The sequence below is a fragment of the Lactuca virosa genome, chromosome 7, assembly GCF_052849685.1.
Source record: "Lactuca virosa cultivar CGN04683 chromosome 7, Lactuca_virosa_CGN04683_v6, whole genome shotgun sequence".
Taxonomy (NCBI): Eukaryota; Viridiplantae; Streptophyta; class Magnoliopsida; order Asterales; family Asteraceae; genus Lactuca; species Lactuca virosa.
In genome coordinates, this window is record NC_136432.1 from 13,575,101 (window position 1) to 13,640,000 (window position 64,900).

A 64,900-nucleotide genomic window follows, 5' to 3' on the forward strand; every position below is an offset into this window, starting at 1 on the left:
CAGTCTATTCAAGTTCCAGCAGCCTTAACATCGTTACATGTGATGCATATAAGTTGAGTGGGTCAGGTTTGGAAACCTAGTGAGATACATAGGGTTTTCAATCCCACGATGTTATTATGATAACAATCCATAATCAATGAACCTGCAAAACCAACTGTTACCAAACACTGTAGATATATAATCCAACAAAGATATTTATAAGACAATGTACCTAAACACACCCCCCGCCCAGTCGATTCTCACGAATCCTAATCAACGATCATTTGGAAGAATCGTCTTACCTGACGAATCGTTTAAAGTAGCTATTTGACTACACATCTAGGGGATTCCTTGGTTGGTGTAAATCATAAAATGCAACCATAAGGAGGATGGAGTGCTCAAATGAACACACAATCCTTTCTCTTGGATAACATGATTCATTAACACCTACATGTAATAATCTTGCTAGTGTTCCACAAGACTTTCTAGAATGGTAAGTGGTCGTCATCTTACTCCGGCAGATGACTTGTATAGAACCCACACCCGGGCTCGAGATAGTGGCACAGAAAGAAAACTCTCCTCTCCGTTCCAATCTCTCACACACATTTTAGAATTGAGACCACCCAATATTCAACTTATCAAATAACTCTATTATGTAACCCGTACCCTGGCATGTGATAATGCCATAGAACAAAGCCCTACTCTCCGTTCCAGTCTCACATACATCCCTTATTTACTACCCATTAGTCAGCTTACTTTGGAATTAGGCATCATTTATAAGTCTTACTTTATCACTAGACAAGAGTATGATGCATGTATTTAACTTCCAAAATCTATTTCATGTTTTATGAGATACTTTCCATCCTATAGTATTTATATCCATCATAGAATTCAACCGATAAGTATTCATTATACCTTAAATCTTTTTAAGTAATAATACTTGTTATAAGATTGGCAAGTGGTATAACCAAAAATACTTTTAGCAATTATATAATCATATCTGTCTCGTACAAAGTATTATATAGTATTATCAAACATGCAGTTAACACATAATTCATATAACATGCATTTAATTGACATATAAAGTATACCATCAACATAGAATACAAATAACAAACTTTCAACATATATTTAATCATTTATGTGTTCGATACTTATGTCAACTCATGCTAATGAAAGTAACTATGCACTCACATGATTGAGGTGGAAGAATCACTGTAACATCCCAAATTTCGGGGCCAAAAATTTCATTTTTAATTAAGTAACTTGTAACACAGTTTACCAAAACATTTCCAATTGTCATATCAATTTATAAAAACATAACAACGTGTCTCAAAACCATATCATCAAAAGTAATAAAATCAGAGTACAATCCCAGAAACTCCATGCGGAAACCATGAGTGTGTGTGTGTGTGTGATGCGCCGCTACACCGTCGGCTCCTTCCCCTTAGACGAAGAGGTACCAGAAACCAAAACTGAACTGTAAGCACGAAGCTTAGTGAGTTCCCCCATCATACCACATACCAAAACAACATACATATTGCCAGGCAATTCTGGGGTGCCCGACCTACCCATGTCAAGCCATTCTGGGGTGCTGACCTACCCATGTCAAGCCTTTCTGGGGTGCTGACCTACCCATGTCAGGCTATTCTGGGGTGCCGACCTACCCTCCGGTCTATCTCAACCAAACATGGGGACTATTTCACCCCTACCGCTAGCATATAATATCATATCATAATCATGATGTCAGACATATATGGGGTGTCCGACCTACCCATTGGTCCTAGCAACCGAATCGGAGACTAGTCCCCTCCTACTGATAATATCTCACATAACATAGCGTACTAGCATACACACATGTCAAGCAATAACAAACCAGACAATTATCACAAAGACAATTATCTCAACTAGAAAACTCCTAGTGGGCCGGCCTTGGTGCCTTAGACCCACTTCTACTGGAAGGTAACTCACCTCGATGTCGTGTAGTGTCTGAACTGTCCTCGGTGTGAAATTCGACTCTCCTCGACTCCTCAATCCCTACACGACAACCCTTCTAAGTTATCAATTTGAATATGCAACCCTAACCGGTGGTCAACTCAATTCAATCAAAGTCAACTTTGGTCAAAGTCAACATCCAGTTGACCTGACTCGCCGAGTTGGTCTACCAACTCGTCGAGTCCATACTCCTCTAGCCCAAACCAACCTCCGACTCTACTCGTCGAGTCTAGCAAGAACTCGACGGGTTCTCCTTCAATCATACCATCGGGACCATCTTCATCTGACTCGCCGAGTTCATCTCCCTCATAAGAATGTATCCAGTCTATGACTCGCCGAGTTGTATGAACAACTCGTCGAGTCCATCTTCAAAAATTGGGAGATTACCTTGGACTCGCCGAGTTTGCTTATGCACTCGTCGAGCCCTATGATTTCCAGGTCTACAATCTCGTCCATCTTTGTTGAGTCCTTCTCTAGACTCAACCAGACCCCCAAAACAGCAATGGTTGGAGAACCACTACTCGACTCGTCGAGTCCCAAGAACAACTCGCCGAGTCCACTAAAGTCCATGTCCATAAACTCGATTTCTGCTAAGTTCATCTCATCAAAAGGGTAGATCTGACCTCCTAGGGTTGATATAGCACGTAAAGCCACGAACTTTACGTCCATGCATGGGTCTTTTAGCTCTAAAGGACCACAAATGATGTCTAAAAGATGCATGGGGCTCTCATGGCCATAAAGTTGACACCTTTATGCCATGAGACCCCTCCAAAGTCTAAGATCTGAAGTCATAACTCCATATTACACTTCACAACCCGAAAATGGCTTAGAAAGCCCTAAATATACCAAGATCCAAGCCCTAAAGGTGATTAAATACATGGGAGATCAAGATAGGAGCTTTTTACCATAAATGATCTGGAAATGGAACACAATCTCTGGATCTCCAATCTCCAACTTGAACTCCCAAGCTCCTTTCCTCTTCCCAAGCTTCACAATCCACCAAAATGCACAAAATGGCCTTAGAACACTCAAACAAGGATAGGGTTTCAAGATAATGTCTTATGGAACTATAAGGGACGATGGAGGCTGAGATGGGGAGATATAAGTTGTTTAAATAGGGTGCAAACCCTCAATTTTAAGGTTTTACTCAAACAACACTGACTCGCCGAGTCGGTCTCCCGACTCGTCGAGTAGGTCATTTAAACTTCCTGCGGGTCACGACTCTACTCGACGATTTAGGCCACCAACTCGTCGAGTCCCAGACAAAATATAAAGATTCCTAGAATTAAATGCGTACCATGAATCAGGTGTTACAAATCTCCCTGACTTATTTTAGACTTCGTCCTCGAAGTCTGCTGCTGGGTCCTGAAAAAGCTCGGGGTAATGCTCCCTCATCTCGTCCTCTGGCTCCCAGGTCCATTCCGAGCCCTTGCGGTGCTGCCACTGCACCTTTACCAGCTCCACTCTCTTGTTTCTCAGATTCTTCATCTTCCTGTCAAGGATCGCCACTGGACGCTCGATGTAACTCAGGCTGTCATCAACCTGAATATCCTCCAATGGCACCACTGCCGAGTCGTCCACCAGACACTTCCGCAACTGGGAAACGTGAAAAGTGCTATGAATCTGACTGAGTTCGGCTGGCAGATCCAACCTATATGCCACCTTGCCCACCCGGGCTACAACCCTGAAGGGTCCAATATACATGGGACCCAGCTTTTCCCACTTCCTGAATCGAATGACGCCCTTCCAAGGCGACACTTTCAGGAGCACCATATCCCCGACCTGGAACTCCAGGTCCGATCGACGCTTGTCGGCATAACTCTTCTACCGACTCTGAGCAGTCTGAAGCCTGCTCCGAACCTGCTGGATCCTCTCCGTAGTCTTGAGTACCACTTCGGTACTCCCTATGACCCTCCGACCAACCTCACCCCAGCATATTAGGGTCTTGAACTTCCTCCCATACAACATCTCGAAAGGAGGACGGTCGATACTCGCATGATAGCTGTTATTATAGGAGAACTTCGCCAGAGGAAGGTAAGTATCCCAACTACCTCCAAAGTCTAGAACATACGCCCGCAACATATCCTCCAGAGTCTGGATGGTCCGCTCGCTCTGACCATCCGTCTGCGGGTGAAAGGCGGTGCTAAAGTGCAAACGAGCACCCAGCTCATCATGGAACTTCTTCCAGAACCTGGAAGTGAACCGCACATCTCTGTCAGAAATCATTGAAACTGGCACCCCGTGCCGCGCCACTACCTCCCTGATATAGATGTCGGCCAACTTTTCGGCCGAAATGCTCTCCTGAATCGGAATAAAATGGGCGCTCTTGGTCAATCGATCAACGATGACCCAAATCGAATCCACTCCACGCGCGGTCCTGGGAAGCTTTGTGATAAAATCCATAGTAATATCCTCCCACTTCCACAGCGGGATATCCAACGGTTGGACCTTTTTGTGAGGTCTCTGGTGCTTAGCCTTGACCTTCCTGCAAGTCAGGCATATCTCCACAATCCACGCTACATCCCTCTTCATACACGGCCACCAATAATAAAGACGAAGATCCCTGTCCATCTTCGTCGCCCCAGGATGGATAGAGAACCTAGATTTGTGCGCCTCCGCCATCAATACCTGGCACACACCTCCATGATATGGGACCCACACCCTACGGTGAATAGTCAACAATCTCCGGCTATCATAGTCGAAGGAGGAAACCTGACCCACAATTCGTTCGCTCTTCCGATGTTCCTCCTTTATGGCCTCCTGTCGGGCCTCCCGAATCTGCTCCAACAGCAGAGTCATAATTGTCATCCTCAGACAGATGCCCCTAATTGGCGTTGCCTTGCGGCTAAGCGCGTCGGCCACAACATTGGCCTTTCCCGGGTGGTAGAGGATCTCACAATCATAATCCTTTACCACATCAAGCCACCGACGCTGCCTCATGTTCAAATTTGGTTAGTCCATGAGATACCTCAGGCTCTTATGGTCCGTGTAAATGGTACAACGAACCCCATAGAGGTAATGGCGCCAAATCTTAAGAGCGAAAACAACAGCCCCCAGCTCCAAGTCATGCGGCGGATAGTTCGCCTCGTGAGGCTTCAGCTGCCTCGAAACGTAAGCGATAACATGCCCTCTCTACATCAATACCGCGCCCAAACTTGAGATGGACGCATCGCAATATACTACAAAATCCTCCATGCCCTCCGACAGGGCTAATATTGGCGCCTCGCACAATCTCTGTCTTAACGTCTCAAACGCGGCCTGCTGCTCAGGCCCCCAGCGAAAGACCACAGCTTTCCTCGTCAGTCGGGTCAGGGGCACGACTATCTTGGAGAAGTCCTGAAGGAATCTCCGATAGTAGCCTGCCAGTCCCAGAAAGCTTTGAATCTCAGATGGAGACCTCGGAACCTCCCACCTCATCACGGCCTCCACCTTGGTCGGGTCAACTGAAATCCCATTCTGGTTGACAAGGTGCCCAAGAAACTGCACCTCGCGCAACCAGAACTCACACTTGGAGAACTTAGCATACAAGCTCTCCCTCCTCAGAGTATCCAGAACCTCCCGCAAGTGCTCCTCATGCTGCTCTCGCGTCTTGGAATAAACCAAGACGTCATCGATGAAAACTATCACAGACCGATCCAACATCGGTCTGCATACGCGGTTCATGAGATCTATGAACGCGACAGGAGCATTGGTGATCCCGAAGGGAATCACCACATACTCATAGTGACCATAACGCGTCCAAAAGGCAGTCTTCTGCATATCCTCCTCTCTGATCCTCATCGGATGATAACCTGAACACAAATCGATCTTGGAGAACCAAGATGCTCCCTGTAGCTAGTCAAAGAGGTCATCAATCCTCGGAAGTGGGTAACGGTTCTTCACCGTTACCTTATTCAGCTCCCGATAATCTATACACATCCGATGCGACCCGTCCTTCTTCTTCACAAATAAAATCGGGGCTCCCCAGGGTGAACTGCTCGGTCTAATGAATCCCTTGTCTAACAGCTCCTGCAGTTGTATGGACAGCTCCTACATCTCAGGAGGAGCCAACCGATATGGTGCCTTGGCTATCGGAGCCGCACCAGGGACTAGGTCGATCCTGAACTCTACCTGTCTCTCCGGAGGTATCCCAGGCAACTCCTCGGGGAATACATCTGCGAACTCTCATACTACTGGCACATCGCCCACTGTCGCCTTACCCGCTTCCCGGGTATCCATAACATAGGTGACATATCCTACACAACCCTGTTGAAGGTAGCGCCTAGCCCTCGCTGCTGAACATAAAGTTGGTCCTTGTTGTGGCCTCTCGCCCTGAATCACCAGCTCTCCCCCACTTGGGGTCCTGACCCGCACCAACTGTTGCGCGCAGTCAATCACCGCCCAATTGGGGCTTAGCCAATCCATACCTATAATAACCTTGTTCCCCCGCAAAGGTATGGGAACCAAGTCTACCAGGTAACGCTCCTCGAACAATCTCAAAACACAATCCCTGAAAACCTCTGATGCTCGTACTGACCGGTCGTCCGCAATCTCGACCTCTAGAGGGCAGTCCAACATGCCCCAGGACTCAGGAAACTTCTTGCTAAGCGCAAGAGAGACAAACGATCGGGTAGCACCCGAATCAAACAACACCTGAACTGGGATGTCATTCACATGGAACGGTCCTAAACAGAGAATACATATATCATATCAATATCACAGCGACATAACATAAAAGAGCAAAGAGAAGAAATCATACACGTCACCACATCGGGTGCGGCGCGTGCCTCCTCGGCTGTCAGCTGAAATGCTCGGCTCTGCACCACTGGAGCCTCTGTCTGGACCTTCCGGCCATCCGTCACTCATGCTGTCGCTGGAGTCGGCGTCGCCACTGGCGCTGCTGCTGATGCCGCTGACAATCTAGGGCAGTTGGCCTTCTTATGGCCCATCTGATTGCAATGGAAGCAAATCAGGTCTGGCGTCTGAACCGTGGGGGCGGGGGCAGTACAATCTGTGCCAAAGTGCCCCGTCTTTCCGCACTTGTAGCAGCCCGAAGATCCTGCTCTACAAGCTCCCTCATGCGGTCTGCCGCATTTCCTGCAGCGGCTCTGGCCCGGCTGGCCCTTCGACCTAACATCGGATCCCTTGGGTTTCTTCCCTGAAACCCCCGTAACCTGTTCAGTCTCTGCCTTCTTCTTCATGAGGTGCTCCAAATCAATCTCCCTCTCCCGCGCCCTGGCAATCATGGACTCCAAGGTCGGGCAAGCTGAATAACTGACATGCTCCCGGATATCAGCCCTCAACATATCATGGTAGCGGGTCTTCCGCATCTCCTCGTCCCCCGCATACTGAGGTACCAACAAGGCCCTCTCCCTAAACTTGGCGGTGATCTCCGCCACTGTCTCAGTCATCTGTCTCATATCAAGAAACTCTCTGGCCAGCTGCTGAAGCTCCACAGCTGGCGCAAACTCCACCCTGAACCGGGTCACAAAAATCTGACCAAGTCATAGCCTCGATGGCTGGGGCTCCCAGCGAGTCACCAACTAACTCCCACCAATCTCTAGCTCTATCCGTCAAACATCCCACAGCAAAGCAGACCTTCGACCCCTCCGGGCAGAAGCTCGTCAACTGCGCAGACTCAATGTCTGCGATCCATCTCCTGGCAGCAATGGGGTCCTTCACCCCTTGAAAGTCTGGCGCACCACTCCCCCTGAAGTCCTTGAAGGACAGTGTGCGTGTACCTGTCTGGCTAGACGCCAAATCACTCCTGAATGTCCAGAGGCGATCCTCCATCAGCTCAATAATCCCCTCCTTGATCGACCCGAAAATGACCGGGGTCGCCTCACCCGGTCATTGGTGCCTTAGACCCACTTCTACTGGATGGTAACTCACCTCGATGTTGTGTGGTGTCTGAACTGTCCTCGGTGTGAAATTCGACTCTCCTCGACTCCTCAATCCCTACACGACAACCCTTCTAAGTTATCAATTTGAATATGCAACCCTAACCGATGGTCAAATCAATTCAATCAAAGTCAACATCCAGTTGACCTGACTCGCCGATTTGGTCTACCAACTCGTCGAGTCCATACTCCTCTAGCCCAAACCAACCTCCGACTCTAATCGTCGAGTCTAGCAAGAACTCGATGGGTTCTCCTTCAATCATACCATCGGGACCATCTTCATCCGACTCGTCGAGTTCATCCTTGAACTCGTCGAGTTCATCTCCCTCATAAGAATGTGTCCAGTCTATGACTCGCCGAGTTGTATGAACAACTCGTCGAGTCCATCTTCAAAAATTGGGAGATTACCTTGGACTCGCCGAGTTTGCTTATGCACTCGTCGAGCCCTATGATTTCCAGGTCTACAATCTCGTCCATCTTTGTTGAGTCCTTCTCTAGACTCAACCAGACCCCCAAAACAGCAATGGTTGGAGAACCACTACTCGACTCGTCGAGTCCCAAGAACAACTCGCCGAGCCCACTAAAGTCCATGTCCATAAACTCGATTTCTGCTAAGCTCATCTCATCAAAAGGGTAGATCTGACCTCCTAGGGTTGATATAGCACGTAAAGCCACGAACTTTACGTCCATGCATGGGTCTTTTAGCTCTAAAGGACCACAAATGATGTCTAAAAGATGCATGGGGCTCTCATGGCCATAAAGTTGACACCTTTATGCCATAAGACCCCTCCAAAGTCTAAGATCTGAAGTCATAACTCCATATTACACTTCACAACCCGAAAATGGCTTAGAAAGCCCTAAATATACCAAGATCCAAGCCCTAAAGGTGATTAAATACATGGGAGATCAAGATAGGAGCTTTTTACCATAAATGATCTGGAAATGGAACACAATATCTGGATCTCCAATCTCCAACTTGAACTCCCAAGCTCCTTTCCTCTTCCCAAGCTTCACAATCCACCAAAATGCACAAAATGGCCTTAGAACACTCAAACAAGGATAAGGTTTCAAGATAATGTCTTATGGAACTATAAGGGACGATGGAGGCTGAGATGGGGAGATATAAGTTGTTTAAATAGGGTGCAAACCCTCAATTTTAGGGTTTTACTCAAACAACACTTACTCGCCGAGTCGGTCTCCCGACTCGTCGAGTAGGTCACTTAAACTTCCCGCAGGTCACGACTCTACTCGACGAGTTAGGCCACCAACTCGTCGAGTCCCAGAGAAAATATAAAGATTCCTAGAATTAAATGCGTACCACGAATCAGGTGTTACAATCACAGGAGAGTTAGCTCCTCGACTAACACTTCAGCCTTTCTCTTTTAAACGACCTAAATATGAATATTACTACGCTTCAATATCTATAATGTAACGACCCAAAAATCAGGGGTAAAAATTTCATTTTTAATATAACCCAAACATAGATATCATTTATTCCAATCATTCCAAAACATTGTTAATTAAAGACGTTTATCATAGTTCATCCCAAAATCATTCTTTGCGGAAAACATGGGTGTGTGCGTTGCGATCAAGCTGAGCCATTCCTTTCCAAAACAAAGATACATGAAACCATAAACAAAACTGTAAGCACGAAGCTTAGTGAGTTCCCCAGAGCATACCCCACATAATCCACATAATCACATAATCCATATCAGTTGTAACAACTATATAAACCTTATCAATCACACAAGCCATGCATACAAACATATAAGGATGCCCTGGAAACCCTCCAGGGTCTTACACCGGGTGCCATGGGAACCCCCACATGGTCTTATCCCACTGTCATACCAACCATACATATAAGTGTTGGATCAATGTCTAAGTCCATAACTATAATTGGTATATACTTGACCCGACCCGACATGGTCCATTTGGGTTGCATGACATCGGAACATTTGGGTAGACCTTTTGTGAGAAGAGGATATTTGTGACATATTAATATATTATAAGTTCTAATATATTAATATGAAATCATATTATTTAATTAGTATTGATCAAGAATTAATTTGGAATTAATTTAGTGATCAAAAGAGACTAATTAAATATATGGGGATTGATTGTGTAAATAATTCATTCTTATATATGTGGGCTTATGATCCATGATTCCTTATGTTGGTTTTAACCCATGTGATTGTTGGATTAATGTCTAAGTCCATAACTATAATTGGTAAGACTTGACCCGACCCGGCATGGTCCATTTGGGTTGCATGGCATCGGGACAATTGGATAGACAAGATGAGGAAAAAGGATACTAGTGATTTATATTAATATATTATAAGTTCTAATATATTAATATATAATCATATTATTTAATTAGTATTGATCAAGAATTAATTTATAATTAATTAAGTGATCAAAATGAACTAATTAAATATGGACTCTAAGATATATGTGTGTGATGGGCCAAGTTCATTTAGGTTGGGCTAAGCTTTCATGGATAGTCCATGGAGTGTTTAACCCATGGATCATATGAAATGAAAGGTCATGGGTATTAGGGTTTAACCCTAATCTCCACACTATATAAAGATGTACTTGGTTGGTGAAATAGGCACTAGTGTGTGTACACAAAAGGGCAAGGCCGATTTCACTAGAGAGAACCAAAGTATCCTTATTCTCAAGGTTATTCCAAGTGTTCATGGTGTTGTGTGAACCATTTGAGGTGTCACATTTGGGGCACTAGGCACTCAAGTTTCATGAAGACAAGTTACATAAAAAAAAAAGGTATGTATTCTATCTATTTTATTACCCAAGTATATGATATTTGTATGCTAGTATAGGGTAATATCTTGGAAACTTCATATTTGCATGTATAATAGAGAAAACATAGATCCAAGGTATTTAGGGTTGTATGTGCACCATAGGATGTTGTAGTATACTAAAACCCAACAGTGGTATTAGAGCCATGGGTTGTTTTCTGTTATATTCATGCAAATGTTTGATTTTCAAAGTTGAAAAAAAAAGAAAAAAAAAAACATGAAGTTTGTCAAATTTTAAGATAATTACTTGTTTTGTGAAAAACTAATTATTTGTAAAATTTGAATTATTTGTTATATGAGTTGAATTAGGTCAAATTTAGTAAAAAATAAAATTATATGATTATTTTATTAGTTTTAAAAGTTTGATCTAAATGTTTTAAGGAGTTACAAATTTTGTCATAAAATTTTGGAGCTCAAAAAGTTTTTTTTAAAGTTGTGATCTTATGTGTTTTGAAACCTCCATAAGTTATGGATATGAAAAGGTTTTAAAAAAAATTTGATTCAAAGTTTTATGGAGTTACAAATTTGGTGTTAATGTTTTAAAGAATTCCATAACTTATTCTTAAGTTATGGAACATGAAAAGTTTCATCATAAAACAAGCATTTAACTCCATAAGTTATGGATTACCAAAAGTTCTATGTTTCCTTGATTTATGAGTTAGTTTAGATTAATGGAAAAAAAATTGTGTTTTAGTTGTTTTCAATCCTAATTAATCTAAAAGTTGTTCATAAAATGTGTTTTTTTGTAACTTGTCCTCAAGTTATATGAAAAGTCATATTTATGAATCTTAAAAACTCATAAATATGCCTTAGGTTACAAAAAAATGAAGAGTCTTTTCTTATAAATAGTTTTTATGGCTCCATAACTTGTCCTCAAGTTATGGATGTCCAAGAGTCTCTTCATTAAAAGTTTTAAAGCTTTACTTAAAACTCATAAGTTATGAAAATCCAAGAGTTTTGAATAGTTTCAAAACTTGCCCTCAAGTTTTGGAATTTGAAAAGTTTTCTCTAATGAATACTTTAATTCCAAGTTAAGCCCTTAGAATTTTAAAAGTTAAAATTCAACCCTTATACTTTATAATATTATAAGTTAATAATATATATATATGTGTATAAGAGCAAGTCAGTCTTACCATTAGTAGGCCTCATTCATGAAGCCGGTCTATAAGGGGGTATAAGGTTGTTGCCTATAAAATGGCAGCTTAATGAGTGTCCACTCTCACCCACCGCTTCCTTGACTGGTGGAGGGTCGTTAGCCGAACATGTAGGACAAGGACTATAATTCTCCCTTCGTTAAAAGTATTAATGATAAATACTAAGTAACTAAACCTTTTATTAATTCTCAATCTTAGTTACTTAGGAAAATGTGAATAAGGTGCTAATCCATGAAATTACACTTTGCACTTTGTTTAAACCGTTAGTGGAGCGTGTGTGGTTAACCGGCACACTAACCTGGATTTAACAAAGTAGGCAAAGGGTAACTTAATATTTATCATAGTATCGGTGGAGCTCGTGTGGTTAACCGGCACATCGATTGAGGGGTAAATATTAAGGGTACCAAGTATATTTGCATGGTTACTTCACACCTTGTTTTGTGATCCTCGGCATCCCAGTCACAAAACCTGAAGGGTACACTCGAGATTGAAACATGCCATTGAAAAGTTCAATGAATCTCAAAAGATCTAGGAGTTTCAAATCCAAGTAAAAACCTAATTAAATTATTTCGTTTTTCATGTTGGAAATTGGTAAATCGTCATTTACCTACCTTCAACTATTTTAACTCAGATTACGGCATCCCTCTTCTAGTTATAAATAGGTTGTTGGATCCTAGCCTTAATATTTCATATTAGGTGTTATATTAAGGACTTTAAATCAACTACCTTGAATATCTCCCAAAAGATGTCTAGCTCAGACATCTATGATCTTCCCAAATCTCTTGGAACTTTACTTCCTCCACCTCCTCCAATTATTCTCCCTAACCCACAAGTTTAAGGTCACTCAAGCCCTAATGGCAAGCAAGGTCTATGTGTGATCACATCTTGGAGATGAAGTCACATATTGACAAGCCGAGAGAGTTGGGTGTCAAAGTCTTGAGGAAGTTGGTGGTTCAATCACTTTCTAAGTCACATAGTGAGTTCCTTTGGGACTCTTATGAAACAGACTATGACAAGACCCTTAATGATCTTATCTATTTGCTTGGTACTGCTGAATCAGCAATGATTTGGAAGGCTAGTAAAGCAAATTTGATTAGAAGATCGACTTCCCAAAACTTTATGGACATTGACAATGATAACACTGGAAATCCAGAAAAAGCATTCTCTTCCCAATGGAAAGGGATCGACCATAGTCAACTCGGTTGACCAAATGGTAAAGAGAAAAGCTAAGTCTGTGATAGTCCCATGTACCATTACCAAAGGGTCCATTTGTTAAAATTGCTAAAGGAAGGGGCACTGTTTGCGAAGCTGCCAAAAAATACCTAAGGATGTTAAAGTCAATAAGTTTGACTCTACTTCAGGTAAAGTCCATTGTCTAACTCTTTTAAGCTCCTATTTGGAGATTCTTATTACATAATGTGACTGAGTCACATGGTGATGTTATAAGAATCAAAGAAAAGAGAGAAAGCTTAAAGGAAGTATACACTGCTTCTGATCGCGAAGATGGATTTCGATCGCATCAGAATTTTGAAGCTGTTACTTAGGAGTTGTGACACCTTGCTTAGGAATATATAACAACAAGGTTTTCATATGGATTGTAAGGATAAGTTTTTCCGCAAAATTTTTAAAATAAAAGAAAATATTTGATTTTATTTATTTTAAGTGTCCTTACAATGGCATTTGTGAAAAAAATTGTTGTTTATATGATTCCATTGCTAGTAATATAGGAAATTGGTTTTGATTCTTTCATTTGTGGTAGTGTCTAAATTTACCAAATAAGGAAAGTTTCTCATCACCCAAGTTTCAATTGGACCGAAACTTGGAATCATGCAAGTTGTATAGTATGATGAATGAGAACTTTCAGCTTGGGAAAATTAAGACTAATTCCTTGTTCACATGTATATTTGAGTCAAGTAAAGGACTAAAGGGATCGAGTACACATTCTTGTGCACTGGTCAAGTCCACCACAAAGATCGATAAGACTATTCGTCATGATTTACTAAAGTTTAGTAAATATGGTTATACTTATAAGTTTAAGTATAATTCTGAAACATTGGAAAAGTCTCAATGTATGGCAGAACGAATGAGAAGAATCAAATTAGGTAGAAAGATAAAAGTTTCTCAAATCTGAAAAGATGGGAGAGTACTTTAGTATCATGTTTTGTGATCATCTTAATGATTTAAGAACCACATCACAATTGGTCTTCTAAGGACATCTTAGTGCATTCTTATGACTAAGAAGAGGAGTCATGAATTGTTGAAATGATTAAATCAAGAAGATGAGTCATACTTCGTTTCAAAACAAGTCTTAGAGTCATACTCCAAGACTATAAGTTGAGTGACATATCTTAAATAAAGGTTTATAACACTTGTCAAATGTAAGAGTAAAAGTGTCCTACTCTTGTACATTTGAAGTTGGTAAGTTGTGATGTTTTGGATTAAACAAAGACCAACTAAGGCCAATTGTGTGAAGTGTTTGTCTTGATAAAGAATCCGCACTATCCCTTGAATATTTGACAAGAGAGTCTTATATGTCAAGAGGACAGTGGGAGTCTTAAAGGTCTTGAAAGTCTCAAGAACTAATCAAGAGTAAAACCTGAGGTTCTTCACTAGCACACGACTTGAGGTTTATAACCTATCGTGTTGACATACTTCTATTTCTGTGCCCATTCCAGTTAAAGTTCGCTTTGCATATGAGTTCTTAGAGTTCTCAGTTGGTTGCATAACAACCTGGAAGCAATGGCAGGCCCTTGAGCTGCCAGGTGGTAAGAAATTAAGATTGAGTTCAGTCCATATGTGTTTGGATTTGTCATTATCCTTGTCTGGTGACTATGGTGCTGACGATTCACATGGATAAAAACACATACACCATAAAATCTAAGGGTCATAAGGTTTCTCTCCGATTCATGAAAATGATGGTGAGGAAACACTTCCACCAAGTAGATTTGAAGCAGATGGCAAAAGGTCTAAACAATTGAGACTATGATTACGGCATCCCTTTTCATAGTTCTAAAATTGGTTAGACACACATGCATGTTATCTAAGGAAAGGTGTATGATTTTGATAAAGTCTTATCAAGGCAATCTCGTCTCAGAAATCTGAACTTTGGTAAGAAAGTCAGTAAAGTATTGACTTCTAGAAGTCCAGCTGATTTCTGAGTACATGTCAAAGCTAGTGGGAGCATAAGTGTTATGCTAATAATCATCATGTTAGTGGGAGCATGATAATTATTGTTAGTGTTGCAAGTTAGCAATGTTAATTATAGAAAACAAAAGTTTCAATTCGTGAGGCTGCATGGTCAAATTTTATATATTGCGTTCTCAAAATTCGATTATGATTACGTCAAGAATATATATATGAATTTCATGTTGGATTGGTTCAACTTGAGGAAATTCTATATATTGCGTTCTCAAAATTCGATTATGATTACGTCATCCCTCTTCATAGTCAAATTTTGAAAACATGGCATCTCTTATTCAGAAGTGATAGTCAAAATGAGAATATGGAGTTGTCTCCATAGGTGGAAAGTATCTGTGTAAGATTAGAAAACCTAATGCAAGAAGCATGTTCAAAGCAATGTACTTTGAATATGAGACTTAGTTTCCATGGAGTTGAACTCCATTGGAATACCTTATAATGATTGTTGACAAGTCTTTGTGACTTTGTACATATTCATTACAGGAGGGTCAGTGCATATAAGTTTAAAATCTAAACAGATTTCGATAAATGATAGGAATTTGAAATTCTCACATTTTTCAATAAGGATTTGGAAGTGTGAAATTAGAATCATTGAAATTATGTTCAATTGGTTTATTTCACAAAGTAAGGATCATAGAAAAACATAGAGTGCATACTCGGTGTATGGCAAAGCTATTGTTTTGAAAAACATAGTGTACTTGCTTGGAGCATGGGACAACTAGTGTTTTTAATTCAAGTATAAAGTTGATGAAACCGAAACAATGAATAATGAGTAATCAGTATGGTGATAAATAAAAGTGTCTTATTTATATTCATAGGTTTTGATACCATATTAGATTCAATTATTTTTGTGTTTCACTTTGCATGTTTTGACTTCCAGAATAAACCAGGTCATTCTTCCTGAATGACTAAGTTATTCAAACTATCTAAGTCGGTCATATATTGGAAGTAGATATGAATCAAGACTGTCATGGGTTGGCTTGTAGAGGTCTAAGATGTTGGACAAAGTGGTGCTACAACACTCATGAGTGCTCATAAGTTTTGAGTATTTGATTCAACCCACACTCATTTGAATCACTTCATGGATTTTATCACGAGTGATCATGAGACGATAATATCTTATATTCTTCAAACCTAGAGATATGAGTTGTTACTATGAGTTGGTTATACATTGATTGCATGAAAACGCATTGGTAACTCGATGTTATAAAACGTGCCTTTGTGTATGATTCAACAAGTAGTAGAACAAGCCATATGAGTCGAAGTTTATCCATTCCTTTTACCTTCGGGATAAAAGCGATATCTGTGGGCCCCTCGATGATTTAGCGATGACACATGTGAGTGCTTGGCCAAGCCAGGACTGATTTGATTTGTTCAATCAGTCAGTCATCATAAATCAGAAATCGGGAAACAACAAATGGACAGAGAGAATGATTGATAATCCATGTCTCAGTCCATATGATATCTAGAATGGAAGAATATATGATCCCTTATCTAATGGACAAATCATTGACAAAGGTCAGAGTTCATCGGCAAGGTCAGAGTTCGACAGAAGCTTTTGAGAGCTACGATTGCTAGTCAGGGTTTGAAGTCATACTCAATAATAGTTTTAGACTTATCCAAGTGGGAGACTGTTGGATTAATGTCTAAGTCCATAACTATAATTGGTAAGACTTGACCCGACCCGGCATGGTCCATTTGGGTTGCATGGCATCGGGACAATTGGATAAGCAAGATGAGGAAAAAGGATACTAGTGATTTATATTAATATATTATAAGTTCTAATATATTAATATATAATCATATTATTTAATTAGTATTGATCAAGAATTAATTTATAATTAATTAAGTGATCAAAAGGAACTAATTAAATATGGACTCTAAGATATATGTGTGTGATGGGCCAAGTTCATTTAGGTTGGGCTAAGCTTTCATGGATAGTCCATGGAGTGTTTAACCCATGGATCATATGAAATGAAAGGTCATGGGTATTAGGGTTTAACCCTAATCTCCACACTATATAAAGATGTACTTGGTTGGTGAAATGGGCACTAGTGTGTGTACACAAAAGGGCAAGGCCGATTTCACTAGAGAGAACCAAAGTATCCTTATTCTCAAGGTTATTCCAAGTGTTCATGGTGTTGTGTGAACCATTTGAGGTGTTACACTTGGGGCACTAGGCACTCAAGCTTCATGAAGACAAGTTACATAAAAAAAGGTATGTATTCTATCTATTTTATTACCCAAGTATATGATATTTGTATGCTAGTATAGGGTAATATCTTGGAAACTTCATATTTGCATGTATAATAGAGAAAACATAGATCCAAGGTATTTAGGGTTGTATGTGCACCATAGGATGTTGTAGTATACTAAAACCCAACAGTGATGACCCATGGATACTCCATGGAGGTTAAAACCCATGGAGCATAAGGAATGGGTAAAGTCATGAGTTACATGGTGTAACCCTAATATCCACACTATATAAAGACCCCATTGGTTGGTGAAATTGGCACTAGTGGATACACAAGAGGGCAAGCCGATTTCTAGAGTCCATGTATCTCTTCTCATGGTTATTCCAAATGTTGGTGATGTTGTGTTTGAACCATTTGAGGTGTCACACTTGGGGCACTAGGCTCTTGAGCTCCATAGAATCAAGCTACAACAAAAGGTATGTCTTCTAACTTGTTTATATTACCCAAGTATCAATGATTGTATGCTAGTTAGGGGGATACCTTGGAAAGTTCAAGTTTGCATGTATAATAGAGAAAACATAGATCCAAGGGTTATAGGGTTGCATGTGCACCTTAGGAGTGTTAGAATGCTCAAAACCCATCAGTGGTATCAAAGCCTAGGCTTGTTTTCAATTATACTTGATGCAAATTGCTGAAAAAAGTTGAAAAAATCGATTTTCTGGCTGTCTGGGCACTGGACTCGCCGAGTCCACTGATAGACTCGTCGAGTCCATGAAGAAACTCATCCTACTCGTCGAGTAGGTTCATACACTCGACGAGTAGGACCCCCTGACAGCATATTTTTGACTTTTAAGGCTGGAATTGGACTAGAATCATTACCCTAAGCTGTTTTTGAACCTATAAACCTGTTTTTGATGTGGTAATGTTCATTCTAATCCAATTTCAAAGATAATTATCATTAGATTCATGTTTTGTATTAGTTTAATGGTTAGGGTAATTACATGAAAAAGTTTGATATGAATTATCTTGTTCTTGTAAGTTTGCTTAGATTAATAGAAAAGTTATGTGATAATGTGTTTTCAATCCAAATTTATCTAAAAGTTGTTCATAAAATGTGTTTTTGTAACTTGTCCTCAAGTTATATGAAAAGTCACATTTATGTTTTTAAAACTCATAAGATTTCCATAAGTTATGAAAAATGGAGAGTCTCATTTTTAAATGTTTTAAAGTCTTCCATAACTTGTCCTCAAGTTATGGATCTTGAAGAGTTTTTCATTAAAACTACTTTAAACACATAAGTTATGGAATTGAAATTTTTTTGAATTGTTCAAAACTTGCCCTCAAGTTTTGGAATTTGTAAAGTTTCCCCATGAATACTTTAATTCCAAGTTAAGCCCTTAGAGTTTTAAAAGTTAAAATTCAGCCCTTATACTATTATAATATTAATAGTTAATAGTTATATATACGTATAAGAACAAAGTCAGTCTTACCGTTAGTAGGCCTCATTCACGAAGCAGGTCTATAAGGGGGGTATAAGGTTACTGCCTATAAAATGGCAGTTTAATGGGTGTCCACTCTCACCCAACGCTTCCTTGACTGGTGGAGCGTCGTTAGCCGAACGGGTTTGACAGGACTATAATTCTCCCTTCATTAAAAGTATAATGATAAATACTAAGTAACTAAACTTTATTAAATTCCCAATCTTAGTTACTTAGGAAAATGTGAAATTGGTGCTAACCCATGAAATTACACTTTGTACCCTACCAAGTCGTTGTTGGAGCATATGTGGGTAACCGGCACACTAACATGGACTAGTAAGAGTGGAAAAGGGTGACGTAATGTTTATCATAGATCGGTGGAGCGCATGTGGCTAACCGACACATCAATTAGGTGATAAATATTAAGGGTACCAAGTCAATTTGCATGGTTATTCACACCTTGTTTGTGATCATCGGCATCCCATTCACAAACTTGAGAGGGTACAATCGAGATTTAAACATGCCATTGAATAGTTCAATGAATCTCAAAAGATCTAGGAGTTTCAATCTAATTAAAACCTAATAAATTATTTCGTTTTTCATGGTGGAAATTGGTGAATCGTCATTCACCTACCTTCAAATATTTTATAGCTTGGATTACGACATCCCTCTTCCAAGATATAAAATATTGTGTTGGGTCCTAGCCTTAATATTTCATATTGGGTGTCATATTAAGGACTTTAAATCAACTAACTTGAATATCTCCCATATTAGATGTCTGGTTTAGACATCTATGATCATCCCAAATCCCTTGGAGCAAGCTTTCCTAATGAAGATGATCTCCCATGGTTGGTTCATGGAAATCATACTTCTCTTCCTTCACCTCCTCCAATTATTCTCCCTAACCCACAGGTTCTTGAAAAATTTAAGGTCACTCAAGCCCTACTGACAAGTAAGGTCTATGTGTGATCGCATCTTGGAGATGAAGTCGCATATTGACAAGCCGGGAGAGTTGGGTGTCAAAGTCTTGAGAAATTTGGATGTTCAATCACTTTCTAAGTCACATAGTGAGTTTCGTTTGGAACTACTATGAAACAGACTATGACATGACCCTTAATGATCTTATCTATTTGCTTGGTGCTGCTGAATCATCAATGATTTGGAGCACTGGTAAAGCAAATTTGATTGGAAGATCAACTTCCCAAACTTCCATGGACATTGACAATGGTGACATTGGAAATCCAGAAAGCATTTTTTCTTCCCAATGGAAAAGGATCGGCCATAGTCAACTCGGTTGACCAAATGGTAAAGAGAAAGGCTAAGTCTGAGATAATCCCATGTACCATTACCAAAGAGTCCATATGTTTCTATTGCCAAAGGAAGGGGCATTGGTTGCGAAGCTGCCAAATTTACCTGAAAGATCATAAGGATGGTAACAGGATCAAGCAAAGGGAATGAAGCTTAAAAGAAGAGTATGCTGAATCTGATCGCGAAGATGGATTTCAATCGCATGGTTCGAAGATCGGATTATTGAGCTACTACTTAGGAGTTATGATAGATTGCTAGAAAATATGTGATAACATAGTTTTCATTTAAAGTTGCATTGTAAGGAAAAAGTTTTTCCGTATTTTATAAATAAATAAAATTTTGATTTTATTTTAGTTTATATCTCCTTGCAATGGCTTTTATTGAAAATTGATATTTGTATTTTTCTAGCAATAATGGAAATGTGAATTTGATTCTTCCATTTGTGGTAATGTCTAAATTTACCAAATAAGGAACGATTTTCATCACCCAAGTTTCAATTGGACCGAAACTTGGAATCATGCAAGTTGTATAGTATGATGAGTGGGAATTTTCATCTTTGGAAAATTAAGACTAATTCCTTGTTCACATGTATATGTGAGTCATGTGAAGGACTAAGGGATCAACTACACATTCTTGTGCACTGATCAAGTCCACCACAAAAGATCGATAAGATTATTCGTCATGATTTACTAAAAGCTTAGTAAACATGGTTATACTTACAAGTTTAAGTATAATTCTGAAACATTGGAAAAGTTTCGATGTATGGCAGAACAAATGAGAAGAATCAAATTAGGCAGAATGATAAAAGTTTCTCAAATCTGAAAAGATGGGAGAGTACTTTAGTATCATGTTTTATGATCATCTTAATGATTATGAAACCATATCACAATTCATCCTCTAAGGACATCTTAGTGCATTCTTTTGGCTAAGAAGAGGAGTCATGAATTGTTGAAATGGTTAAATCAAGAAGATGAGTCATACTTCGTTCCAAAACAATTCTTAGAGTCATACTCCAAGATTGTAACTTGAGTGACACATCTTAAAGAAGGTTTATTAACACTAGTCAAATGTAAGAGTAAAATGTGTTCTACTCTTGTACATTTGAAATTGGTAAGTTGTGATGTTTTGGATAAAACAAAGACCAACTAAGGCTAATTATGTGAAGTGTTTGTCTTGATAAGAATCCGCACTATCTCTTGAATATTTGTTTTGTCAAGGCATGGTACTTGGCAAGAGAGTCTTATATGTCAAGAGGACAGTGGGAGTCTAAAAGATCCTGAAAGAGTTTCAAGAACTAATCAAGAATAAAACCTGTTGTTTATCACTAGCACACGACTTGAGGTTTATAGCCTATCGTGTTGACATATTCTTATTTCTGTGCCTATTCCAGTTAAAGTTGGCTTTGCATATGAGTTCTGAAAGTACTCAATTTTTTGCATAACTACTTGGAAGCAATGGCAGGCCCTTGTGCTGCCAGGTGGCAAGAAGTTAAGATTGCACAAGTTCGGTTCGTATGAGTTTGGATTTGTCAAATTCACATGGACAAGAACACATACACCATAAAATCTAAGTGTCATAAGGTTTATCTCTGATTCGTGAAAATGATGGTGAGGAAACGCTTTCACTAAGTAGATTTTAAGTAGATAACAATTGTGATATTTGCATTTCTCAAAGTCGTTAGTGGAGCGTGTGTGGTTAACCGGCACACTAACATAGACTTGTGAGAAATGGCAAAGGTCTAAACAATTGAGACTATGATAACGACATCCCTTTTCATAGTTCTAAAATTGTTTAGACACACATGTGTGCTATCTAAGGAAATATGTATGTTTTTGATAAAGTTTTATCAAAGCATCCCGTATCGGAAGTCTGAACTTTGGTAAGAAAGTCAATAAAATATTGATTTCTAGAAGTCCAACTGATTTCTGAGTACATGTCAAAGCTAGTGGGAGCATAAGTGTTATGCTAATAATTGTTAGTGGGAGCATGATGATTATGATACGTGTTGCAAGTTAGCAATGTTAATTATAGAAAACGAAATTTTCAATTGGGAAAAGTTGTTTTGCTATAATTAAGGGAGAGGAAATTATACTTCATTTCAAGTCTAAAAGCTTAGATTGAGGTTTTAATCATCTTTTGTCAAGGATGTATATATGAATTTTTGTTGGAATGGCTCAACATAATGAAATTCTATATATGGGTACATCATTTGAGTTCTAAAATTCGATTATGATTACGACATCCCTTTTCATAATCTGAATTATGAGAACATGGCAAATAGAAATAGAAGTATTATAGCAAAAAGACTGGTCTAGTATCATGTCTTTATGTGAGACATCATGAATCGTGTCCCATATGCTTCGAATATAGGATCAATTGCATGTGCTATAATATTCATCCTTTCTAAATTTTCCAAATGCTCAGGGCATTAAGAGGGGAAAAGTCTAGAATTGGATATGACTAAAATGATTAAGCAATTATTGAAGACAATCTAAGGTTTACCGAAGATTGGTTGCTCAGGGACAGTTGGAAGTATAGTATTAATTTTTGGAAGGACTATATTGACATATTCTGAAAAGAGGCAACTCTTGTTCAGAAGTGGTAGTCAAAATGGGAATATGGAAATATTCCCATAGGTGGAAGTTATTCAATCTGTGTAAGATTAGAAAACTTAATGCAAGAAGGATGTTCAAAGCAATGTATTTTGAATATGAGAATTCGTTTCCATAGAGTTGATCTCTATTGGGATACTCTGTAATGACTGTTGACAAGTCTTTGTGACTTTGTGCATAATCATTACAAGAGGATCAGTGCATATAAGTTTAAAATCTAACAGATTTTGGTAAATGGCAGGAATTTGGAATTCTTGCGTTTACGACAAGGATTTGGGATTGTGAAATCAGAATCATTGGAACTATGTTCAATCGATCTATTTCACAAAGTAAAGATCATAGACAAACATAGTGTGCATACTTGGTGTATGGCATAACTATTGTTTAGAAAACATAGTGTGCATACTTGGTGTATGGCATAACTATTGTTTAGAAAACATAGTGTACATGCTTGGAGCATGGGACAACTATTGTTTTAATTCAAGTATAAAGTTGATAATTTGAAACATTATACAATGAATAATGTGTAATCAATATGGTGATAAATAAAAAGGTGTTCTATTTATATTCATAAGTTCTGAGACCATATTGGATTCGATTATTCTTGTGTTTCACTTTGCATGTTTGACTTCCAGAATAACTAGGTTATTCTTTCCGAATGACTAAGTTATTTAAACTCTCCACAGTCAGTCATATGTTGGAAGTAGGTATGAATTAAGACTGTCATGAATTGGGTTTGTAGATGTTTAAGATGTTAGACATAGTAAGAGTTGATACAACATTCATGAGTACCCCTGGAATAGGGATTCGAGTATTGGACTCAACCCACGCTCATTTGAATCACTTCATGGATTTTATCACGAGTGATCATAAGACGATAATATCTTATATTCTTCAAACCTAGAGATATGAGTTGTTGCCTATGAGTTGGTTATACATTGATTGTACGAAAACGCATTGGTAACTCGGTGTTATAAAACGTGCCTTTGTGTATGATTCAACAAGTAGTAGAACAAGCATATGATTCGAAGTTTATCCATTCCTTTTACCCTTAAAGGGATAAAAGCGATATTTGTGGGCCCCTCGATGATTTAGTGATGACACCTTGAAGTGCTTGGCCAAGCCTGGACTGATTTTATTTGTTCAATTAGTCAGTCGTCATAAATCGGAAATTGGGAAACAACAAATGGACAGAGAGAATGATTATAATCCATGTCTCAGTCCATATGATATCTAGAATGGAGGAATATATGATCCCTTATCTAATGGACGCGTCATTGATTTGTTCAGAGTTCGGCAACAACTTTTAAGAGCTACTATTGTTGGTCAGGTTGGAGTTGTACTTGCAATAATAGTTATTAGACTTATCCAAGTGGGAGACTGTTGGATTAGTGTCTAAGTCCATAACTATAATTGGTATATACTTGACCCGACCCAGCATGGTCCATTTGGGTTACATGGCATCGGAACATTTGGGTAGACCTTTTGTGAGAAGAGGATATTTGTGACATATTAATATATTATAAGTTCTAATATATTAATATGAAATCATATTATTTAATTAGTATTGATCAAGAATTAATTTGGAATTAATTTAGTGATCAAAATAGACTAATTAAATATATGGGGATTGATTGTGTAAATAATTCATTCTTATATATGTGGGCTTATGATCCATGATTCCTTATGTTGGGTTTAACCCATGTGATGACCCATGGATACTCCATGGAGGTTAAAACCCATGGATCATAAGGAATGGGTAAAGTCATGAGTTACATGGTGTAACCCTAATATCCACACTATATAAAGACCCCATTGGTTGGTGAAATTGGCACTAGTGGATACACAAGAGGGCAAGTCGATTTCTAGAGTCCATGTATCTCTTCTCATGGTTATTCCAAATGTTGGTGATGTTGTGTTTGAACCATTTGAGGTGTCACACTTAGGGCACTAGGCTCTTGAGCTCCATGGAATCAAGCTACAACAAAAGGTATGTCTTCTAACTTGTTTATATTACCCAAGTATCAATGATTGTATGCTAGTCATAGGAATACCTTGGAAAGTTCAAGTTTGCATGTATAATAGAGAAAACATAGATCCAAGGTTTATAGGGTTGCATGTACACCTTAGGAGTGTTAGAATGCTCAAAACCCATCAATAAGGATGCCCTGGAAACCCTCCAGGGTCTTACTCCGGGTGCCATGGGAACCCCCACATGGTCTTAGCCCAATGCCATGGAAACCCTCACATGGTCTTGACTAAGGATGCCATGGAAACCATCCAAGGTCTTACACCCTAGTGCCTCGGGAACCCCCCGAGGTCTTCCATGCAAGTATCACAAAGACAACTAGCATATCACATAACACATAATCAACTAGCATACCACATAACACGAAATCGACTAGCATATCACATAATGCATAATGGGCCGACCTTGGTGCCTTAGACCCATTGGTATGGTGAGGAGACTCACCTTGAATGCATAAGCTTCCCAAAAGAACTCCTTAGTTGCTGCCCTGCCAGCTTCCCGAGCTGTCACTACTAATCAATATACCTAATTAGCAATTGGGTCCATAACATAATCCTTAATCCATGCATGGGGGTAAAATGACCATTCTACCCCTGGCCTTGTATGATTCAAACTAAGGCCCAAACCCAAACCAAAAGCCCAACACTATAATGTCCATAAATCCATCAATGGCCCAATTTTCCAAATTGGGCCCAAGACCATAGTGGGCCTCCACAAATAAAATATCAACCCAAAACCTGATGGCCCAACAGCGCCCAAAACAATAAAGCCCAGAAGATGGCCCAAACCGAAGCCCAAAAAAACCAAAATCCCATTCTGCTGAGTACGCTAAGCGTACTCGCTTAAGGGCTTGTACGCCCAGCGTACTCCTCCTGTTGACCAACTCTCAATCTTAGTTCTTAATCCATTAAGCCAAGACGTCCATAACCTCAAAATGGCTAAATATAAGTGACTTGATCCATAAAGTCGAATGCTTTAAGCCTTTGCATGGCTTAATGAATCCCGAACACCAAATATGAATTCCAAAAGGTCAAAATCACTCCCAAAATGTCTTAAAACTTCTTAATACCTTAAGACCTCAGTCCAAACTTTCAGATCTGATTTCATGGGACTTCTTAAGTCATAAAGTTTCTAACTTTATGACTTAGCATAACTCAATGGGGTCTAAATCTAAACCCTAAGTACCAAACTTCCATCAAATAACTACCAACTCATGCATGGAAGGTTTACACTCCTCAAGATCCAAACTTTATGACTCCATAAGCTCAGTAAGGACCAAATCAGAGGCTCAAAGGTTCTGGAGTAACTTCTACTCACAAGAACCACCTCAAAGGGACCAAAATCATAACAATGTACCACTTAGCTAGATCTACATGAAAGAGTTGTAAAGGTTGAGACTTTGTACCTCCAGATGATAGATCTGGGTGCATAAAGCTTGGATCCAAAGGCTCAAAGTCAAACAATGACTCTTCAAGAAGTTCCTTCTTCCTCCTCTAGCACCAAAACACTCCAAAAATCACTTTGAAGCTCTTCAATCACTCAAATAGGGGCTAAGGGTCGATTTCTAGGGTTTGGAGGGATGGAGGTTGAAGATCTTAGGGTTTAGTTATGAGATAAGGAGCTTAAATAGGGTCCAAGACCCTAAAATAGGGTTCTGATCTGACTGGAGTACGCCCAACGTACATATGGTACGCCCAACATACTCCGGGGAACATTCGCGACCATCCTGGTCAGTACGCCCAGCGTACTCCCTTCTTCCCTAGTACGCCCCGCGTACTCGGCTAAGCCTGAAAAACCACGAAACTTCCGAAGGCCATAACTTCTTCTTTATAAGTGCGATTCCGATGATCCTTATATCCACGGAAAGGTGACGAGAAGCTCTACAATTCTAACAACTCAAACCTTTCTTAAGACCTTCCGAACAAAAATCCATTTTCCACAAAAGCCCGAACTGCCACTTTACCGAAATACCCCTAGGCTCCAAAACACGAACCAAACACCCGTATCACTTCTAATACATCACCCGCACCCAAATGGGTCTAGGTCTTACCTTCCCAAAATCCATAATCCTTATAATGACCGACCCTCGAGCCACAGCCTCAGACTAGAAGTCAATTCAGATCAGAGCGTTACATATAACGTCCCAAAAACAATGACATAAAATTTTCGTATTTATATTAATAAATCGTAAATACATATCGTTTCCATAAAACCAAGGTAATCAAGATTTATCAAAACATCATCAAATCAGAGTAAATCACAGAATGCTGAAACATGTAGTGTGTGCTTTGCAATCATCCCGAGCTCTTCCAATTGAAAACCGAAGTACCTGAAACATAAGCTAAAAACCGTAAGCAAAAAGCTTAATGAGTTTCCCAAGATACCTCATACCATACATAACTAAGCACATAATGGGCCCCGCCCCAATGAGTGTAACGGGCCCCGCCCACACTCGCATATCGGGACCCGCTCACTGAGATACGGGCCCCGACCACACTCACATAACGAGCCCCACCCAGCATACAAACACATAATCCTACCAACACATGCGATAATCACAAAGATAACATTATACAATACAGTCGCGGAGCTTTGCCCGACATCGAGCCACGCTCGACATACATACCAATACATATGCATGCAAGAGTCACGCAAACATCTAGCATCCTAAAATAATAAACCATGGGCCGACATTGGTGCCTTCGACCCGCTAAACACAATGAGGAGACTCACCTCGTACTGCCGAATCACACAGATAATCCATGATTGCTGGCTAAGAGATCCCCCGAACTATCAATATCAAAACAACACGCGATAAACATTTGGGTTCCAATCCATAGCCATAAATCCATACTTGGGGTAAAAAGACCATTTACCCTCCCCCCTCCCCCCCCCCCAACCTAGCTTAGTCCAAGACTAAGGCCCAAACTCACAATCTAAAGGCCCAAAAGCCAATTAATCAACCTAGGACCAATTATGGCCCAATTTTCCAAATTGGGCCCAAACCCCTTACATGGGCCTTACCCTAAAGCTCAACCAATTTTCCTAGTCCAAAACACCTGTACTCAGATGTCCTATTAAGAACTCAAACACCCAAACCCAAAAGAAAGCCCAAACTTGAAGCCCAAGAAGCAAAGTCCCACCTAACTAAGTACGCGGGGCGTACTCAACTGTACGCTAAGCGTACACGCTATTTGGCTTGTATGTTGCGCGTACATACTTGTACGACCGACGTACTCATCCATTAAGACAAACTCTTCATTAAGCTCTTAATGCTTAAGTCCAAAAGTCCAAACCATAGACCTGAGTCCTAATAAGAGTCTAGAACCATAATGTCACTGACTTGGTGACTTTGCATGCCCCAAAAGAACCCAACTTCAAGATATAGTATTAAACTTTCACCAAATGGACACAATCTCAAGCATGGGGGATTCCAAACCCAAAAGAAGACAACTTTATGAATCTAGAACCTCAGAAACACCAAGAGTGGCAACTCATATCTTTTGGAGTGGCATCAAACCACTAAATCTCATTCTTGGGGCCAAAAAGGAACCAAAACTCATATATAATAGATCTAAGCTATTAATGAACAAGTTCATAGCTTTTTACCTCAAACAAGCTGGAAATGAAATAGAGAACCAGGATCCACAAGCTCTTCCTTGATCCACAACCTTGCACCAAACTTCATATTCTTGAATATGAACCAAAACACACCAAGATGCACACAATGAGCTCAAAAACACCACCATGGAGGCTAAGGGACGATTTATAGGGTTTTGGGAACTTGGAGGTTGGTAAAGAGGCCAACCCTAAAGACTTAAAGTGCTTATATAGGGTACACCATCATAAATTAGGGTTTTCATATACACCTCGTATGTCCCGTGTACTCCTCGTACGCCCCGCGTACTCCTCGTACGCCCAACATACAAGGCCTCGCACTCACGATCCTTCCTTCGCAGTACGCTAAGCGTATACCACATTACGCCTTACATACTACTTTCGCACCAGTACGCCCAACGTACTCCCTAGGTACGCCCTGTGTACTAGGGTTTCCCCTTAAACCCTAAAGCACTCCGAAGGCCATAACTTCTTTGTTATAAATCTGATTCCGACGATCCTCATATCCATGAAAAGGTAACAAGAAGCTCTATGCTTTAATCAACTCATGCATTCCTCATAATTCCTCGAACAAACATCCCATATCCATAAAAGCCCGAGATAACATATTACCAAAATATCCTTTGGCTCTAAAACACAAACCGGACACCCAGATCATCCAAATTACAACATCCACCTCCAAATGAGTCCAAATCTCAATTCTTCAAGGGTCCTAAGTCTGCTGATACCCACTCCTTGATCACCACCCTAAAATGGGAAACGATTCAAAACAGGGCGTTATAACTCTCCCCCACTTAAATTATATTTTGTCCTAAAAATCATTCCTTACCATCCCCGACACGCCAGACAACCTGAGCAACATGGCCACAACCCCGAGCGTACCACAGCCTTCCCAAGACAATCGAAACCAACCCTAGCAGGGCTCTCCAACCTAAAGGTGAACGGATCCTTTCTCAACCTAAAATAATCCCTTGCAAAACAACCACGTCTACTCAACTTGAAATTTGAAGTCTCGAGATGGTCTGACTCTTTGATGGACCGCCCATACTGAACCATTTCTAAATCCATTCCACTTATCTCCTAACTTACTACTAAATTTATGATAACTTGAGGTTCCCACTAGAAAACAAGATCACAAATCAATTATTGTTGTAGAACACTTATGCTTGACAGAAGGCTCATATAATCCATCAAGTAGAAGACTCATCCCGACAACAGTTAGACTCAGATGAGAGCTGTGCAACAGGGTCAAATATTTTACTATGAGATTATTTAACCCAAATTGCAAGTGACCTAACATATTCTCCGAATAACAAGAGACTCCACACACGAGTTCCAAATCAATAATACCTCCTTGACTTATCTTGATGCCCGACACATATAGAACCAAACCAAGACACGATCACAATGGCTTAATCTATCATCAAAACTGAATCCATTCCTTACCCTTGAACCCTTCGATTGATGCCCTAGGAATATAGATACCCCAATTCTTATCCCACTGAAAAAGAAATCCTGCAAATAAATACTCGTGATTCCCAACTCGAAATCTCACCCAAAAACCAACCCGATACTCAACTCATAACCTGAGATCCACGGATCTGCACTTACATTTTACCCAAAACCTTCCGATTCACGACAACCCCTCACTAGACTAAGATATAAAGGTTCCCAAACCATCGCTGAGACTACTAGTCTCGCACCTGGTCCAACCACCAGGTTCCCAAGTGTCAAAATAACAAGGCTGCCCAGCCTATAAACCCTATGCGTCATATAGTGGCCACCCGCTTAATCCTACAAATCAAAATCCAAACTCTTGACCCAACAGTCTCTGCTAGGTCTCAACTATATTTCCATGATCACATGGGCCTCGCCCACGGGTCCCACCCAAACTATACCACAGTACAACCTCGCCCATGGGTCCCACCCATCTAGAGCTACACAGGCCCGACTTCGCCCCGGACCCTAATGGTCCTCGACCTAAAACAGAGAAATACTCCTCGAAAATCCTGACCGGCATGCCCAAGGCACAAACTGATTCCCCCTTTACGCTCATGACCACCTCCAACGATAGTCTACCTCAAACCGGTGAATGCTATGATCTCATCACAGTCTTACAACACTTCTAACCAACCATGGTTACCACCCATGGCCTTACAACCCCATGCATCCTGATCTGAAACCTGCATCCAACTGCATCTAATCAGGTGTTCGAGTCATACTTCAATTTCAAAGCCCTCAAACCAGACTCATCTACAGGCATGCTAGGCATAATAAAGAAGACGCCGACCAACGGTTGGAAGTTTCCTGAACTCCCACTTACACAACCTCAATCTAAACAGCCACTTGGGTTGTCTCTCCTCCTGGCCAGGATGTGAAACTTGCCCTAATTTCACACCCATCCTAACTCCCGAAAATCTTGATCGATTCTCCCCCACTTGGATTCGACGAAGTTCTCTCATTTCTTAAATCCGTTGGAGTCCCAACTCATCAACGCATATAGCATAAACCGCCTATGGCATGCGTTAATCAATACTAGTGTTCCATTACTAGTCAAACTCAATGATCGTCCAACTCCTAAAATTCTGAAGAATACTCTTGAAACCTTAACCAATCTGATAATCCAAATCACCTCCCATGATACCAATTCCTTGAGTTTTTATGCTGGCGACTAAAAACCATAACCTTTGCCCTGAACTGACGAATCTTCACCCCAACTTCCATTCTCAAAGAATCATTGAATTCTAACCGTCTACAACCCATGCGAAAATAAAACTTTCCTGACATTTCCAATAACCAAAAAACTCATGCAACTGACACCATCATCTTCATGCTACCGCTCCTCTCCTAGCAACGGTAGTGTTTGAACCCCAAAAGTTCTTCCATAGACGATTGTCGATCCCACCAGATCAAAAGATAAAACAATTGAACCCTGACTTTACTGGAGAACTAACCTGCTACCCCTGACCAAAGATCCTCCAAGCAATACCCCAAAATTGATCCAGACAAAGACCCGGATCAACAACTGAACACGCTGAAACCCGCTCAACAAGATACGACCCTCTAAAGATTCATTAATGACTCTCGGTATGCAAAATGACATATCACAATCCTTGCTAATATAACTCAGACAAAAGCATAAAATCAACCTGAGATATTGCTTACCCAAACCCAAGCAAAATTCCAATGTAATACAGATCCCCGATAACAACCCAGAAGATATCATACCCGTAAAAGCATCTGAAGGGATTCCAACCTCCTTCTCCTGAGTTACTCCGACCATCCCGAGGAGATGATGCAAAACTCCTATCCGATCACAAATGACAAGAACTAAAAAAATAAGATCCTCCTTCCTGAAGGATTTTAGGATCCACAAGCTTTGGGCTCTAGATGAGCCCCCAACCGCCCTACTACAATCTCGACCCGAAAGGCCCCGAGATGACCATATAAGAGCTCCAAAATTCTTTCCTTGACTGAACCCAAGACCACCGAGGTCCATTGCAACATACCGCGAGTAACCTCCGATGAGATAAACTCCTGCATCCGCGCATCGATCAGCTCAGTACCTGCACCTGAGCCGAAACCAGAACCTGAACCCCATTTATAAGTGCTCAACACCATACCGAAACAACATGCAAAAGATCCGAATATATCCAAGAATCCTCATCCCACAGGCTTCCTAGATTGGAATTAGAAAATTGGGGGTGGGGTGGGAGGGGTGGCGTGAGAATGGGTGTGTGTTTATATTTTAGAAAAAAAATTGGAATTAGAAAATTGTGCAAAACAATAATTATCAAAATTTTAAATTTTCTAAATTCTTTGTAATTTTGGAATCAAATGTTTTTAATTTTCCATGAAAAATTTAAAAAAATTGTTGAACTAAATGCGTTTTCAAAATTCCCATTTTTCTTGAATTTTTTTTCCCAAAAAACGGTATATTTTTCTTTAACTAAATGCACCATTATAATTTAAAATATAAATATTTATACATAAAATGGATTAGAGTAGAACAACTATTTTTTTTTCTTTAGTCCAATTTAGAGGTGCATATCAAGAACCGTTGTTTATAACCGGATTTTTGAGAACCAATTAGATTAAAATTAAACTGTCGGTCAAAAATATGTTTTTACAAAAAAGGGAAACCGTTTTTTTTTTCGATTTTTCTTAAAAGAACGAATTGAACCGGTCTTTAAACCGAAAAAACCAATTTTTTTAATGGAATTTCATTTCCAAAAAAACTAAAACGATTATATAAAATCATTTCTACTATAATAAATAAAAATCTTTTTGCCACATGTCACATCCTTATTTATTTTGTCACATGTAATTTTATGGTTATTTTAAATTAATTTTTATTCCACATGTCATTTTATGGTTATTTTTTTATTTTATTAAATTCCACATGTTTAAATCTAATAATAAATGCATATCAATTTCATTAATGACTTTCCTTCTAATTTCAAGATTACTAAATTAAAGTTTCATTAATTTCTTTTATTTATTTATCTAAATTATTTGTTTAAATTTAAAAGAGAAAAAAAAACACTTTAATTTTTATAATTCAATATTTTTTCTTATTTTTCTTATAAATTAAAACTTCTTAAATATTTTTAATTTTATATTATTTTTTTTTTAAATAAACTCATGTATTTCTATCTAGTTTTCTAATAAACCGGTTTAAAACGAGCACCTCAAGTCTGCTATAGACTTTCTTTTTATTATTTTAGTAGTAGAGAAAAGCCCAATGCTCTTCTTACAAAATTTGGGCCGGTGCGAAACTTAACAAAGGTCCATCCAATCAAGTTCCAAATTAACAAAAATATAAATTCCAGCAAGTCTAGCCTTCTCTTCCCCATTCTGGATTAGGGTTTTGCAGCCGTCCTCAGAGCGTCAGCAAGCAGCGGCCAATTCTCCATCTCCGTCGCCATGGGTCGTATGCACAGTGGAGGGTACTTTCTTCCTATATTCTCCTTCATCTGTCTGTATTTGCATATGTGTTTTGATGATTTCGATTTTTGATTTGTTTTGTTTTGTGATTTTGGTAAACAGCAAGGGTATCTCCGCATCAGCTAAGCCATACAAGAGGACTCCACCGAGCTGGTTGAAGATTTCATCTCAGGATGTAAGAAACTTTATCATTCCTATGTTATAGTTTTAATCATCCTTATCAAGAAGTGATTTTTCGGCTAGGCTTGTTTCTGTGGTGAACCTAAAAGAGGAAAAAGTACTATTTGTCTTTGTTCATTTAGGTTAGAGTCATTATTGGCTACTGAAGTATCTAACATAGATGGTTTTATTCAGGTTGAGGACAACATATGCAAGTTTGCCAAGAAGGGTCTTACGCCATCACAAATTGGTGTTATTCTTCGTGATTCTCATGGTATTGCTCAGGTGAACAGTGTAACAGGAAGCAAGATTCTGCGCATTCTGAAGGGACATGGTATGCATTTCCATCTCTTCTATTCAACATTCCTTCTATTTGGTACTAAAGTTGTTTCCCCTTTCATGATTTTTTAGGCCTTGCTCCTGAAATCCCTGAGGATTTGTATCACCTTATCAAGAAAGCAGTTGCCATTAGGAAGCATTTGGAGAGAAACAGGAAGGATAAAGATTCCAAATTCAGGCTCATTCTTGTGGAGAGCAGGATTCACAGGCTTGCTCGCTACTATAAGAAGACCAAGAAGCTGCCACCTGTCTGGAAATAGTAAGTCCGAACATTTTTTATATATCCTTCATTGTATCCATCATGCATTTTGATCCTATTTTTGACATCCACCTTTTTTTTAGTCTATCAAACAATCATTTTGCATCAACCAGCTTTTGCTATTGGTAGCATTTGATATCAACATATGTTCATTTTTTTTTTGTGTATTATAGCATCCCACATTCATTTTTTTTTTCTATACAGAATTTAACTTATAGGATTGTACTTTCATATTTTCTTCTTAGACATTATATTTGAACCCATACCTAATTATAGCAGTAAATTAATAGGAAGAAATAAAAGGAGAATGCCATAATAAACAAATGGGCGAAAGTATGTTGCTATTTCTTCCATTGATAATCAGATATGATTTATGTACTAACACAACATTATCATTATTTGTTTATGCAGCGAGTCCACCACAGCCAGCACTCTTGTGGCCTAGAGAAGAGAAGTGAAGGTTTATTTTATTTTTGTAAAAGTTGGAAGAATGGAGTTTCTTATTTCAAGTGGGTGTTTTCTATTTTGTTATGTAGCATGAATTTCAGTTTATATGGCATTTTTTTCAATGATATTATATTTAACTTTCAAGGGTTGTGTCTTGACTCTTGATGCTTATACTTGGTTTTAGACTCATGCTAAGTTTGGCAATACTAGCTGTGAAAAGCTAGATGTTAGATGATTAACTATAAATTGGCATTTATAATTTTTTTTATATAATAAAGAATGTATCTGGAATATATCTAAAAAAGCTAGTTTAAATAGCTTCTAAAAAAGCTTCTCTCTCACACACACACACAGGCAAAACCTTCAAATGAATGGCATAATCATAAAAACTCATCCCTAATACCATTTCTTTTATTCCGGACAAACACAAGCAAAACAACTTTGTAAATAAAAAAAATTAGTAAAATCATGATTATGTCAATTTCAAATATAATTTTGTAAAAAAAAGCAATGTAATTTGTATTTTTTAATCTTTTAACAGATATACAAAATCAAATAAATTTTAACAAAAGAATTAAATCCATTCCGTTTTTACAGCCAAACTTTTTAACATATTTAAATTCATCCATTCATATTTCAATGAGTTTCATGATTCCGATTCCTTCCAAAAATCAGAACAACCTATATCCTCAAGGAACGCTGCTTCATCGAAATATCATTAAACATCACCTTTCATCTCTTCAATTCAATTCCAAGGTTCAAATTGATGTTTTAATTAACCAAAGCAATTCAAAAAATACCCAATTTTTTACCTAAAATCTCGAGAACTATCACCGTCTTCAACTCAGACATTAGCCGTAGATCTGCTCGATGTGTTTCCTCCTCCTTTAAGGTAAATTTCGTAAACCCCATTTATAGTTTTGAGTTTTCCCATTGGAGTAAGAGGGTGTTGGCAAAGGTTAAAAAGTAAGGGGTTGTTTGTTTGACATCTTAATTATCCCATCAAGAGGCTGTATCTGAATGATTAAGATTAAGAGTGTTTGGTTGAACCTTTTTCACCCTCTTAATCGGTAAGATGTGCCAAAAAATAGATCTGATTCGGTAAGAAGTCTGAATAAAAAAATGGAAAAATTTCGTATGCGCCCTTCTTAAACACCTAAACATCGTATTTGTCTGCCTAAACTCTAAATATCGTATATGTCCTTATTAATGTTTTTTAATATCATATATACCAAAATTTTTTTTTTTGGTAATTTTTATTGATTTATAATTGTTTTTCATAATATTAAATCATTTTAATTAAAAAAAACATTTTGAATGGACCATAATACCCTTCCTTATTGCTACAACAGATCACAATTTTCACTCGTATCAAAAAATCAAGTTCGAGCTCCTGATATTGCGTCCAACGCTGCTTCCAATCAATCGATGCTTCCAATCGGTGCTTCCCCTGTTGTTCGCACGCACACACACAATCACCAGGTAAATAACTTGCGAATCCAATCCCTTTCTTCCATCGGCATGAGATCGCATTCACATCATCAGGTAATTTCTTGTTGTCGCTTCAACCCGATTCCTATTTTCCACCTCTTTATTGAATTGTCGACGGAAGTTGTTGATATTTATTACTGAATGTGGTCAAACTTATCAAATGCCATCGTCTCCTCCTTCAAAAGCTATTTTGTTCTTGATAAGGTGTGATTGTTCACCAAACCTGCACTCCAGGTATTCGATGAAAAGCCAGACTATATGTACGTCTCATTAGTGTTTGTGTTTTCACATAGTGATGCAATGTAATTTGTGTGAGCTTCATTGTGAAGGGGAAGTTGGTTTCCTTGGTGGTATAATGGAATGATCGGACAATTATATGCAGTTGCATCAAATCTAGGAATTGATTTGCAACTCTTTTGTTCATATTCATGTGATACAACTTGCTGAACAAATCAAACAACAACAACAGAATCGAAATTGTGGAAAAGGATTGGATTCTCAATTTATTTACCTGATGATTGTGTGTGTGCGCGACAACAGGGAAGCAACGATTGATTGGAAGCAACGTTGGATGCAATGATCGGAAGTATCAGGGAGTCGAACGTGATTTTTTGATATGGGTGAAAAAATGTTGTAGCAACAAGGGTATTATTGTCCATTAAAAATGTTTTTAATTAAAATGATTTAATATTATGCAAAACAAATATAAATCAATAAAAATTACCAAAAAAATAGATTTGGGTATATATATGATATTAAAAAACATTAAGAAGGGCATATACTATATTTAGAGTTTAGGCCGGGCAAATACTATATTTAGCTGTGTAGGAAGCCAAATTCTGCCTAAAAAAATTACATCTAGACAAAACTTCAAAAATGGTCCATGTGGTTTTCGAAAATATCAAGTTTAGTCCTTAAGTTCAAAAAACGTCACGGATCGTCCCTGTGGTTTCAAAACTTTTAACATTTGGTCCTTCCGGCTCACTCCGTTACCATTTAGCCGTTAAGTAAGGGGTATGTTTGTCATTTCGCTACCCAGGGACCATTTATGAGGTTTTGTATTACTTTTTTTTAAAATAAATAAATAAATAAAATTTAATATGCAAGGGGTCCCACCTCTTTCTCTCTCTCTCTCACAGATCATAACAAGGGTTAAGATCACAACAATAGCCGATAAAATCAATTCCGTGTTTCAATTGGGTCGGAATCTCATGTCAGAACGACAATGTTACCAGAATGTTACCGGAATCAACATTTCAGGGTTTAGGCGAACACGAGCTGGAAGAAAAAACCCTCAATTTGCAGTCGATTCACTTGCAAATTTATCCAATTTGGTGTCCTTCAACACTTCTCGATTCACTCTACCTGGTTCAATCCCTAATGGATTAAGTCTTCAGCTTCAAACGAAGTAAAATGACTTAATCACCGGAAAAACACAGCAGCAACCGGAGTTGCTGCCTCCCTCGACTTCACCTCCTTTCTTCTATTTCGATGATAAGCCGACCCAACCACCCCCTGATCACCACCATTCCCAGTTGAAGAAACCCACCATCGCAACAGGTCCTAGTAAGTTTTGTTCAACAGAGAAGAAAGGTAGCCGAGAACCTCCGACTTCCCTTCTGTTTCCTTCTGTTTTCGAATCCCAAGCAAATCCCTCGCTATATCCTTCTTCATCCATCGAGTTTCAGGTAGAGATTTTCCTGCGAAATCACAGGGTAAAAACCCCTCTTGTTTCCCCTTTTTTTCACTAATTCCCCACAAACTGAATACATCTCTGGTTTCTCCATGCCCTGTTACTCTTGTACTCCAGACACCGTCTTTTTCTCCATCTCGAGTCATTTTAGTTGACATGGCGAAAGAAGAATGGGGTGTTGGTGGGTATGGATCGATGAAAGGTTTGATCAGACTTCGTTCTCCTGAAATGACGAAGAGGATGAAGAAGGTGGGTCAAGTGAAGGCGATGTGGAGGAACATTTGGAGGTGGATAGGAGTCGATGATAAGATACACATATAGCTCAACTGGAAGAACATCACTGATTTTCGTCATCTTCGTCCATTTCTGGTTTATTGATTGGTTTAATTTTGGATCTATCTAATGTGATTGACATTTGTTGTATTTTCTAGAATGTTGGCCATTGATATGATATGAATTAGGGCAGATTAACAAAATTGGGGTTTTTTTATAAGGGTTGTGGGTAAAGCTTTTGATTTCTTTCATGGATTGTAGTTCTGGAAATGCACACACATTTGCTGTGTGTGTGTGTGTGAGAGAGAGAGAGAGAGAGAGAGAGAGAGAGAGAGAGAGGACCCTTTGCATATTAAATTTTATTTATTTATTTTAAAAAAAGTAATACAAAACATCATAAATGGTCCCTGAGTAGTGAAATGACAAAAATACCCCTTACTTAACGGCTAAATGGTAACGGAGTGAGCCGGAAGGACCAAATGTTAAAAGTTTTGAAACCACAGGGACGATCCGTGACGTTTTTTGAACTTAAAGACTAAACTTGATATTTTCGAAAACCATACCATTTTTTAAGTTTTGTCTTACATCTATTATCCTTGCCCTAACAATAAAACATCGTCCTCCTCATTTTTATTCTTCACCTTCTTCCTACATATCGACCACTCCTCCCTCATTCTCCCTCTTCATCATCCCCGTCGACAGCTTCCCTGCTAGCCACCGGCTTCGTCGTCGCCTCCCCCTGCCAGCCTCAGGCAGCGTCGCTCTATCTCTGACTTCGTCGCCTCCCCCTCGCATCCTCCCCTTCGCCGGTAAGTTTTTTGATTTGTTTTTTTTTGCTCGAAATTGGTGTTTCAATCATGTTCTTGCTGCTTGTTTTCTATGAAATTGGTGTTTTAATCGTGTTCCTTCTGCTCTATCTATGTGTTTGGTGTTTTAATCGTGTTCCTTCTGCTCGGTTTTTATGAGATTTTGGTGTTTTTGACAGATTCTTGGTCGACATCAATGCAATTTCTATTGGGTACGTTCTGATTTCTTGTGATCAGGTTGATGAACAAAGCTTGGTGTTTTTGACAGATTCGATTTTTATGAAATCCAATTTTATGATCAAGTTATATATACTTTTAATCTTTTATTCGTAGTTTGAATTATCAAATTGATAAATTTAGATGTTGTATGATATGTAAGCTTTTTGACTAAGGGCTTTTCTAAAAAATATTGATAACCTCTAATAAGGTCATTTTTCATAACTCGTTTACTCTTTTCTTATCAAAAAAACTCTTTATTTCAACCTTTTAAACTAATTGACCAAATATACCCTAAACCTAATACATCGACATTCGCCTCCATCGCTGTTCTGTTGTGCTCTCAGCTCTGGCGTCGACTCCTGAAGCAAAAATCGACATCGCTGCTTTCCCTCCCCTGTTCGCCGCCGTTAACCAGCTCCTCGCCACTGCCGGAGATCGTCGCAGCCCACAGCCCTGGTGCTGTTCCTTCGAACCCACAATAAAGGTTCGTTTTTCCTTTTCTCTGTCTGCTTTCATGCGTTTCTGCTGATGCCGTTTTTTTTTTCCTTTCTCTGTCTGCGTTTCATGCTGTCAATCTTCTTCTTCTTCTCTTTCTTTTGTTTTTTTGGTTCTCTGAATTTTCCATGCTGTCGATTTTTCCGTCTGTCAATCCACCTGTTTCCTATGGATGTGGAGTTGTGGTGCTGTCGATTTTATTTATTCAAGGGTGTAGTTTACCATGATGTGAATTCATAACTGATTTTGAATGAAATAACTTTGAATGTGTAGTTTATCTTTGAATGTGAAATCTGATTTTGAATGAAATGAAATGCCTTTGAATGTACAGTGTTTGTGCTTTAATTGTCAAGCTTATATGATACCTTGAATGTGCATGTGTTTGTGCTTCAATTGTCAAGCTTAAATGATACCTTGAATGCAATTTAGGTTATGGACACCAACAATGTTAATTTTGTTGATTGTGAAACATCAAAAAATAAGCTTAAGCCTAATATAAAAGAAAGTCTTTTTTGGTAATTTTGCATATATAAGTTGTCTTTTTTGCCGAACACTAAAAATGACTTATCAACTTATAACGTTTTGACACTAGCCAAACATCTTTTAAAAAACTCCGTTTTGACGCCGCTATAAGTTAATAAGTTACAAGTCAAAAAGTTAAAAGCCTTTTTAAATAAGCTTTGCCAAACACTCTCTAATTATTGTTTCTCCGTTAATTGAATAATTTAAGCTCAATTTATAAATCTTAGAGCTTCAAGATGTTGCGATATGAGTTGTCTCATAGTAGACATAGGGCTCAAAATTTCAAGTGGGATTGATAATTCACAGGGATTCTACTTTTGGGAGATCTGTTGTTATGGAAAAAATCTGAATAAAAGAATTAGGGCTTCACGTTAATAAAATTCACAGGGATTCTACTTTGTGTTTATGCTTCAAAGAGAGAATGAATTCTCACTCTTTTCTGTTTGTTTTTACCTTTTCCTCCTCAAGCTACAAGACTTTTCTTTCAATGCAATGCATGTATCGGTTTTTAAAATTAGTGTCTTATTTTGTAAATATTTAATTCTTCAGGGTCCAGAATAGATGCCAGTATAATAAAAAGAGCGTGAAATATCCGCAGGCGTGACAGGAGTCTGGGCAAAACGCCACCACTGACCGCCAATGATCGCAACCCTTGCCAGCAATACGTTAGGAATCCTGCGCCACTTCCGTTCTTCTTCTTCTTCTTCTTCTTCTTCTTCCTACTCTCTAGATATCAAGTTTCATGCCCTAACCTCCATCATGGATTCCATTAACAGTCACGGAAGCTCATCTTTCTCCACCTCTGCTCGTTCTTCTAGAAGGTACATCTCTCTAAAGTCATGTTTCGAAATAATCAGGCCTGTTGTTTTTAGGTTTATTAATTAGATGACATTTAGATTTTGTGCAATAGCGGTTGTTTATACGTCCAACGTCAAATAGTTTGATGGATTGATTGGTGTTTTACATGTCTACTTGTTTATCGTTCAGATTACTGTTTAAGTTCACAGTATGTTATATAAAATTAGGTATTCATGTCTGAATTGTAGACTCAGTTTTTCCTTATGGTTTTAATAAGATGTGCCGGAACTCTGAATGTGATCATTAGTATGGGCATATACTGAAACATAGCTGATATTAGCCTCTTATGGATACAATATTTGAAGAAGCCTTCTTCACAGTTAAGAATTCTGACTAAAAAAAAAACACAGAACAACATCCATGACATTTGAACATTTTAAATTACTCTTCCCCAAAACAAACAACTTCTGTAACATTAACCAGCTAGTTGCAAAGTAAAGATTACAGCTGCAGTTTGTATGTATATCTTAGTTATTTTAATTTCAGCATTGCCTTAGAGAGTAGGAGAAAAGATTATCATAAGTTGTTACTTGTTAGATTTCCTTTTCAATGAACTTGTAATTGCAGAGTATGAGAATTTTTCAGTGAAATTTTTAAGAAATAATCCACTTTCACCTATCTTGATAATAAAATGCATGAGAAAGAGAAACAACTACAATTCTGTTGCTACTAACCTACAAAACTCCTGAAAGTTTTTGTACACCTTCATGAACCACAAACCATATAACAAGACATGCAGATAGATGGATTCTGTGTTGATGCAAAGCCTAGTTTTAGAACCTGATGATGAAAATTTGGTAGATTAATTTAAAATTGTTTACCCTAAATGACCATATGTGTAATTTTTAATGATATATTTGTTGGTGGCAGTGGTGGTTCATCAATGACAGAAAGCCATGGAAGGTCAAGGGGCCGAGGTGGAGGTGGAGGTGGGCAAGATAGAATTGATGCTCTTGGCAGGCTCTTGTAAGCATTATGAATCTTTTCTATGTTTTAAAAAGATAAGTTTTTTTTTTTTTTTTTTTTATATGTTGAATACTTGATATGCTATAGTTGTTTTTTTTTTGCAAAATGATAGCAGAAAATAGGCTCTCATTGAACCAAAATCTAAAATTTGTTTATTTCCATCAAACTAAACTTGTAGGACCCGTATCCTGCGACATATGGCTTCTGAGCTGAAGTTAAATATGAGGAGTGATGGGTATGTCAAAGTTGAAGATCTATTGAGACTCAACATGAAAACATTTGCCAATGTTCCAATAACTTCTCATACAATTGATGATATTAAGGAGGTTCTCCTCACTTTTTTTTTCATCTTCATTCTGCTCTGCTTTTAGTAATAAGAGATAATTAATTATATGTATTTTCACATCATGCTAACAATAAGAAAGAAAGAAGCATGAATTTTTGTTGTTGGTTGTAAATTTGTAATGTGTGCTTTAGGCTGTGAGAAGGGACAATAAACAGAGGTTTAGCTTGCTTGAAGAGAATGGGGAGCTTTTGATTCGTGCAAACCAAGGTCATACTGTAACGGTATTTATTCTTTAGGGTTTTATTTTATCTTATGCAAACAAATGGCAATGTACTTTCATTGATTTCTATATTATAGCATTATACTTTCATTTGTTACTTTGAAACTATGTTGCTATTTCTTGCATCCTCTTTTTAATAAATAATAAATACTCTGTTGGTTGGTTGGGTTGGCAGTTGGTTGAGACAGAAAGTTTACTTAAACCCATCCTCTCACCTGAAGAATTTCCTGGTAATGACATTTTATAATTTTTTTTTTCTTAATGTTTGTGTTGATCTTTTCTTGATGTTTTTGATGTCCAGTTTGTGTGCATGGAACCTACAGAAAGAATTTAAAATCAATATTGGAGACTGGTCTTAAACGCATGCAAAGGCTACATGTCCATTTCTCTTCTGGATTACCAACCGATGGTGAAGTAATTAGTGGTAAAAATTTCTCATCATACTTCCAATTCTTGCTATTACAACAAAAACTTGTTATTAGGACATTCATTATATATACTACGTTGAAAACATTTAGCCAATTATAGCATTAGGTTTTCAAAACAAAGAAATGAAAGTAGGATGGTATAATAAACCAATTTAATTGATGAAAGTATGTTGTTGCGTTTAACCTTTTGGTTGAGAATTTGTTATTGCTTGTATTGTTGTAGGAATGAGGAGGGATGTGAACGTGTTGATATTTCTTGATACTAGGAAAGCTATTGAAGGTACTCACTTTTTGAAATATTATACTCAGCTGCAATTAGGTTTCCTTTTTCAAGATGAAATTACCTATTTGCCCCCATAGTGATGGAGAAAGTATTTGGCAGGGGGGATGAAGCTTTACATATCGGACAACAAGGTGATCTTAACAGAAGGTTTTGAGGGTGTTGTCCCAGTCAAGTATTTTGAGAGGATAGAATCATGGCCAGATAGGAAGCTTATACCTTTTTAATACACTCTCATCCCCTAAAATTTAGCATCATGATTTCGGATAACCCACCCACATTACATTTAATTGTCATACTACTTAAATGAAACTCATTAAATAGACTTTTACCGGAAATGTGGATAAATCAATAGGTAAAATATAATGTGTTCTTTCATACATAGATACATAATAGGTTGTGTTTTTCTGTATTTCGTCATATAAATATCTAATCTTGATACAAGATAACATTTACTACAAAATGTGTGGCAAATTGTTAAACCAATTACAAAAGTCGGGTAACCAAATTTATTTAAAACTATTCGGTTCGTAGTAAATGTTATCTAAAACTCAATCATAATCTAGTCCAAAATATGAGTTTTAACAATTTTAACAAATGCTACGTACATATAAGTTTATAACCATATCACTCTGTAAAGTTTAATAATTTCAATTTCTAACATCAACTTTTGATTATTAGGTATTTTAAGTTTATGTTTACGGATTAGGATGTAAGTAGTAATAAACACAACAAACCTTATATTTATAATAACACATAGAAACTCACAATATAATTTCGAGATCATATATGTCAATAGTAGAAGTATAAATATTTTGAAAAATAAATGGTTACGAGGTCACGTGAGTGTATAACTATAATACCATAATCATTCCAAGGCGCAATTTTTTTAGAAAAACCCTTATATCTGGTCTCATAACCATTTATCTGGTCAAAACTTGTGTCAAAACGATAGATTTGTGTATTTTTGTCATCCTTACATCAAATTCATTTAGATAGGAAAAAATTACACGAATGGTCCCTATGGTTTGGAGTAATTTGTGTGCTTGGTCTCTAACTTATTTTTTTAACTCGGAAAGTCCCTACTGTTTGTTTTTGTTACACGCTTGGTCCCTACTGTTTGTTTTTGTTACGCATTTGGTCCCTATCTCACCTAAAAAGACTATTTATTTAAATAGAAAAAATGATGGGGTCGGTAAGGTAAAGTGATGACGGTGGGGTTGGGGGTGTGTTTATTTAGATAAATTAAAAAATTAAGGACAAAATAGTCTTTTTAGGTAAGACAGGGACCAATCGCGTAACAAAAACAAACAATAGGGACTTTCCGAGTTAAAAAAATAAATTAGGGACCAAACGCGCAAATTACCCTAAGACCATTCGTGTAATTTACTCTTTAGATAATCACATGTTGGTCCAATTGGCCATTTCATAAATCTTTAAGGTCCAATATTGTGAATATTCAAAACTTTAGGGTTAGAATAGATGCGTGTATGTATAATTATTATCTAGTCTAATAAATGAATATTTTTTTTGCTACATATAATATTCTCATTAGTTTGTCAAATGTCATTTTGTAGTTATTTTGAATTAATTTTTCTTCCACGTATCATTTTATAAGTTTTTTCTATTTTATTAAATTTCACATAATATTTTAATGTAATAATTACAATAAATGTAATAATAGACTTAAGTTCTAATTTCAAAATTTCTAAATTAAAGTTCATTATTTATTTAAATTATTCGTTTAAGTTTAAAAGATAAAAAAAACATTTCAATTTTAATAATTCATTATTTTTTTTATTTTGTCATAAAATCCAAAGTTCTCAAATATATATATATATATATATATATATATATATATATATATATATATATATATATATATATATAGTTAACTCATATAATATATGAGTCTCACAACTAGTTAATTGATATTTATACATCTAATATTTTACGGAAGCAACACCACATATAAAAGGATAGTCTGGTCAAGTGTCCCATGAAGATTAGTTTGATCAAAATGTATGGTGGATTGGATTTTGTTCGGTAAAGATGTTTTGTCGTAGGGATGAGAGTGGGTCCAAAACCCGGACCGGTAGACCCGGACCCGAAAAACCTGGGAACCGGTTAACGAGATTTTGTAGGATCGGAAACTGGACCGGTATATAGGAACCGGTTCCAGTTCGGTTCCGGGTAAAGTGGGTCTAGAACCGGAAAATCCGGAAACATTAAAGTGAGTCATGTGGAACCGGGTAAAGTGGGTCTAGAACCGGAAAAACCTGGAAATCCGAAAATTTTTGGTAATTACTTAATGGTTGAACTTTGAAAAATTTCAACTTTGATATCCCAACTTCAAGGGACTGTAAGTCATTGAATATTAAACCAAAAATGACAAAATTATAGTTTAAAATCATGTACAAACTCTAAACTACACGTTGCAAAAAACATTATAATAATCCGACTTCAAACAAATTAGATATGAATTTTTAAAACTTTACAAAATATAAAAATAAAGCTGAAAAACAGAAAATTCACAGCTTTGATATCCCGACTTTGGAGGACTGTAAGTTAATGAATGTGAAACCAAAAATGACAAAATTATAGTTTAAAATCATGTACAAACTCTAATACACGTTGCAAAAAACCTCATGATAATCCAACTTCAAACGAATTAGATATATGCATTTTTAAAATTTCACAAAATATAAGAATAAAGCTGAAAAACAGAAAATTAACAGCTTTGATATTCCGACTTTGGGGAATGTAAGTCAATGAATATGAAACGAAAAATAACAAAATTATAGTCTAAAATCATGTACAAACTCTAGGCTACACTTTGGAGAAAACTACATGTTATTCCGACATCAAACGAATTAGATATGCATATTTTAAAACATTCACATAATACAAAAAAATCTAAAAAACATAAAATGTCCAGCTTTGATATCCCGACTTTGAAGGACTGTAGGTCACATGATTCCGATTCCGGTCCGGTTTTCCGATTCTAAATCTCATGACTACTTCGTCGTATTGAATAAAATCAAACTTTGGACGGACCTACCAAACATTATTAGCATAGGAAGGAGGTCGGAGGTCCCTCCAATAAAATCACAAATTTGAGTGTTTTTTTTTAATTACTTAAATTTATATTTTTAATTTTTAATATTATTTTACCAATAAGATCAAATTTGAATCCTTTCTAATTAATCAAATGAATACTTTTTTTTTTTAACTAAATGCACCCATTCTTCCCATCAACGTTCAAAAACTCCATTATTTTTTTTTATAAATCAGTTTATTCATATTTACCTTTTTTATGTCTTATCGCCTTTTTATTTTCTTGTTTTATGTTTAATAGATGAACTAGGTGTGAAACCCGTGTAACATACGGGTTGATTAAAAAAAATTATATATGAAGATATAAACATTAAGTATTTTTTTAAAGAAAACATTAAATATAAAAGTGTAAACATTAAGTATTTTATAGAATAAAATTTCAAAATATATACAAACAAAATGATGAACTTTGATTATATTTTGACCGTATAATCTTTTTTTAAGTTTGTTAATAAAAAGCAACAAAATTTGATTATTTTTTCTATATAAACCATTTCCCTAAAATGACAATGAACTTTAAAAGAAACATGCCAATTTTGAATTATATATATTATAGTAAATTTGAAAATATAAGGAAACAAATTAATGACACATTAATTATTTTCTATAACCTAAAAATTAGAAAGTTAATTAAGAAAATCAAAAATTACCACAAAATGACAAGTGAAAATTAATTTTTTAAAAATTAACCACAAAATTACATGTGTCAAAATGCATGAAAATGTGACATGTGACAAAAAGATTTTCATTTATTAGTATGGATAATTTAGATAGTGATTTATGATTTGATTTTTTTGTATGTGCTTTTAATTTTTTATTCCATTTTTCCATTTTGTTAGTTTTTTTAGTGTTTTATGCAATTTTAAGATGGTGGGTAATGGGTATAAACTATTAAGTGGGCTATGAGTTATTTAGAATGTGGTCATACAGTAGCGAACTATTTAGTGGGTTATGCATTATTGAATTGTCGGTATCATTTCAATAAACACAATATTTCTCATAGTTTTCGGGTTTATGGATTAAAAAAAGTAATCATGTGAATTTATGACCGCCCATGCAAGTGAAAATATATTCCCGTCAATCCTTGTCAATCTTCTTGTTATTCGATATGAAATATATCTCCAAGTATATTGAAGCACTGTAGACAACATATAAAGCTTACAATATAGTGGGAATCGTTTTAGAATGTGTGAAATAATTTCGTTGATTCATTAATGTAGCCATCATATTTGAAAATTTATGCATACCTCAAAACAATAATGACAAATTATTCGGGTATTATTTCAATCAAGTGTTCTCAATTATCTCAATCGAGGGTGGCTGGATGCTAACCATTTATTTATTTCATTTTTGAGGTGTTCTTGATTATCCCAATCCTGATTGGTTGGATAAATACATGGAACTGTTTGTATCCCTTTGGATTAACAAAAATATATATTTTTAGAGTCACATTATCAATAGAGTTGCAAGTCAAAATGTCTAGTTAAAAAACTACTTAGATTCACAACATGCCAACTTAGATTTTAAACCATGTGATTGAAATATGGAAATTGTGGACTATAAGCAATAGTTTTTCTCTTGGTCATAGTGAAGAGTATCGACATCATATTTGGTTGGATTTACATACAAGTTATTAGGTGTTGTGAAGAGTATGCAATGATTGAAGATGACTTTTTAAATAACATAAGCCACTCGCTGAATTTCTATGGAGCAAGTTTTGTGACATTTGAATATTGGCTTACAATCTAACAATAGTTTTTTCGTTGCTAAAAAATAGGGTGTAATCGTTCATCTAAACAAAATATGGATCTACAATGACCTTGGTCCGCAAGACATCCTAAATCACACAACTATAGTTATCACCCAAGGTCACAACTGTCATTATCACAATGTTATGATGATTGAGAAAACATGTATATATTGAATGTCACCATTTCATCAAGTTACATAATAATTGTAATATTTAGAGGGTTCATTTATATAAAAATCAATAAAAGTAAAATTACATTTTATTACTATTATTTATTTGAATGTTACTATTAATGTTTTTTAATAATAATAATAATAATAATAATAATAATAATAATAATAATAATAATAATAATAATAATGTTACTATTATTACTACTAATAATAATAATCTAATAACTATTACTATAAAAGAAAATTCACCAAAATCTAATAATAACGAAGCATTGTGTCAACAAATAGGATGCGGGTTGGAAACGGTACTAACATAATTTTTTCAATTAATATTTGAAATAGTCAATTTTAAGTATACTCAAATAACCCCACAATCGATGCAAATATAACATCGTCTTACTTTGTTAAAAAATACTACTAACATTTAATAAATTTGAATTAAACACACACACACACACATATATATATATATATATATATATATATATATATATATATATATATATATATATATATATATATATATATGTATGTAGGAGTAGGATCAGTTAAGAACACCAAAAAGGTTGAGAACGCGAGAACACATCTGGGCCACTTAAATATTCAAATCTAAGACTATTATCAAACGGGTAATTTATGTTGATTCTAAAACTATTGGTAGTAAAGTGTAACTTTTAAAATGACATAAGGGTATAACAGTAATTGAAACTTTAGGTCAATCCTATAATTTCTCATTACCATTCTTATTTCCATTAAAGAATGTCGTTTCCCTATTCATTCCCCTATCAAACGATTTTTGTAGCCCTAATCGGACCTGCAAGCTGTTGTGAAGATAAAGACTATTGATGGAGTCGCTTTGTTTCTCTACTCATCCAGAAAGCACCCCATTTCTCCTTCGTCTTCGATCTTCAACGCAAGCTTCGACGCCGCCTCCTTCTGCTGCCCTAGCCCCGACAACGCAAGCTTCGTCGAAGATGGTGCAGCGACGTCGACTTCCCCGACCATTGAGACGTCTCAGAAGAGACGAGGATCTGAGACGAGGAGACGGGAGTGGATTCGAAGCATGAAACACAATTTGAGGTAATTTGGTTGAAGGAAATCGAGATACAGAGGGAATAAATCGAAAGCACATGGGTGTATATCAATTCTCCTGTTCTAAATCTACAATCGATGATTTTTTTGAGGTTAATGGTCTTCATCGTGTGTATATCAATTCTCATGAATCGATTTTTGTTAATTTCAATCCAAGATCATATTTTTTTCATCAATTTTCTCGTTCCTGTTCTTATAGTCAATTTGATTTCATGATTATTAATTTGATTCGTCTCGAACATGAAAATTTCTGATGATCTGTGAGTGAAATCGATCTTTGAAGAATCGATTTGGTGTTTGATTGAATGCTAATCTCGAAGTCTGGTGATGAACGGACGAACCAATCGGATGTGAAGACTGAATCGCTTTGCTGAGATTATCGAATTCTTGGTTGTTTATAGTGATTCTGATTTTGATCGAAATTAATTTGATGACTGGTTCGCAATCACTAAATGGGTTTTACATTCGGGGCTTAAGACACCGGTTAATTCGCAATCTGTGATAAAGCTGAGTCGGAATGGTTGAGATTATTCTAGATAGTCAAAACCATAAAAGTCAAAATCGACTTATGTAAACGAAGAACAGTGGGTTGTTGATTTGGTTGTGGAGGGCGTATTTGACATTGGGTTCATTGGCTTTGTATCTAGGACGATTGGGTTGTTTGATGAAATGCGTGAGAGAGGTATTCATTTGTGAATAGCAGGGTATTCATTTGTTAATAACAATGTATTCATTTATAAATAGCAGTGTAATCATGTGTGAATGGGAGTATTTATTTATGATTAGATGTATTTTTTTATTCATTTGTGAATACCAGGGTATTCATTTGTTAATAACAATGTATTCATTTGTAAATAACAGTGTAATCATGTGTGAATAAGTGTATTGATTTATTATTAAAGGTATTCTTTTATGAAGAAATGATAATTTTTACACCCCTTTTATTTTCGGTTGATTAAAAGAGAGGTGAATTACTTGTAAATTGATATGTATTCATTTGTGATTGTAGTAGTATTAGTTTTTTTGAAAAAAAAATCGTTTATGAATACAAATGTATTGATTTGGGGTTGAATGTCTATTAATTTTTTCGAAAAAAAAAAAACGTGAAATAGGAGAAAAAAATTATTTTTTAAGAAAAAAAAAATAAATTTTTTTAGTTTAAATTTTTTTTTGATAAAAATGTTTTTTATATTTCATTAATAAGAAAAATAAAAAATCAAATATTTCCTTCTTTTTTGGTAACTGATCCTAAATTTAAGGGAATTTAATTGATTTTATTTTATTTTAATTTAATTAAAATATACAATTACTAATATGACCTTATATATTGATTGGTCCAGAACTGTTCTCGCGTTCTCAACCTTTTAGGTGTCGCGTTCTCAACCTTTTAGGTGTTCTCATTTGATCATTTCTCTATATATATATATATATATATATATATATATATATATATATATATATAATAATAATAATAATAATAATAATAATAATAATAATAATAATAATATAGTTTTATATTTTGATGGTATATAATTTAAAATAAAGTTAATATGGATATGGATTCATAATATAAAATAAAGTTAATATGGATAAGTATATATAGTTTCGTTGGTTGATAGTATATATAGTAATATAGCAAATTAGCAGCTCCCTTGGGTCCATGTTCGAGTAGATGGGAATAATTCAAGTTTAATTAGCATATGGAAGTGGAATCGGAATGGGAATCGATCCCCCGCGTGGAATCTTGTTGTTATGTGGTGTCAACACCCGTTGACGGAGTCTAGTCAAACGACAGCGTTGACGACACCAGTAGGCAGCACTGCTTACTTTAGGAATCCTGCCTTCTTACTTCTTCTTCACTTCCATTTCAATCACACACTTGCATTGACATTACCCTTCCAACTCTCTACTCATCAAGTTTCCAGAACTAACCTCCATCGATCATGGGTTCCATTAACAACGACACTGGTGGTGGTGGTGGGGAAGATAGAATTGATGCTCTTGGAAGGCTCTTGTAAGTAATCAATTTTCTTAATGTCAGCTTCATTTTTTGTATTTCTTTGACATTCTGATTTAATTAGTTCATTTGATTTGGAATTAATTGGCTATACAAATCAGAACCCGTATCCTGCGAACATATGGCTTCTGAGCTGAACTTAAAGATGAGGAGTGATGGGTATGTCAAGGTTCAAGATCTATTGAGACTTAACATGAAGACAGCCGCCAATGTTCCAATAACTTCTCATACTTTTGATGATATTAAGGAGGTAACTCCCATCTCTCTGCTCACTGTTTTTATCTTTCCAATGTTCCAATAACTTCTCATACTTTTGATGATATTATATTTTTTCCATGTTCATGTTTTGTTTTGTGGGGATGGTGAAAGGTTTCTTATTAGGAGAACTATTGACATCAATTATTGTAAATGTTTTGGTCTTTATTTATTTTATATTTCTTTGTGGGCTCTACCACATTTGTCAGTTTTTTTTGTTGTGTGTTCTAATTCTTCGTTAGGCTGTCAGATTGGATAACAAGCAGCGGTTTAGCTTGCTTGAAGAAAATGGGGAGCTTTTGGTTCGTGCAAATCAAGGTCATACACTCATGGTAATGCATACTTCATCATTTCATTGTGATGCAAAAAATAGCAACGTACTATCATTATTTTTTTTTTATTATTTCATTTCTTCTTAGTACAACATTTCACTTTGAAAAAAAAATCTACTCGATTATAGCAATATCATATAAATATTAAATATAAAACATTTTTACTATAGTATAATTAGGTAAATTTTTAAAAATATAATATCCAAATAAGAAAAAGATTGAAAGTGCAATGCCATGATTGGATGTATATCTCAAAGTAAAATGTTTAATAATATATATTTTTTATTTTGAAAGTACAATGGTGTAATAGAAAGAAATGGAAGCGTGATGCTAGCTATAATATACAATTAAATGAAAGTATGTTGCTATTTCTAGCGTTCTCTCATAAAACTTATACTATCCGATTGGCAGTTGGTTGAAACTAAAAGTTTACTTAAACCCATCCTCTCACCTGAAGAATATCCTGGTAATGACATTCTACTTATCACACATTTTACAATTTAGTCTCTTTTTCTTCCTTTGGTCATCGGTTTTTTTTTTTTTTTTTTTTTTTTTTTTTTTTTTGTGTGTGTGTGTGTGTGTGTGTTATTATTGTCCAGTTTGTATACATGGAACCTACAAAGAGAAGTTAAATTCAATCTTGGAAAGTGGTCTTAAACGCATGAAAAGGTTACATGTACATTTCTCTTTTGGATTACCAACCGATAATGAAGTAATTAGTGGTAAATTTCTCCGTTTTTGCATATATTTTTTTTGAACGGGAAAATATAAATATTGGTGATAAAATTTGAAAAAATCATTTTTGCAGGGACGAGGAGGGATGTCAACATCTTGATCTATCTTCATATTAGGAAAGCCATCAAAGGTACTCACTTTTTCAAGTCAAGATAAAATTACGTATCTGCCCTCTCATTGATAGAAAGTATTTGGGTGGGGTTTTTCAGGGGGGATGAAGCTTTACATATCGGACAACAAGGTGATCTTAACAGAAGGTTTTGAGGGTGTTGTCCCAGTCAAGTATTTTGAGAGGATAGAGTCATGGCCAGATAGGAAACTTATACCTTTTTAATACACTCTCAACATCAACTGAAGTAAGCATCATGATTTTGACATTTGTACATGTCGAATATATCTCAAAAGAAGGATGTTTAATTGGTTTACATGTTTTGTTCTGTTTGTGTTATTTAATATAATATGAGAACAAATAAAGTTTTGATCTTTTATCTTGTTCGAAATAAAGGGGTGAAATAAATATACAAATATCATAAATTTTGATCTTGATGCAAGATAACTTTTAGTAGAAAATTGTGTGATAATACTTGAAAGTTAGAAGGATAAGAATGATCGCATGGTTGTTAAACCAATTACAAAAGTAAGGTACAAAGGGATATAGCAATAGCTATTTGCTAAAATGATTATGTTTGAAAGACAAATATATCAAGATACGCATATTTTCAATGTTTATCATAAAATAACCACCTAACTGGCAGTGACACTGAATGACTTTTTCGAACATTAAAATTGCGAATTTTTATTATTTTTGCAAGGTTAATATATTTTTCGCAAGGATGAAATAATCTTGAAATTGGTTAACATAAATATTTCTTAAAAATATAAACAAAATAAATTGTAGCAAAATGAAATGGTTAAGGTGTATGGTTTCTAAGAACATTGTTGTGGTTTCAAATCCTAAAAAAAAGGTACCTTAAACATGAAAGTCCCATGGTCTTTGTTGGATTTTGAACTCACAACTTAAGCCATTAGCTCACAAAGAAACTCCAAAAGTATTTGAATCAAAGAACAAGCCAAAATCTATGAGTACAAACCCACTACAATTGTTATGTTGCATGTTTTGAGTCGAACACAAGCAATGGCAACAATAACAACATACCTTAGAAATCCCATTAAAGAGAGATTGGAGAAATTAGATATCGACAATCATGTCTCCATAAAAAAGCATGTACGTATCTAAATTCATGGAAGGTAGTTCCTAAGACCTCCTTTTTTTTTAAATAATAATACAAGAAATATATGTAAAAAAATAAGGACCTACCTTATTATTTTTAAATGATCTATCTTTTAATCTTTGGCAAAAAAAAATCAACCTTATTTTATATATTCCGATCCACATAAATAAACCAAATGCTTCTATCCACTTAAAATTTATTCATATGCAATAACTGAATCTAGTTAAAGTTCAACAAAAAAGGATAAAAGCTTCATCAAAACTTGATCACCGATCGATATATCCAAATGTTTGTTGCCTCATTCTGTTCTCGTCGGCTTAACCGATAAGTCTCACATTCCAACTATCTGTTGTCCAACTGTTGTTCGGCCATCACATCGCCCACCGTCACCCCTCCCCAGGTGCCACCACTTCCTACCCTTTTCCCATCGCCTCCAGCAGCCCACCCTCTTGTAGTCTCCACTTATATTTTTTACTCTTTCATTTCTTTTTAGTTTCATTTACATAAGGAACCATATGTTTTTTTAGTTCTAGATTCGTTGTTATAAAAAAGAAGGTGGGTGTGGAACGATTGTATTACATACAATCACCTCCGATATCTGTAAAACGAGAACCAGTAAACGAGACAAACAAAAAAAAGAGCAAATCAAAAAGAGCACTAAGGCATAAGTCAAGGAAAAATCATAACAAGAGTATAAGTATATGCATCCGATAACCAGTAAATGAGTCGAACACAAGCAAAACCTTCAAATGAATGACATAATCATAAAAGGGTGTTGGTGTTTGTATCCCCATCATTCATAAAATTCCTCCATGCACCCTCCTTTTTTGTCATTTTATCGTCTTTTAAAACTTTTTTGATTAGATATATTTTGTCTTTTTGTTATTTTTTGTTATTTATTTTTGTTGTCTTTTATTATTATTATTATTATTATTATTATTTTAAAAAATTGATTTGATTAGATGTCTCTTCAACAGTCTGAATGAAAAAAATAATATATGAATAGTCCGAACGGAAAAATAACACAAAAATATTCGAAACGGAAAAACAACACAATGACAGTCAGAACGAAAAAGAGTAACACACTAATAGTCTAAATGAAAATAAAAATAATATGAAAATAATCTGAACTAAAGAAAATATATTTTTAATGTTAATAACAATAATAATAATAATAATAATTAAAATTAATGAAAACAAAAAAATAACAAAAATAAATAAAAAATACAAAGATAGTCCAAACAAAAAAATAAATAAATAGAGAAAAATACGAAAAGAGAAGTAGAAAAGGAAATTTGGGGGTGAAAAAAAAGGCAGAATTTCGTATATACCCATGCTAAACATTTAAATATCGTATTTGCCCGACCTAAGCTTTAAATATCGTATTTGCCATTCTTAAATATTTTTAATATCTTATTTACCCAAATCTATTTTTCTGATAACTTTTATTGATTTATAATTATTTTTCATAATTTTAAATGATTATAATTAAAGGAACTTAATAAATGGACAATAATGCCCCTAGTCTAATTTCCGGTACATATAAATCGCGTTGATGATTGCAGGCTCCATATGGCATCGCAGCTTTAGCTTCTTCACGTATCTCAGATCAAGCGCCAACCAGCAATTCGTATTGGAAGCTACATACTACATCTATGATTCAGAATTCATGTATTCATCAAACGCACTAATTATTCAATCAGGTAGAATGCGAATTCCTTTTTTAGGGTTCCTAGTTTCAATTGTTCAAATCCTTTATAGTTGCGATCGACTAGAATTAACATTAATATAGTTTTAATTGTTCAACTTCTTTCATGTCTATCTCGTGTATACTATCCCTAAGTTTAATCAATTGTTTATTTCTTTATGATTTTGTTCAAATCTGTACATGCTTGAAATCGAAACAAGCAGATTGGCCTTCAGAGTCTTGCTCAACGAGCTGCAAAACGGTTTAATTGACAAACAGAGCTAACAAATAACCTACTGATTGTATCCGATTACACATCTATTGATCACGCATTCTCAGGTTTTAAGTTATTCATCCGTTGTAATCATGAATTGAATGTTCAATTCACAAATAAAGCCAGAAATTAACCTGATAATCGTGCCTATTGCAACAGGGAAGAGGCGAGAAGGCTGAAAAGAAGGTCGACTTTGTGCATTTTTTGATCGACGAGATCTTCTGCGATCGCAGAAGCCATTAGGTAAGGGGTTTATGCGATAGAGAGTAAGGGTATTCTTGTCTATTTAGTTATTTTTTTCAATCTTAATGATTTTAAATTGTAAAAAATGATTATTAAATAGTAAAATCTATTTAAAAATTAGATTTGGGTAAATATGATATTTTAAAATATTAAGAAGGGCAAATATGATATTTAAAGTTTAGGTCGGACAAATACAATATTTAGATGTTTAGCATGGTATATACGGCCAAAAAAAAAAAACTCCATCATAAAAACTCATCCCTCATACCATTTTTTTATTTTGGACAAACACAACACAAGCCAAGCAACTTGGTTAATAAGAAAAATTAGTAAAATCATGATTATGTCAATTTCAAATATAATTTTGTAAAAAAAAAACAGTGTAATTTGTATTTTTTAACTTTTAACAGATTTACAAAAACAAATAAATTTTAACAAAAGAATTAAATCCATTCTGTTTTTACAGCCAAACTTTTTAACAGATTTAAATTCATTCATATTTCAATTTCAATGAGTTTCATGATTCCGATTCCTTCCAAAAAATCGCAGCAACCTTGTATCCTCAAGGAACGCAGCTTCATCAAAATATCCAGTAACAGCATCACCTTTCATCTCTGCAATTCAATTAAGGTTCAAATTGATGTTTAATTAACCAAAGCAACTCGAAAAATACCCAATTTTTCTACCTAAAATCTCGAGAACTATCACTGTCTTCGACTCAGGCATTACCCGTAGATCTGCTCGACGTGTTTAATTAGGACTCTGGCGAGGCTGTGGAGGATCCTCACGAGCGCATTGCAACGGAGGCACTCTTAAGGTAAATTTCGTAAACCCCATTTATAGTTTCGAGTTTCGAGTTTTCCCATTGGAGTTATTCTTGTTTACCCGTTAATTGAATAATTTAAGCTCAGTTTGTAAATCTTAGAGCTTCAAGATGTTGCAATCTGAGTTGTCTCGTAGTAGACATAGGGCTCAAAATTATCAAGTCGGATTGGTAACTCACAGGGATTCTACTTTTGGGAGATCTGTTGTTATGCATATGAGGAAAAGTTGCATTCCACATTGAGCTTGCAACAAGTTAGAAATCATGTTGTCATACGGCAATAAAGATCTAGTCTATAAATTTTGTTTTTTGAAGTTTGAAACTATTTTTGATTGCTGTTCTTTGTCCTGCATCCTATATGTCATTTAATTTTGTCTGCCAAATCATTGTATGAGATCTTGTGGCAAGAATCTTCAACCATCAGCAAGACATTATCATATGGGGATCTAAGCCTAGCAAATTCATGTAGGGAATTTCAATCATGTTAATGAGTATGGTCTGTATAGAGAAAATGATTACTGTTTATTGTGTGAGCTTAGATATTTTACTGACAATCAAACTTGTATGATACATTTGCTCTTTATTTCTGCAGACAAGTCATAGTGGACAGAATTTAAATACATACATAACAGTGTTGTTTTGGGAACAAAGCTCCTTCAAGGATCTTTAGGGATGATAGTGTGCTTTGGATGGCGACAGTTTCTTTTGTTTGTGACACTTGTTTTCTTTCTAACCCATTTTCTCTCAGGTTCTTATCTTCTTTCATCTGTTTTTTAGCAGTTAAATCATCCTCATAAATCTTTTCACCATAAATAACCAAAATCCTTTGTTATCTTAGTTATGGAGTTGCATCAAGACTCAAATGTTAAAGATCCACACCAAAAGAAACAAAAAAAATTTAATCATCTTGTTCTTGGACCCCCTGCTGGTGAAGGTCTGCCACATCGTTTGCAATGCAAAGGTATTTTCAACAACCTTTAAAATTACTAAAATGTTTCCAAATTTTTTTTAGGCAAGTTTTCAAGATATCTGTTTCGTATTTTTCATCGTTACATATTCTTGATGGCAGTTCAAAAGCCTTCACTTATCTTGTCATCAAGGGCATTTTGGTAATTTTACACATTTTTCTTGTAGGCACCAAGGCTCTTAACAAGATCCAAATATCAACATCCTCCAACATTTCAAATGGTGGTGGTGGTGTTTCTTTTGTTACAATTTTCACGGTTTATAACTCTAGTGTTGATGATGTCAAATCAAGGGATGCTGCAACCATTGTGGGGAGAGTTTCATACACCAAGGTGGAAAGGTCAATGGCAGTCTTGAATACTTTCATAAATTTTATACAGGTACAACTCTAAAACCATGATACCACAAAAAAAAAACTAAAAGTATAATGGCATGATTGGTTTTATTTGAATTTTAATGGTGTGATTATTATTATTATTTTTACAGATGGCAATGCCTCAAAGCAACATGATCATCTTAACTGATCCAGCATCGATGCTTCCACTAAAGAGAAACAGGGTGACTGTATATTCAGTTCAAGGTGAATATTCACGCGACAAGTTGATGCTTCAAAGAATCAGGTCTTACATTGTAAGAAGAGCACCCTGCATGCCTATTTTCTATAATCAGGATGAGGAGGGCATTTACGTCTTTTGCATAGACAAGAGATTGAGAAGCAGTCCCTATGCCTCCCTTTTTGGGTGCCGTTTTGTCTCATTGTCATCTGTCACTGTCACTGACTGTTTTCTACTTCTTGCAGGCTTTTCTAGAGAAAAAGCTTGAAGACCATACACGGGAACCAACCCAAAAAATTACTAATTTTATTTTCACGGATTCAGACATAGCAGTAGTTGATGATGTGGCACAAATATTTAACAAATATGAAAATTTCCATTTGGCACTCACTTTTCGTAACAACAAACAGCAGCCTTTAAATTCAGGGTTCATAGCAGTCAGGGGTACCCCTGATGGAATTTTAAGGTATGTATGTTTAAAAACAGCATCTGTATTAAAAAGAAAAAAAAAATTGCTGAATAATGACTAATGAGACCTTCTGAAAAATATATACATATATATATATATATATATAGGGCAAAGGTTTTCTTGGAGGAAGTTTTGAATGTTTATGTTACAAAATACATGAAAGCTTCACGAATGCTTGGAGATCAACTTGCTCTTTATTGGGTTGTAAAATCTCATACTTCATTTGATGAAAAAACGTTTAATAAAGCAGAACCTTTTCTTGAGGAAATTGGTGGGGCCTCCGTGCTCTTCTTGCCTTGTTTGGTTTACAACTGGACCCCACCAGAAGGTGCTGGTCAGTTTCATGGCATCCCCTTGAATGTAAAGGTAATATTTAACTAATAAAAACTCCCTTTATACCTTCATTTATACCATCTTACTTTCATTTCCTTCTATTTTTGTTTTTTTTTTTCGAAACATTCTACTTTAGAAAATCCATCAAGTTATAGACTTTTTTTTTTCTTGTTAGAACATTATATTTTGAAAAATCTATCCTGAAAAGTTCTTTTGTATTGGAATGACTTTGCTATAATTAGGTAAATTTTTCAAAGTAATAGTGTTATAACAAACAAGTCGATGGAAGTACATTGCTATTTATTGCATTTAATCCAAAAGTGAAAAGAAAAACAGTACATATTACATGAATCAAAGATTTTGGAAAAAAAAAGTGCCAGGGTATAATAATTCTTTTCACACTTGCATACTATATAGGAATTAGGTTCCTATTTTTACATTTTGACAAGAAAGATGATAAATTTGAAATGAAAAATCAAGTATAATAGAATTTTTAATTTTCCAACAAATCTTTTGTTGGATAGGTTGAAATTGTGGGAATTTTTTATTACATATTCCTTTATGTACCAACAAATTTTTTTTTTGGCCAGTCTACCTCATTTTTATAGTATTAATAACTAGTATGCAAAAGACATGAATGCCCTTTTTTTATCCACATCATAAAAAATAACCCTAAAAGCAAGTTAATTTGATCTTTTCTTTTAGGTGGTTCATTTCAAGGGATCAAGGAAACGGCTTATGCTCGAGTCTTGGAATTTCTTTAAGTCGTCTTCTTCTTCTTCATCTCCTGAGGATCATGATGTATCAGTATCATTATCAGACATGTTGTGCCTTGTATTAAGTAGTGGACGAACAAAGTATGATTTTTAAACAACAAAATTAAGGAATTTAAAGAAAAAAAATAGAGGTGTCTCATCTTTTTGTTTTGGTGTTATTTAAGTTTGATTTGGTTGTTTATATGGATTTTTGTGGTAGTGTTTTTTTTAATTAATTAATTTATTATGTATGAATATTTGATTTTTTTTAGTTAAATGAGTTAAAAGGTTGTGTTGTTGTTTTGCTTAAAGGGCCAGAAGATAGGATTATACTAAAAGGGACATGGTAGTGAGTGGTTCAGGTTCGACATAGGACCAATCTATTCTACGCCCGGTTGGTATCCATTAACCATTATTTCGTTTTTTGTCTTTTAATTATTATTTTTAGAATAAATGATTTTTGGATAATTAGTTATAAACACAAACTGAAAAGAATTTCTCAAATAAAAGAATTTGATATTCTTTTAGTGTGAAATGCAAGGAACGGTAATATACTTTTATTTATTTGGTTATTGTAACAAATCATTATTATGATAGTATTATTTTACTTTTAACTTTTTTTTTTTACCAAACTATTGTTTCTTTTGAAAAAAAAAACTATTTGCAGCAATTGGTAACCGGTAACCCACTTGTGATTTCAATTATGTGGCGTATTTTTTTATTTTTATTATGCCAATCTCATTGTTTATTTTTTTTATAATGTTTTGAAAGTTGGTTTTTTAGTTGAACTGGTCTAACGACGGTCGACCCGTAATTGCACATATAACTCATGTCCTTAAATATTTATATATCACTCAAAAACTAAGTAGCATAAAACCCTATAATTTAATGTCGGTTATCATTCTTTCCAAAAGCCATGGACAAACTGAAAAACTCTAAACAAATACTCATAAATATGGAAGAACGAAGAAACTAGAACAACATGCATGTTGAAAATTCACAGACCGAGAAGAGAGCATAATAGATCTGTGTTTTAGTATGGAATAAATGGGAACTGAGATGCAATATTTATATATGTACGAAACCTTATTTGTTGTTTTAGGTCAAACAACTAGTATTTATATCCCTTGAATTAATGTAACATAATGTATCAGAAAAATGATTCAGTAGAAAGTATTAAAATATCTATAAGTGGCCACCGTGGACGTAGCCGATCATCCTGATCATGTGAACCACATATATTTATTGTGTTCTTTGTTTTTCGTTTTGGATTATTACTCTGTGTGAAATCGTCTATCTTTTGTTCAAATGTTTAAACACTAATAAGAAGACCTCCAAAAAGTAGGACGGTGATGACAGTCATCCATGTGGAAAACATGGAAACTAGGTTTATCCCTAGTCTCCAAGCTTACCTGTTACATTATCATTTATGGATTGTTAAAATATATTTGTTAATAACTCACTAAAGCCTCATCAAATGTTATTCATCCCAGGAACAAGGAAATTAGAAAGCTTGTTAGTTAAAGAAAAAATAAAAAAGTAAATGACAAATCTAATAACATTATCGTTTATGAATTGTTAAAATATATTTGTTAACATGTTAACAAGTGGATTGTTAAAATATATTTGTCATGTTAACAAGATTTAAACCCGTTGAAATCACGGTTGAAAAAGAAAAAAAAACACTATTGATAATTTCAAATCATAATAACTAATCAAATATTTGTAAAAAAATTATTAATTTACAAATATAGTAATTTTATCTGTAAGTTTATAACAATAGATAAAATTAATATATACATTGAATATTCAATCTATGTTTGTAGACATATTTGATAAAATCATGATTCTATAGAATACAATATAAATTTGAATAGAATTTGATCGAAATAAAGAATAAGTAGGTAGTTTTATACATGTTAAGTAAAAGAAAATAAATAATAATGAGAAAACATTAAGAATTTCTAAATTATAACCATGGATTTTCTAAAGACTTAATAAGCACTAGTCAAGGGAAAGCACAAAAGTAGTATGTTATAACAAAAAAAAAGTTTGTTGCTATTTCTACATTAGACCCTTAAAAACATAGATAATATGTTCGATTATTAATCAAAGAGCTAAAATGTAAGATAGGTCATCATATTATGAAAAATCTATCAAATTATGACATCCCACTATTAAAAAACATAAAATAATAAAGATTATTAGTTTATACATGTAATCAAGAACCAAAATTTGTATATTTTAAAATTCCAAGAGAAATGCTATAAATAGATAAATATTTTGAGGTACAATATTGTAATAGGAAACATTGAAATTAAGATAATATAATAAAGTATACAACTACATTTTTCTAAACAAAAAATTTATAATTTAATACATTTGTTGGATTGTAAACATAAACATATACACAAACAACGTTGAAAGAAAGTATGTTAAAATCACATCATTTTTTTTAGATTTTTATCAAAAATAAAATATACCTACTAGTATAAACCTAAAATAAGTATACCTAAATTTTACATTGTTATCTCTTTTTTATCCCCATACCATGGCTTAATTTTCATCATGCAAACTATTTAATAATTATCTTATTGCCAAAATAACTTAGTTTAATCGAACTATTTATTTGGTAACGTATTAGTAGTTAAATTTGTATACCAACTATTATTTCGTAGGGTACACAATTTAGGAGAATAAGATGTGGTATCATACCATGTTCACCCCATATTCACAAGATATGGGTAACAATTTCAAGGTAAATGAAGAAAGTTTTTATAGTACTAAAAACAATTACTTTTTAAATATTTTTTTGGTGAAGACTATACAAAAGTCAATTCTGAGCAAATAGTAAATTTCGCCATTACGAAATTGATGATAATTTGTAATGTTTTAAAAACCGATTTGAACCGGCCGGTCGAATCGGTTGGATCGGGAACCGGAGGAGAAAGCGGTTCAACTATCACCGGTTTTACGTCGATTTCTGAACCGGATTGAATCGGCCGGTTTTTAGAAAATCCCGGTTGAACCGCTTAAAATAAATCGGTTGAACCGCTTAAATCGAATAAAAACACATAGAAAAGAATTATTTACCTAATAAGTTTTGGTGATTTTTTTCAAATATATTTAGTTTTCTCTAAATTAAAACATTAGGTAAATGTTTTAAAGTTTTTTAATGTGTTTGTATTCATCTAAAACTATATTTTGTTTTGGTATTATAATTTATTTTCTTTTTTATATATATGGATTGATGTAAACACTAAAACTTATGGTTATGTGTCATTTTAATGTATTTGGATTGAACTACAACTTATTTTTATGTGTATTTTTAATGGTTGAATTTGTAAACGTCAAATTCATGATTTATATATGTATGTATGTTTAGGAAAATGGAAAAAAAGATGACAATTATAGAAACTGGTTGACCCGACGGTCGAACCGGTTAAACCGGAAACCGGTCACCATACCGGTTCAACTTAAAAACCGATTTTTAAAACATTGATTATTTGTGGAAAATAATAAGCGTAGCATAAGACTACAGTGACTAGATTTATCATTTTCTCAAAATAATATAAACAACAAATGAATAAAATTTATTGTTGTTTTTCTTACGTTTGATACAAAGTAAAATTTCATTTTCATTTGGGGCTTCTTTATCTTTAATAGTCGAAGTGTTCTTGTAAGAAAGAAAACTTACCAATTCATTATAAAACCACAATTATAATAGAGTGACGTAATAATATAAATCAATCAAACTATTTACAATATGAACATATTGTTATTTTGCTCATCGGGTAAATGGTCCAGTTCAATGAGATATGTTGGATCAGGTTTTCAATAGAAACAAAATTTATTTATAACCGAAAACGATACAAACAAATACTTACATATCTATACTTGTATCCGTTCGGTTGGGATTTCAAAATATTGACGTTACACTTTTGTCCTCGACCAAATTATAGCCCCACATGCCCCAAACAAATAAAACACCACCAACATTTCTTGAAATGGACTAATCAATCATGAGTCATGGACTAATCAATTCATGTGAATTTTGTTCTAAGTAATTGGTCAAGTTGTCTCAATTAACAATGTATTTATTTGTTTTTTTTATCAAATAAGATTACATATTTATCTTTTACTGATAATTACAATTAACTTTTATTCAATTTGAACATGGTTCTAGTACATTTAAAACATTTAACTATTTATAAAATACAAAAGTTGTATATAAACTGATATTGATTGTTTTTTCTTATTTTAAACTCTATCTAGCATGACATGATTATTTTGGCATCTCCTAAGCATAATATAAACTATGATTGAATACTAAAGTAATTGATTCTGATTTGTTTAGCGAGCATTTTCTACACCCATATATATGGAATAAATGAAGAAGAACAAGTCCTATAATGAACGCTCTTCAAACTGATGTAACAACTTAAATATGAGTAGGTCATCTCCAATGCATTGAACTCTTAAGAGTTTAATGGATTGTCACATCAACATTCCACTAACTATATAATTTTTATCCATTAAACTCTACACTCCATAAACTCAGTATTTCCACATCAACATTTAATTATTTCTTTTTATAAATAATATTGTAAAACTATAATATTACATTAATTAGAAATTAAAAGTTACAAATTACAAATTATTAATTAAAGATTGTTGTATATGTTATTGTTTTAAAATATTTTTAAGATTTAAATATTTTTTTGTTTAGAATATTATAATATAAATTATCTCGATTTAAATTGTTGAATATAAAATAAAATAAATTACAAATATTATAAATAAGAAAATAATGACATATACCTTGTGCATGTATGTAGGGTCTAATTATTTAAATACAAAGTTTTATTGGTGAAATGGATAAAAAAAATTGAAAATTTTCATACCATCGTTCAATGGGTATTAAACCCCAATTCATTGAACTCCACCCACAATGGTGGGTTTGATGTATTGAACTCACTTTTTCCCCATTAAACTCACCATTAAATCCCCATTGGCGATGGCCTAAAGATCATTGGGGATGACCTAAAGATCTTAAAGTCGACAACAATACAAGAGTTCTACCG

The 64,900-nt window shown here is 35.6% G+C and overlaps 3 protein-coding genes and 1 pseudogene across 8 annotated transcripts; all 4 read left to right on the forward strand.

Annotated features, from left to right (window-relative positions):
• Positions 1-33,060: 33,060 nt before the first annotated feature.
• On the forward strand, positions 33,061-34,556 carry LOC145125553 (small ribosomal subunit protein uS15). The gene is made up of 5 exons (XM_079061000.1): positions 33,061-33,210; positions 33,311-33,383; positions 33,563-33,701; positions 33,779-33,965; positions 34,377-34,556. The coding sequence occupies exons 1-5, from the start codon at positions 33,188-33,190 to the stop codon at positions 34,408-34,410; spliced, it is 456 nt and encodes a 151-aa protein (XP_078917126.1). The 5' UTR covers positions 33,061-33,187; the 3' UTR covers positions 34,411-34,556.
• Positions 34,557-38,475: 3,919 nt separating this feature from the next.
• LOC145125551 (uncharacterized) lies at positions 38,476-43,387 on the forward strand. Of its 4 annotated transcripts, XM_079060999.1 has the most exons (12): positions 38,477-38,678; positions 38,855-38,887; positions 39,239-39,378; positions 40,461-40,576; positions 40,688-40,732; positions 41,640-41,735; positions 41,914-42,061; positions 42,213-42,302; positions 42,477-42,531; positions 42,603-42,725; positions 42,953-43,009; positions 43,112-43,387. In XM_079060999.1, exons 4-12 carry the CDS (start codon positions 40,551-40,553, stop codon positions 43,234-43,236), a joined length of 765 nt encoding a protein of 254 aa, XP_078917125.1. In that variant the 5' UTR covers positions 38,477-38,678; positions 38,855-38,887; positions 39,239-39,378; positions 40,461-40,550; the 3' UTR covers positions 43,237-43,387. The 4 variants fall into 4 exon arrangements, with proteins under 4 accessions (XP_078917122.1, XP_078917123.1, XP_078917124.1 ...); XM_079060996.1 differs by having other exon boundaries at positions 38,476-38,678; positions 40,461-40,732; XM_079060997.1 differs by lacking the exon at positions 39,239-39,378 and having other exon boundaries at positions 38,476-38,678; positions 40,461-40,732.
• A 7,446-nt stretch (positions 43,388-50,833) lies between these two features.
• Positions 50,834-52,963, forward strand: LOC145123515 (uncharacterized; annotated as a pseudogene). Its single transcript, XR_013715174.1, has 7 exons — positions 50,834-51,155; positions 51,260-51,408; positions 51,656-51,745; positions 52,157-52,211; positions 52,345-52,467; positions 52,554-52,610; positions 52,690-52,963. The product of XR_013715174.1 is annotated as an uncharacterized LOC145123515 (transcript).
• A 3,458-nt stretch (positions 52,964-56,421) lies between these two features.
• Positions 56,422-60,120, forward strand: LOC145127898 (polyphosphatidylinositol phosphatase). Of its 2 annotated transcripts, XM_079063027.1 has the most exons (9): positions 56,424-56,546; positions 56,639-56,733; positions 57,332-57,487; positions 57,578-57,700; positions 57,874-58,085; positions 58,192-58,335; positions 58,505-58,725; positions 58,836-59,094; positions 59,767-60,120. In XM_079063027.1, exons 3-9 carry the CDS (start codon positions 57,412-57,414, stop codon positions 59,929-59,931), a joined length of 1,200 nt encoding a protein of 399 aa, XP_078919153.1. In that variant the 5' UTR covers positions 56,424-56,546; positions 56,639-56,733; positions 57,332-57,411; the 3' UTR covers positions 59,932-60,120. The 2 variants fall into 2 exon arrangements, with proteins under 2 accessions (XP_078919152.1, XP_078919153.1); XM_079063026.1 differs by having other exon boundaries at positions 56,422-56,733.
• Positions 60,121-64,900: the final 4,780 nt, after the last annotated feature.

Excerpts from the sequence above, each read along its gene's own strand:
- LOC145125553 (XM_079061000.1), top strand. The coding sequence starts at position 33,188 with ATGGGTCGTATGCACAGTGGAGG. Across the intron at positions 33,702-33,778 it reads GCGCATTCTGAAGGGACATG|GCCTTGCTCCTGAAATCCCT; the intron begins GTATGCATTTCC and ends ATGATTTTTTAG. Across the intron at positions 33,966-34,376 it reads CTGCCACCTGTCTGGAAATA|CGAGTCCACCACAGCCAGCA; the intron begins GTAAGTCCGAAC and ends TTGTTTATGCAG.
- LOC145125551 (XM_079060996.1), top strand. The coding sequence starts at position 40,551 with ATGATCGCAACCCTTGCCAGCAATACGTTAGGAATCCTGCGCCACTTC. Across the intron at positions 42,062-42,212 it reads CAATTGATGATATTAAGGAG|GCTGTGAGAAGGGACAATAA; the intron begins GTTCTCCTCACT and ends TGTGTGCTTTAG. Across the intron at positions 43,010-43,111 it reads TACTAGGAAAGCTATTGAAG|GGGGGATGAAGCTTTACATA; the intron begins GTACTCACTTTT and ends AGTATTTGGCAG.
- LOC145127898 (XM_079063026.1), top strand. The coding sequence starts at position 57,412 with ATGATAGTGTGCTTTGGATGGCGACAGTTTCTTTTGTTTGTGACACTT. Across the intron at positions 57,701-57,873 it reads ACATCGTTTGCAATGCAAAG|GCACCAAGGCTCTTAACAAG; the intron begins GTATTTTCAACA and ends TTTTTCTTGTAG. Across the intron at positions 58,336-58,504 it reads AAAGAATCAGGTCTTACATT|GCTTTTCTAGAGAAAAAGCT; the intron begins GTAAGAAGAGCA and ends TACTTCTTGCAG.